This window comes from Styela clava, chromosome 4 (genome assembly GCF_964204865.1).
Source record: "Styela clava chromosome 4, kaStyClav1.hap1.2, whole genome shotgun sequence".
Classification (NCBI taxonomy): Eukaryota; Metazoa; Chordata; class Ascidiacea; order Stolidobranchia; family Styelidae; genus Styela; species Styela clava.
In genome coordinates, this window is record NC_135253.1 from 2,757,071 (window position 1) to 2,826,567 (window position 69,497).

General features: G+C 36.3%; 3 protein-coding genes across 8 annotated transcripts; 1 reads left to right on the forward strand and 2 right to left on the reverse strand.

Moving 5' to 3' along the window:
- The first annotated feature begins 26,452 nt into the window (after positions 1 to 26,452).
- Positions 26,453 to 37,283, forward strand: LOC144422017 (retinol dehydrogenase 13-like). Of its 4 annotated transcripts, none has more exons than XR_013475102.1 (9): positions 26,453 to 26,723; positions 27,912 to 28,030; positions 28,144 to 28,299; positions 28,617 to 28,733; positions 30,774 to 30,862; positions 31,182 to 31,401; positions 31,627 to 31,732; positions 32,110 to 32,306; positions 35,486 to 35,613. XR_013475102.1 is itself a non-coding variant. In XM_078111726.1 (8 exons), exons 1-8 carry the CDS (start codon positions 26,635 to 26,637, stop codon positions 32,243 to 32,245), a joined length of 1,032 nt encoding a protein of 343 aa, XP_077967852.1. In that variant the 5' UTR covers positions 26,457 to 26,634; the 3' UTR covers positions 32,246 to 32,734. The 4 variants fall into 4 exon arrangements, 1 of the variants encoding a protein (XP_077967852.1); XR_013475101.1 differs by lacking the exon at positions 35,486 to 35,613 and adding an exon at positions 37,266 to 37,283 and having other exon boundaries at positions 26,454 to 26,723; XR_013475100.1 differs by lacking the exon at positions 35,486 to 35,613 and adding an exon at positions 34,956 to 35,406 and having other exon boundaries at positions 26,454 to 26,723.
- Positions 36,414 to 48,139, reverse strand: LOC144422016 (chitin synthase chs-2-like). Of its 3 annotated transcripts, XM_078111724.1 has the most exons (26): positions 47,919 to 48,136; positions 47,707 to 47,770; positions 46,730 to 46,960; positions 46,418 to 46,645; positions 45,972 to 46,071; positions 45,492 to 45,638; positions 45,137 to 45,257; positions 44,790 to 45,007; positions 43,961 to 44,123; positions 43,631 to 43,705; positions 43,060 to 43,182; positions 42,485 to 42,542; positions 42,257 to 42,366; positions 41,132 to 41,272; positions 40,539 to 40,726; positions 40,184 to 40,384; positions 39,713 to 39,833; positions 39,515 to 39,620; positions 39,176 to 39,428; positions 38,841 to 39,064; positions 38,057 to 38,198; positions 37,900 to 37,934; positions 37,567 to 37,631; positions 37,236 to 37,473; positions 36,857 to 36,965; positions 36,452 to 36,627 (listed from the first exon to the last, which is right to left on the reverse strand). In XM_078111724.1, exons 1-26 carry the CDS (start codon positions 47,933 to 47,935, stop codon positions 36,599 to 36,601), a joined length of 3,507 nt encoding a protein of 1,168 aa, XP_077967850.1. In that variant the 5' UTR covers positions 47,936 to 48,136; the 3' UTR covers positions 36,452 to 36,598. The 3 variants fall into 3 exon arrangements, with proteins under 3 accessions (XP_077967849.1, XP_077967851.1, XP_077967850.1); XM_078111723.1 differs by lacking the exon at positions 36,857 to 36,965 and having other exon boundaries at positions 36,414 to 36,627; positions 47,919 to 48,139; XM_078111725.1 differs by lacking the exons at positions 36,857 to 36,965; positions 47,707 to 47,770 and having other exon boundaries at positions 36,414 to 36,627; positions 47,919 to 48,138.
- A 1,280-nt stretch (positions 48,140 to 49,419) lies between these two features.
- Positions 49,420 to 51,280, reverse strand: LOC144422171 (uncharacterized). Its single transcript, XM_078112062.1, has 2 exons — positions 50,463 to 51,280; positions 49,420 to 50,177 (listed from the first exon to the last, which is right to left on the reverse strand). Exons 1-2 carry the CDS (start codon positions 51,055 to 51,057, stop codon positions 50,086 to 50,088), a joined length of 687 nt encoding a protein of 228 aa, XP_077968188.1. The 5' UTR covers positions 51,058 to 51,280; the 3' UTR covers positions 49,420 to 50,085.
- Positions 51,281 to 69,497: the final 18,217 nt, after the last annotated feature.

Below are 69,497 nucleotides of genomic sequence, written 5' to 3' on the forward strand. Positions count from 1 at the left end.
ATGAGAGCGCCCCGAGGACCCAACAATGTAATAATCAAGTGCCGATGAATCGATTGAGACGCTTCTTATGTATTCATTTTAACAAAGACAGAAATAAATTGAGGACAAGATCATACAAAATTCTCTTCCACACTCCAATTTGAACAGCACAAGTTTATATTTTGCATGCATAACATAAACACATATTTTTAAATATTAGCTCTACTAAGAATCAAAAAATCGCTTTAACTGAGTTGCGTGGTTCAATCATTGGACGAAATGATTGCTGGTATTTTGCAGTATGGAGTGCCCACTCGCCCTCAGAAGCCGCTACCTTGTAGTATATTTTAGGAAGTTCTGCTTGTGAAAAAGTCATCGTACTTTGGTTCCCCAAAATGCTTATTTCAAAATTCCCCTTTTTTCCGCTCGCGCCATGATTCAGATTTTTCCCCAAAATACTAAAATAGTAACATGTCAACTATGAGTAAGTTTTATCGTGTCATTTGACATCAAGAGTCCGGTCCGACAAATTGTAAAAAGTGAAACCCATATTTTTTTTCCTGTTATTCCACTTCACCACGTTCATATTATATTCTATTGTGATAATTAAATTGTAAATTCAATAATTTCATTTAAGACGAAATAAACAAGTATCGGTCAGATCATCGTGGCCAAAGAAAGATTCGCAAAGCTAATTACGCACTCACGTCGAATACTGGCTATGTTTGTCAGTACTTAAATTTGCGAGCAGTTTTTCAACTATAAAAGTTAGCAAGTCAGCCCTCCGCACACGACTAACGGTCAACATTTGTATGCTCTATTAGGACTAGCAAACCAAGGCAAAATAAGGTCAAACATCGAGTCTCTTTCTCTTACGGCTGAAAAACGATGTCAAATATCCAACATAAGTAAATAAATATGTTTCATGTCTCGTTTGTTCTAAGATTCAAGAGTAATTCCACTAAATACAGATTTTTCTTTTTTATGTATCAATTTTGTACTTAATTTGTTGGTTTGTCGCCCGCGTCGTCAATGAGGTTCAAAAAGTGGCCCATGACATATTTTAAGTTGGATACCCCTAGTCTAAATTATTGTTTAACCCTAAAACTGAGCAGCAAGTGCGTCACAGTAACCCTGCCTATAGGCGTACATTCATCGGATATGCATCTCGAGTAATGACTTTTTAGTGATGATAAAACAGCGTACTAGTTTCTAGAATATTGCGTTTGAAACCTCATAGTAGCTCTTTCTTGTTTTCCAATAATTCCTCTTGTTATTCTCACGCTTTGTAATGATATTTATCAGGGTGGTCCAAGGTTGCGAGGTTGATGGGCCGCAAAAACGCGTGAGGACGTCTCGCGGGCCGCAGTCGGAGACAACCCGGAAGTGATCAAAACATCGCAAGTTTACTCACTTTAAATATATATATATATATATTTAGGAATAAGAGTTTATCGTTCTAATCAGTTTTTCAAGGAAACTATATAAAGCTTTAGATATTTTAAAATTGCTTCTCGAGAAATACCATGGCCATTTCGGTATCATTTCTCGTGTTTGGTTTTGTAATGTCGCACAAAATTATATTTTTCGTAACGGATATTACTTGAAAACACCTGAGACACTGTGGTTTAACGTTGGTATGGGTTAGGAAATACATTTCCTCTCAGTTTTCTTCGCTCACCTTTTTTCTACACTCATTGTATGGTGAATTGTTATATTTGGAGTCAGCAGGCCTAGTGCTGCCGTCAAAAAACAAGCAAGTCTGTTTTAGTTGGGACCTCGGACCCATATATATATATATATAAAAAACTTGATCGTGCGGGGCTAAGTCAGCTCTGCGGTTCGTCACTGCTGACACATGGCCAACGCCTGAAAATAGAGGAGTGTTTGTACTAAAATAAAGGCACAAAACGCCTCTTCAAATGATGAGTCACCGTACTTGACGCGAGCTCATCCCATCGCCTTGGCCCTGTCTGCACAAAACAATTTATTCTCCTTTTATCGGCCACGGGACGTTCATTCCCATATAGGCACAGTCTTGACGCTTATAAATACAACAATGAAATTCCGTGATTTTAACGAAAATCTAACCCGACATCGGGATTAGGGGAAGGACTATTTCCAGTTGGAATAGTTCAAAAATAAATCAAAATTGTTCTATTGAAAAATACAAATATCTGCCAATGGTTTAGTAGTGTGCGGTAAAATTGCTCTGCGGGCCGCACGGAGTGTGTCGGCGGCCCGCAGTTTGGACCACCCTGATATAGTCTATTCTATATGATTTTGTCATAGAAACCAAAATTAACATATGCATGTTTGTCTTTCCGTATTTCTCAAAGTATATTTACGCTTTAATACGTACATCAAACATGCACTTCGGGTAACCGATATGCTCAATTTTTTTTATATCATGTCCTTTTATCGGCGATAAACTCGATTTTCTTTCAAACTGTGCTTGGCTGGTGTCTATCTAGATCAAGCTCGTGCGACTACCGGTACTTTGAACACTACATTTAAACCTCATCAAAAGTTTGCTTGTTTCAGATTAATTTGATTACTAGCGTTTATCAAGTCTATTATAACAATTGTTATACCATTCTCGCTTTTCCTTAAGTGCTTACTTTTCTATTGCATAGGTGCGCTTAGCTAGTAATTTTATTGTATAGGGAGGGTGTCCCTGGCCTAGAGTCTTAATTTTTTTTTTAATTGTGAGAGAATTCATCGATAAATATTGTTTTGGCCCTCACAGATGTATTAATTAAATGAATTAAAATACCTAAACCAGAGTGGTTCAAACCGCGGACGCATTCCGCGTGGCCCACAGAACAATTTTAGCGTGCATTAAAACCATTGGCATTTTTGAGTTATTTTTCCATCCAGCCCTTTTTCTAATCCCGATGTCGGGATTGACGTTTCCCGGAGTTTCAATGTTGTATCTGTAAACGTCAAGACAGTGCTATTATGGGAATGACGTCCTGCGATCTGTACAAGAAGAATAAATAGCCTAATTAACGCCGCGCGATCCAGTTTTTGTAGCTGGCTCAGGAGTCTAAACTAAGACGGACTTGGCTAGCCCCAGGCCTTCTCACGCTACGAGTAATAAAATTACCCACATATACCAATTCATCATACAATGAGTGTAAAGAGGAGTGACCGAGGGAAACGTGAGCTATTTTCTTTCCCACAACATCGTTGAACCACAGTGTCTGGTGTGTTTTTAGGTAATATCTGTCACGAAAGAATATAATTTTAAGCGAAATATAAATCCAAACTCGAGAATATATACCGAAAATACCACGGTATTTCTTGCGAAGCAATTTTAAAATAATTAAAGGCTTATAAGAACGGTATTCACGATGTTTTGGTCACTTTTGGGTTTTCTACGACTGCGGCCGGCGGGATCTCACAAGTTTTTGCGACCCGCAAACAACGAAACTGGTTAATGTATATATATTGAGGACTGACTCCATAACAAAATTAAAAAGGGACTTTATGGAAACCCTGTATATATGAAAGCAAACTAAATGTGGCAAATATGATCTTTGGGTTGTAGCAAATTCCATATTGGTGGAACACCCAATACCAATAGGTATTCAATTATATTTAGACAATATGCATATAAATGTTATAAAACCTCGGATGTAAATGTTAACTTGCGAACCCCTGAGCTGTATTGTCGGAACCCCGTTTGAAAACCACTGCAATTCAGCATATTATATCATTTTTGTAGTTTTGCTAAGAAGACGTATTGTTATCCGGGAATATTGGCAACGTCTTGGTGGGTGTGGCGGGTGTCGATGCGTGGTTTAACCAACATTGTTTTTTTCTAGTCATGAAATGCCATTTTCATGTGTTTTTTTTTTAGTTTCTGTTTGCATCTAGTGTATTTCATTTTGAAGAAAAATAAACTACTGACTGACTTTTCAGATATTTCAAATACTTTTGTCAACGTTGACAATTTTTATCGTTATTGGACACGTAGTGGACATAACGATCGTTTCAAAATTTTGTTGTTATTGTTATTGGACACGTAGTTGGCATAACGATCGTTTCAAAATTTTGTTGTTATTGTTATTTTCATTATTATTTGTCTCCATCATTTTTAAAAAAATCGCTTCTCTCTTCGAATACTGGACCAATTGCTTTGAAATTTTCAGTTGTTGAAGATAAAAATTTTCCCCAGAAGGCTATTACTTTTATTCATTTTAAATATTTCTGTGAGCTCTGTGAGATTTGTTTTTGTTTGCTATGACGTCATTAAACGTTCTGCGCACCTCGGACGCCATTTTGTGCCCTACTGTACTGCTTCGCTTGGTTTGAATATATTTGTAGACTGTGATCTGACGTTACGGTAAACCGTACTGTAGCCTACTGCGAACAGACGTGTTCATATATTTGGGCGTAGCTCTCTTGTTTTGGTATTGAGATGGGATGTGGTTATCGGTCTTTCCTTGTGCATGTCACGGCGTAGATCAGGGTCGTCCAATCCGTGGCCCGCGGAAGCATTTTGAGTGGCCCGCGCTGTATCGAAACCAACTGGGAAGAAATATCGATAAATAAAGGTGCCATAGCCGCTTACAAACTTGTTTTTTTACCATTCTATTTGACGTTATAGCAAAACAATCGAAGCCATTCTCAGATTAAGAATTCGTTAGGTGATGTAGGCTATATATATTATGTATTGTTCGGGTTGCCAATGTTTTACGTCCGGAAATAAAAGAGGTGTTTGCAAAAATAGCCTGTCAAGACAGACCATAACTCGTCATGTCGAAGAGCTTGAGCACTCTATAGCGGAAACCTTAATAGCAAAAGCGGGAACATTTCCATCGTATTCCTTGGCGCTCAACGAATGCACTATCATCAAGGTTACTGCTCAGTTGGCGTTCTTCTTGCGGCGAGTTAATAGTGATTTTGAAATTACCGCAGAGCTTTTATTAACCTGTAGTCAGTGTAGCAAAACTAGAACATAAGATGACCCGCGCAATTATTAGTAAACTACATGTGGCCCTTTGGCCAAAAAAGGTTGGACGACCCCGGCGTAGAGGGTGGCACCAGTCAAATCGGAAAGGATCGTTCCAGACACATGGCAATATGCAGTTGGGTGTATAATTATATATATCTATTGTACAAATCGTTGTTGTGCCGTACCTTTTCATCCCGTGTATTGTACTAGAGTTTTATTTGTCTATTTCATGTCTGTTGTCCTACTATAACGCAGCAGTCCTAAACTGCAGTTATACTTGCTGGGGTACATGTCGCACATCCGTGTCTTACGCCAGTAAGGTCTTGAACATGTATCATGTCTCCATTATAACGTTCAAATAGTATGCAGATAGTGTTACATTTTTAAGAAAATAAACATACATACATACAATAAAAAGATGCTTGTAGCAGCGTTCATGTATGTGTTATTCAGACGTATGGACTTGAAGGTGTAGGCGCATCGCTTCTTAGAGTGCTCCGTACGGAGCCTCAGGGATCCGTGAGAGAAACCTAGGGACTCCGCGAGCTATTCGATTACTTGTCAAACTCCTGACTTGGCTATTCCGTAACTCTTCAAAGAAGCAATAACAGCATTAATAAAATTTGACAACAGTAGCGTCGGAATATGGCAACGAGGCGTTAATTCAAATATGACATTATCTATAAGCAGAAGCGCAGCCAGGATTTTTAAAAGGGAGGGGTGGGGGTCTTCGAAATTGGAATTTCCCGGGCAACATTATTTGCGATTAGACCACTCGTTAAACAATGAGTATTTGGCAGTTCATTTAATCTTCGTCAACACTGCAGGGTAATTTTTGCAATATCGTAATACTGGCTGCAAGAAAGTTCGTTAAACTTGTAAGCTAATATATTAGTGAGTATACTAGCAACATACTAACCTAGTAAGTTCTCGCGTTCTTTCAACCATTGTGGTTACATTAAATCGAAAATGCGCTCAACGTTGGCGTTATGCGAAATAATGCTGAAGTTATATTGTGCGATCTTAATCAGTTCGCTGGTGCTGTAGGTTTTGAAATAATCTGTCCATCTTTCATGTGACATGAGTTTACAGTTTTGAATTGAAGTTGCTTTTCTACAAACTTGCAAGTTCTGGAATTGGTCGAACAACTTGGCTTCATTAATCGAAACTTTTTTCTCAAGCAAATACTCAGCGTACGGTTCAACAATTCTCCACTCGGTGTTTTGAATCAGAAGCATCCGGTCGAAGAATTTGAATTCCTCAAACGGAACTGTCCATTTTTTGAGATATTGTACACAAGACGCATCTGAGAGCAATACATTACGTCCATTCCATTCGTCTTCCAAGTCTACGCAAGATTTAATTTGGGTTTGTATGAAGTTTTTTTTTTCTTTCTCCAATCGTCGATTTAGCAGTGTTATGACAATATTTGATTTTAATAATGGAAGCCTTTGAATGTTCCACATGCTTAATTTGATCATTAAACACAGCAACAAACAATTGCAAATGCTTTAAATACAACTCACTCACACGATTTTCAAATAATATTTTTAAAGCAAAAGGTGGCTATTCAATAGACAGGAAATATGATTGCAAGGCAGGGCACATGAATTATGTTAGATTAACTTGGATTAAGTGATACCCATTTGGGAAAGTAGTTTTTTATACTGTGTATCCACAAAGTTACAATAATCCTCCAGCTCTTCTGTGCGTACAGTGTATATGCAGAAATACTGGTAAGTTTTGTAAATATTATTTTACACATCAATGCTCATCTGATTGGTTCCATGGTGTAAACACTTATTCGAAACGTGTGCAGGGAAACCAACCCCAACCAAATCTGGAAGATCGATTTGCAATCGAGAAAATACGTTATTGCCGACTCGACGTCGCGCAGTGCGGACGTATTTGTGAGCATAAAATTGGATACAAGCTATCTTCTGTTTTGTGGATTAAACTGGACACAACACTACATCAATACGGTGAGATCGTTTCTTTATATCTGGTCTGTATATACTTCTGTATAAAACGTGACTGAAATCCAGTACAAATTTTTTTCTGAGCGTGACCGTTTATCACGGATAAAGCTGTTTTGAGTTATAAGACGGACGGCGAGGAATCGCCAACCTTTCCGGAGTGGGGAAGAGGAAGGGGGACGATAGTAATTTTAAGGCCCCAAGTAAAGTAAAAATCCACACAATAAGTCAAGAAAATGACGTCACATACACCTACTTTGTTGTACAGGGTACTCAGAATAAGAGGAGAACGTACAATTCTATAGTTATACATAGAAATTTAGTGCAAAACTTTGGAACCTTAAAATCGGTTCGTGTGCTTGGTTCTGGGGATTTAAAAATGGAATGTTCAAACGAAAAGCAAATTAAACTATTGTTGGAATATATATGATGATATCGGCGATAGCACAACCAGCATTTCAGTGACGACGGAATTGTTTGTAAACAATTATCAAAAAACTAGAGTGATAATTAGCGATGTGCCAATTGACATGGCCGATAATTGTTTGTTGGACGCATTAGCTGCTGTTTTGTCTTTTCGAAGGCAAGTTTGTGCAGAGTATACCAGTTCTGCTTAGTTTTAACACATGCATTGTACCATCAATCGTAATTATCGTATCTATCGGCTTTATGCGATTCAGTACCAGAGTTTGCAACCTTCCGCCGATTCGTTGTTTTAAATGCATTAGATTGACAATGTAGCTAAAAATTGTCGTAGTTCAATTCACATCGCTGCATATGGTGGCTGCGAAGCATATAATCGGGAACGATTGATTCAGAAAACAATTGCGACTACAAAACTACCGTATGAGGAGGCAAAGAACCATATTAGAGCAAACTTTTTCAGAACACATGCAATTTTCAGCAAGTGAAATGATTTTCCGGCTCTTCCCAGTTGTTATGATTAGAAAGATATATTGTTAACATACAAGTCATCTCAACAAGCGCCTATTATCGATCAATCTAATCAAGTAAAAGAAGATAAGAATGCACCTATATCTCTGGACCCAATACAATTTTTTGATAAAAAATACGTTTGAGGTTTCTTGAAGTGGAAAAGAATGTGATGTTTACTCTATTGTCTCGATTTCCGCTGGCGCTCAATTTGGTTTCGATGTCGACGCTGGCAACCTTAAAAATGCAATAAAACAGCATTCAACCAAAAAATAAAACTAACTATCATCCAATAGAATATACCGGAACCTGGGAGAAATAAAATTTTTAATTCGTGCTTCACAACCAAAACCTGACTTGATAGCCCTTCAAGAAAGCAATCTGATAGGATGCTTGTTATCTTAAAAGCAATCCTGAATAGAGCTCAGTTAAAAAAAAAGCACAAACTCTCGATTAACTATAGTTTAACCCAGCACACAAAATTCCCTCTGACCCAGTTAGGGCCCTAATTCGGCCCTAAAAAACGTTAGGGGTTTCGGCATAATAATCGTGTCTAAAATTGTACAAATTTCTACAAAATAATAACGTAAAAAACATAAAATTGTAAGATAACAAAGAATTTATAACATAAATAATTGAGTGAATTGAGGTTATCTCTGATGCTAAAATAGTAATTCGATTTTCACTAAAAATAACATATATAATAAAGATGATAGCAATGAAGTCAGTATATACTTATTTGTTTCTTTTTTTGTCATTTTTTTTTTCTGAAATATTTATTCAAGTATATATATTCACCAAAGATAAATTTACATTTTATATAAGAAAAACATATTACCAAGAGAGGTGAAAATTTCAAGAAGGAGGATTGGGGTATAGATTGGTTGGGTCATTGGAAGTATGGGGGGAATGTGTAGGTACAACAGTCCTGAGTGTCTTCTCTATTTGTTCTATTTAACTTTGGGCCAGGTTTTACAGGAATAAGTTCCAGAGCGGGGTTTTTTAAATCTACCGAAAAATTGCCTAGTTCTGTTATATACCGGCGTTGTTGAGGATCTTATTGGTATTGGTATCATACGCTTTATGAAGAATATGGTCAATACAATACCCCGAAACATAGCTATGTGCCATGCCAGCATGTATATGGCCGATAAAATCGGATGACTATAATAAATGATTTCAACTTTGTTTTTATTTATATTAAATTGATTGTTAGTATTGGATTTGAAGGACGGCTTGTGTTCCAATAATATCTTTTCGTTGATCAAGTTCAGATGATTGATCGAAATTAGAATATTATTGAAATCTTCAAAGCCCGAGTGTCCTCCATGGAGCATATCTTTGAACATCTTTTGATATTCCACGACTTAAGGTTTTCATTGATTCTTGTTAAAGTAGGCTATAAGATTGTATGTGGGCATGTGTATGAGTAAGAGTATAAGTTATATAAGTATAGTATCGCCCATTGATTGAAAAAGTAGACGTTCGTCCAGAAACGTAGTCTCCAAAAAATGTATACCTGCGTAGACATTCGTATCTGTGAATGGTATCATGGTATTATTATTTTTGTTTAGAAAAGTTACGATTGGCCTTGTCGCATACGTATTATTATAATATAATGAACGTAATATAGTAACATTTATATTCTCACAGTGTATTTCTGTGAGGATATCCCCTACCGTTATAGCAGCATGTTTGCCTCCTAACACTTTATTCAAAATTTGACCTGGATATTGTTTGTTAATAATTGTACAATAATTATTTAGTAGTGCAAGCATATTGACAGTTAAAATTTTTTTATGTATTGTAATGGTACAAAAAATAGTGGAACCTAATGTTATTAACGTAAAAGAAAGTAATATAAAGTTCAGGCAATTAATATTTAACAGATAAAAAATATGTTAACGTACGTAAGAGATAATGCAAATGGAGAACGCACTGGCGACAAAAGAACTAAGAGCTGAGACTTTTTCTAGAGGCGTAGATGCCGCTTGCTTTGTATAATATTGGTTGGCATAATATGTACCTTTTGATTCGCATTTGACAAGGTCGTTCAACTTTGCCACCGTTATTTAAATGAGATAGATAGTAGCGCATCATATACCTATTTTGTGAATGGGGCCACCAGAGTATTGCCAAACAATAAAATTGTACCAGTGTAATGTAATGTGTATAATGAGGGAATATGTTTTCGTCGAAAAATGGAAATACAATATTATAATAACACAATATTACGCAAGAGTTCTAATTAACAAACCATGTAAATGCAATTCTGTTTTAATCGTTATGAAATTCTAATTTAGGCTATTTGTATTATTTCGTTCTTAAAAATAAATGATTCTGTTGTACAATGACCTCGCCACGTTTCAAAATAACAAATTAGTAATTAGCCAGTTAGGGTTCGGGGTAGGAACGGTTTGGAAATTTGAATTTCCAGCGCAATCTGCATTCTGGGCCAAACCTTAACTGAATGATTCCTATTTTTTTTTTTAATTTTTGAGCGTGGAAAGGGGTGTTTTGTTTAGTGGGGGCTTTGTACGAAAGATCCAAATTAATATATGACCCGATAAAATATCTTATGATATTGTGAATTTTTTGCGGACTTTATATATATATACACCCTTTCCATTGTGTTATATTGTTTTAAAATATAGCTCGCAGTAAGCATGGGTGCCATGAAATGCAAGTTTACCCGAAAAGATTCTAAAAATGGTTTATTTTTTTGTAGCCTATATATCGCATCGACCAGTAATTGTCCAATGTCGGAATAACTTTTTGGAAACGAGGTGGACCTGTCCATCGTTTTGTCATTCTGTATTCTTATTATCGTTGTTATGAAAAAAAATCGCTTTTCTATCTTTGGAACGCAAAAGATCGTGTTTTTTCTGAAAAAAAGTACTGAGAATTTGTTGGATGCCTAGGAACTCTACATACTACTTCTCCTTTGTCGTTTTTCCGCTTCAAGCAGCGTTCTCCCGCTCTCGAATAATCATGCGTTGACATTTTGAGATACAACTTTTTGAGGTCATCGAAGTCGGAGGAATTTTCAACGATGCTTTTCTTCATGAGTGAATGACGCGTGACCCCGAACCGTTCGTCATTAAAAACAGTTTCGGGATTGCAAGAAATGCGACCCAGTGTTGTTTCCTCATCTTCGTCGAATAAAGCAGCGCCAATGCGGACGTGTGCTCTGTTGCCAGGTGATCCAGTTGATTGAAATTCCAAGCGGGCAAACATATGCTGTATTGGTCCAGCAGGCTGGTTTGGGCTGTTAACAAGATATTTAAAAAAACGTTAATGAAACGAAGCCACATTCTATTAATCATACCCATGTTAGCATTATAAATTTGTGAATAATCAGAACTATACTTGCTCATTTTTTTCATACTACCGATAATCCGCATGATTCCTGGAGTGTGTACTTCGTTACATGTCATTGTCATCCAGTATTTCCAGGGATATTTTGCAGTGAGCGCTGTCAACTCCCGAATTTTAACATTGCTGTCAGAAACAGCGTAGGGAAGAGAGCTGTCTTGCGCTAAGCAGTGAAGCGATCTATTATCGGCGATATGTTCAAGTCCTCGTCTAATAACAAAGTTCAGATGGATGACTAATTAGTTTATCGTTGAGCTGATCAAAATAGGTATGCAAATTAGAATATTGTTGACTCGAAGGAAAATGGTGATCGCGTATGCAGATCATATCATCTTTGAACCGTAGATATCTCGAAGTGCGAGAGGCGGATGCAGGACAGAATGTTCTTGATGCATGGCGCCAACAGGGGAATTCCTTTCATCCCACAGAAAGTGGTCGGGAGATGTTGTGCTTCAGGAAAAAGTAAAGATGTTGTTGCGGACTCACTGGTACCAGAAAAGTGATGAAGTAAGTTTTGTGTCTTCGCATTTTTTGTGTGGCGTACGTTTTTTTTAGAACCTGAAAAGTGTCATTCAGTAAAAAATGCAAAGGAAAGAAATCACTGCCAGCATTGAATGTAGGAATATTTGTTGCGAGAATGTGCAATAGACAATAAATATCGTGTTTTTCCTGAAAAAAGTACTGAGAATATGTTGGATGCCTAGGAAGTCTACATACTACCTCTCCTTTGTCGTTTTTCCGCTTCAAGCAGCGTTCTCCCGCTCTCGAATATTCATGCGTTGACATTTTGAGATACAACTTTTTGAGGTCATCGAAGTCGGAAGAATTTTCGACGATGCCTTTCTTCAGGAGCGAATGACGCGTGACCCTGAACCGTTCGTCATTAAACACAGTTTCGGGATTGCAAGAAATGCGACCCAGTGTTGTTTCCTCATCTTCGTCGAATAAAGCAGCGCCAATGTGGACGTGTGCTTTGTTGCCAGGGGATCCAGTTGATTGAAATTCCAAGCGGGCAAACATATGCTGTATTGGTCCAGCAGGCTGGTTTGGGCTGTTAACAAGATACCTAAAAAAAACGTTAATGAAACGAAGCCCCATTCTATTAATCATACCCATGTTAGCATTATAAATTCGTGAATAATCAGAACGATACTTGCTCATTTTTTTCATACTACCGATAATCCGCATGATTCCTGGAGTGTGTACTTCGTTACATGTCATTGTCATCCAGTATTGCCAGGGATATTTTGCAGTGAGCGCTGTCAACTCCCGAATTTTAACATTGCTGTCAGATTCATCGTAGGGAAGAGAGCTGTCTTGCGCTAAACAGTGAAGCGATCTATTATCGGCGATATGTTCAAGTCTTCGTCTAATAACAAAGTTCAGATGAATGACTATTTAGTTTATCGTTGAGCTTAAGATCAAAATAAGTATGCAAATTAGAATATTGTTGACTCGAAGGAAGATGGTGATCGCGTATGCAGATCATATCATCTTTGAACCGTAGATATCTCGAAGTGCGAGAGGCGGATGCACGACAGAATGTTCTTGATGCATGACGCCAACAGGAGAATTCCTTTCATTCCACAGAAAGTGGTCGGGAGATGTTGTGCTTCAGGAAAAAGTAAAGATGTTGTTGCGGACTCACTGGTACCAGAAAAGTGATGAAGTAAGTTTTGAGCCTTCGCATTTTTTCTATGGCGTACGTTTTTTTTTTTAGAACCTGAAAAGTGTCATTCAGTAAAAAATACAAAGGAAAGAAATCACTGCCAGCATTGAATGTAGGAACATTTGTTGCGAGAATGTGCAATGGACAATAAATATCGTGTTTTCCCGAAAAAGTACTGAGAATTTGTTGGATGCCTAGGAACTCTACCTACTACCTCTCCTTTGTCGTTTTTCCGCTTCAAGCAGCGTTCTCCCGCTCTCGAATAATCATGCGTTGACATTTTGAGATACAAATTTTTGAGGTCATCAAAGTCGGAGGAATTTTCAACGATGCCTTTCTTCAGGAGTGAATGACGCGTGACCCCGAACCGTTCGTCATTAAACACAGTTTCGGGATTGCAAGAAATGCGACCCAGTGTTGTTACCTCATCTTCGTCGAATGAAGCAGCGCCAATGTGGACGTGTGCTTTGTTGCCAAGGGATCCAGTTGATTGAAATTCCAAGCGGGCAAACATATGCTGTATTGGTCCAGCAGACTGGTTTGGGCTGTTAACAAGATACTTAAAAAAACGTTAATGAAACGAAGCCCCATTCTATTAATCATACCCATATTAGCATTATAAATTCGTGAATAATCAGAACGATACTTGCTCATTTTTTTCATACTACCGATAATCCGCATGATTCCTGGAGTGTGTACTTCGTTACATGTCATTGTCATTCAGTATTTCCAGGGATATTTTGCAGTGAGCGCTGTCAACTCCCGAATTTTAACATTGCTGTCAGATTCATCGTAGGGAAGAGAGCTGTCTTGCGCTAAACAGTGAAGTGATCTATTATCGGCGATATGTTCAAGTCCTCGTCTAATAACAAAGTTATTCAATTAAATTACTATCACATTGATCGGAATTTTGTACTGGCCTTGCGTGTTTTGCTCACTACATGTAGTAAGCATCAATCTCCGTTACAAACGTTCCCGAGGACAAATGTTTCTGAATAATTTCTTCGTAATAAACGCCAGACTTTTCTCTGCGATGTACATCAGATAAAATTCTACATCCCGTCGTCTACCATGATCTCTAAAAAGTTTTTTTCTAATATCGTTACGTTGTCCTACTATTAAAGAATTAACCATGTGTTGGTCACGAGAAATAGTCATTTTAGAGGGGTTGGGATTTAGTGAGCATGACGATATTCTAAAATGCCCACCGCGTACGTCTATTACATGTCCTGAAGAATTCCATTGTTAAATTTTACCTAAACGTTTTGAATGTGGAATCTAGAAAGTCGCAACCTTGTTCAGCATGTGGTCGAAAAACGGGATTGGTTGGTGGATGAAGTGTTGGACGTTTGAGAGAATCGTGCTTATTCTTGCACCATAAAATGCATATACCGTGTTCATCCGATACACATATCCCAGCTGCGCAGATGTATGTTTCAAAAAAGGGTCGTTGGTAAAGGCGGCCAATCAAGACGTGCTCCTCTGAATGTGTCTTGATAAGCTCCTATCAATTTGAGATCTGTGATACCTGTCAAATAATGCAAGAATGGAATGTAGTCGCAATTTTCACAAAAATTCCCAGCAACCTAAGGGACATATGACTTCAGCAACGGGAAAGGCATTAAAAGCCTCTTTAATATATCCTATGTCATGAGTCCCGACGAGCGAGTTAAATGCATGAATATCGTGAGTACGATTTAGGAATCTACATGATGCGTTATTTAATTCCATCCCACGCCACATATCCCCAATTGTGATGGTCAAGGCTGACCAAACTGTATGAGAAATAGAACGGTTGTGGCCAGTGAATGACAATTTAGACCAAAGAACGGTTGGTCAGGAGCAAAACCATGAGGTACTAATAGAACTGAAATTGGAACCTAAGTACTTAAAAACAGAGATCGCACAGTAATACCTGCAGTGGAGTTGCTTTACAAAGTTTAATATATCCGTACTTTTTACCTGATACCTGATACGTAACTTAATATTATACTTAGCTTTATTATTTCTGCAGCAATTGGCACATTCCTTTGTGTCATGTACATTTCCTCGAAGATTCAAAGGTTATTCCGGTTTATCTGGCCGCTCCGTCCGCTGATGTATGCGATTGGTAGAAGTCATTTGTAAAGTAAAGGTTCGTAAAAAATCGGTGGCAGGTTGTGGTTTTGACTATGCTTCTAATGGTGCTTTTGCGTCTGCGGGTGAATTTATAAATGTTTGTAAATTGGGCAAAATAGTCCAAAACGTCTGATTGGATTTGGCTAGCATCAAAGAAAGTTTGTGGTCTTTTCCATAACGAAGTCTTACACCCCCATCCTATCTCAAATTTGAAGAAGATTTCAATGAATCAACTATAGTCTCATAGAATCCATGAGATGGCATTCTCGGGAGATGCACTGAATGATCAGGACAGCTGGCAGCTTGTAGCAAGTTCTGAATTCGATGTTGAATGCTTAAGTCTCGAGCTAATGGTAATGAATTGATATTTCTTCTTTGGATTCTGTTCTGTTCGTCTGTTCTTTTCCTAAACAACAACTTGTTATATATATATCATTAGCGCGTGCATTGTCAGCCGATCTCAAAAATGGGAGAAGAGCTACGTAATGTAAGTCATTAGATAAATAACCAATATTAACCACTTGAGAAAAAGGGCCAAACGAACCAAAATGTTTCGTCCTATCGTTCCATAAACGAATTGTTATTTGTTAGCGGATACAATGCAGCTATAGCATAAAAACAACATGTCTGAGCCCATTCACGATTGACCTAAATTGCTCGCATTATCCGGTTTATTAGGTAAGCCTAAGTATCGCATACCATCTATAATTGAAATGTAGGGCTGTAGGCGCAGTCGCCATCTCCAGAATTGTTTAAGAGTTTTATTTATTCGGGTTAAAATACTTTCCAGTTGACACTCCAGGTAATTAATGTCTCACCATAAATTGCCAATTACCTCGGTTATCCTGCCAGTATTCTCCTGAATAAAGCCCGTAAACGTGCTAGAAACAAAATTCACCATTACGGAACTATACCTGAGTTTTGGGTATTTAGACTTGATGAATCCAGCGGTCGTCAATGGGTTACATTGGTCCGTCTCAAATGAAAGTCCATTATTCGTGCAAAATGTTTTTGTACTAAAACATCATTGTACATACGCACCACATAAGCCCTACTGGTGAATACTAGTTCCCAATTCGGAAAAATCTAATCGGTAAATTTCACCTGACGTATTATAATGCAATGCCATTTTTGATTTGAAATTTTTAAAAGGGGGGCAATCTATCAAGGGTAATTTTTCCAAATACTTGTCTGAGTACCTACAGTACAAGATCCCGAATTAATACTACAATCCTGAAAATGGACCTAATAGAGTGCCCTTAATATGGTCGTAATAAATTGTAGTAAATGCCAAATGTGCATTAAAAACTTCCCCAGTTGTCGTTGTTGGCCACTTGTATTCATATGCTACTTCATTATTAGTAGACCAAAAATTTTCTGAGGTTGATTTCAGATCACCTATATTTTCAGTCTTCAAAGAGTGCTTCCAATATTGGCAATATAAAGAAGTCGAAGGATCAGGCAGACATACAGTGTAATATTAGTATATGCTGACGATAATTTATGTGCTGTGGCATTGCAATATTCTACTTGGGTGATTGGTTGTTTTTCACAAGTCGGTGGTTCCGTAATGGAGTATTCCGCAATGGTTACCTTGGGATCGCAGAAGTTCACTGATACTGTTGGGCTCGAGGAATTAAGAGGTAAAGCAATAGAAATAATATATACGTCTGATATTAAACTAATAGTAAGCGTAATCATGCTGGCGGTTCTGGCGAGTTGTTCTACCGGAACGCGTTGTTGTTGGCGGTTCAGGCCTGTTTAAAAACAATAACGCTGTTTCAGTACTCGGCTCAGTTGGTTTTTCAATGCCATATTCAATATGCGCAAGTTTAATTTTATCTATATATACTAACAGTTTGTGGATTACCATTAATATCTACTTTATAGTATTTTGCATACATTTCCAACAATTTGAATGGACAAACATAAGGCGGTATTAAAAGTTTTTCAACTGCATTAACACGTAAAACTACGTGTGTGCAATCTTTTAGTTCCTTTGATAAAGAGGTTTTTCTATGTTGGGGGATTTTTGGATTGGCTGGTCTCAAGTCTTAAACGAATTGTCTAAGACGCGCTATAAACTCATAAGGGGATTCTATGTCCTCATTAATATCGTTTGAAACAAAATCCCCAGATAAACGTAACGACGATCTGTAAACTAATTCAGCCGATGATAAACTTAAATTTAATTTTATTGCCGTGCGTATCCCTAACAAAACTAAACTTAAATTTTGATACCACTCATGGTTGTTTGAACATTGTGCCATGCGACTATATGGGTGATAAATTGTAGTGTATATATGCTGACCTAAGAATTTTATCATTTTAGCCCATAAAGAACTTCTAAATTGAGCACCCCTGTCAGTAGTTATTACAGTAGGAGATCCAAATCAACTTACCCAGGATAAGAGAAAAGTTTTTACGACAGTTCCGGCAGTTATGTCTCGCATTGGCGTTACTTCGGCCCAACGGGTAAATTTATCAACCGTTATTAATAAATAAGAATAATCAAGGTCCAATTATATTCGTATTCACTTCTGAAAATCTTTTATTAGGAGCTAAAATGGGTTGTAATGGGGAAATGGTATGCCTCGTTTCTGGCAAGGTATACAAGCTCGACACATTTTCCTAATATCTGAATTCATATTTGGTCATGCATATCTAGCTCAAAGTCCCGGGTGGCTAAGGTTATGCAAGTAATCAAAAATCTGTTCAAAATCAAAGTTAACGCTTGAACTGAGGTATCAACAAAAGCTAATTGTAAACTCATTTGATTAGCTAGCAGTGCCTGTACTTCTGGGTCCCTATTTTGCTATTGAGCGATCGAAGCAAGAGAAAGAGGAGGAGAAAGATCAGAAATTGCTGCAATTGTTGATCTGGAGAGCGCATCTGCTACGATATTTGCGGACCCGGTATATATCTAATATCACAAGTAAATTGACTGATATAATCGAGATGTCTGCTTTGCCGAGGTGGCGTCTATGTTTTTATGCAAAGCAAATGAAAGAAGTTTGTGATGAGAAAGAATAAAGAATTCCCGACCTTGAACATAATAGTGAAAGTGTCGAATACTTAGATAGACTGCGAGAAGTTCTCGATCAAATGTAGAATATTTTTGTTGAGCGCTATTGAGAGCTTTGCTGAACACCACTGCTCTCCTATCTTTTGTTATAAGAAAGCGCCAACATCTGTTAGACTTGCGTCGACGGCTATAAAAAGTTCTGCATCGGGTTTCGGCTGATTAAGCATAATAAAATTACTCGGAGCATTTTTGGACTTTTCAAAAGCTAATTTAGTGTCGGCTGTCGATAGTACAGGCTGATTTTTATTAACATGTAAAAAGATGTAAAAAGTTGTTCTCAAGTGGATAATTTGGTTTTAACAGGGTATTTCGAATTTACGTTGTTGAAAATATATTGGAAATGAAATTTATTTTTACATGGGATGGCACCGGAAGGCTATGAAAATTTGAAATTGGATTTCGAGAAATTGATAATTGCTATTGCGGGAATAATTAAATCTGTTTTTCATAAGTTTCTCACAAATTGGGCCAATTTGGTGTAGTTTTGTAGTTACATAACAACTAATTGGCTACATAACTCCCCTTCAAGAGTTCAGAGAATTCGAGGGATGCAATTTGGGCTGAGAAAGCGGAAATGACGTGCTGTCTTCATAAAATTCAACAAAAAATAAAGAATAATATTTAAGCTGTATAAAGGTAGAGTGAATATAATTATTCCTGAGAAATTTATGCATGAGGTATATTATTGTTATAGACATTGGTGTAAATGCACAAAGTAATGCATTGTAAAACACATGCTAGAAAAAAATCATGTTAAAGTATAATATGTACAATATGAACATCGCTATTTGACTAATCTGCCAGACTATGGTAAAAGTTCGAATTGAATCTATTATTGGGATTTAGTCTAGCTTGAGAGATTTAACCCCCCCCCCCCTCAGTTTTGGGCAAAATTTTTTGATAAAACAAACGGTCCAAATAGTGGCCCAAATGAGAGACAAATGGAATAAGAGCATATAAATACCTGATAAAATTGACGTGCTAATGAAGGAGAGAGCATGAGCAAAAGTGTCTTGCACTTCATGTGAGATAGCATCAGTATCAGTGTCTGATGTGCTATCTGTATTAGGTGGGTTTGCTCACTAAATATTCGTTCTCGAATAGGGTTAATGTAGCTGATTGATAATAACATATTATTTATATCATCATAACCCTGGTGTCCCCTTGGTAATTCGTTATATGCTTCATTGTAATTAATAGGATTAAAATTGTCGACAAAAGGCTTGGATGTGGGTCTCAATGATTTCAGCATGATTTAAAGTATAATTGACGTAGTTTTAGAACCGACCATCAATTTGAAAAGTGCGTAATAAAATATACGACCATGCGTATAATTTTCAAAAAAAATGAATACCCACATAAGCGTTAGAATCAGGGAATATTTGTGCAATGATTGTTTCATTGCTATTAAAGTGCACTTAAGGTCGGGTAGCATATTTACCCTGAAAAAAAGAGGTTCCTAAGAACGGTAACGTTAATACGTTGGGATTCAATTTCGGTCAATATATCACTTACGATGATAGCTGCTCTGTTCCCACCTAGTAACTGACTTAGGGTCTTACCGGGGTATTGTTTAGACAGGCATTTAATATTAGTAGTTAGAATGCTTTCAAATTGGAATTCCAAATAATTAATATCAATTTGTTGATTACTTCGGAAACCCTATCAGTGCTTTCTTGAATAAAACCAACTAGAGGAGAAGATTCTGAAAAATTCTTAACACTATAATCGTATTTAAAGGCAGGATATTTGAGAGTAAAAAGGGATGAACCACTAAGTGCAATGCAGTGTTGCGTTTCGAATAACAAACCATTATTTGAACAAAAAGTGTCAGACTTAAAACATCTTTTAACTGACTTGCCATATGAACCCCAATTATGGATTGATTGCCGAAGTCTTGGAAAATCTAAGCGGTAAATCTGGTTAGAAGAATTATAATGTGAAATAAGTTCGGCAACAGTTGTTTCGAATTGAGGACAATCAATTAAAGGTTGGTGTTTCCAAATTAAAGTTTGACTACCTAACGTGCATGACCCAGGTAATATGTCGCAGGTGGAAATTGACGGGGAAGATCCTAAGATTACCCGATGAAAAGGATCACATACGAAAATTGAATACGAGACAAATAAGCATTGATCACTTGTCTGTGTCTAGAGCATGGCCAACTATAGGTAACTTTTACCTTATTTTAAGTGGACCAAGTATTTGGGGAAGTGGGTTCTAAATCTCCAATATTATCAGCTTTTAACGTGTGTACCCAATCTTCACAATATAAAGGGGTGGGTGGTTCTATCATGGTGGAAGTCAGTTTATTCGGTTCCCTAGTACGCTACAATTATTAGGCTTCTGAATGAAGTATCCAGCTTTGGGTCTATTGGGATGGCATAGGTTCACTGTAACTGTTGGAGTTGGTAAAGCAGATTTAAATGGCAGACTAGACAAATAAACAAAAAGATACATACAGTTTGCAAGGCACTTAATAGTAAACATATTCGTCTCTCTGCGCCGGTCTGCTTGTTCTTCCGTGTCGAGTCCTTGATTGTAATTATCCCGAACCTTGATGATTGCTATTAGATTCCTCGTTCTGCGTAATAAGTAAAAAGTCGTCAATATCGGTGGATATTGGTACGTTATATCTGTGTATTAGTACGTCAAATTCAGTAGTTGGGGTAGTTGAATTAGAAATGTTCTGAGTATCGGGAGTAAAAATCTCTTCATGAGCCGGCTTAACTCTATCAATAAAAACAGTGGTAGGTTTGCCTTTAAAATCAATCCTAAAACAATTACTGTATTTTTGTATAACACGAAAAGGTCCTTGATGAGGCGGTACCAGTGGTCTTCTAACTGCGTCAACAGGTAGAAATATGTGACTGCAAGTATTCAATTCCGGTGATAAGAATGTCTTTCTATTTTGAGGTGTTCTCGGTTGGATTGGTTTTAACTTATTGATGACATTGTTCAAGCGTTTCAAAAACGCCTGACGGTTAGTGTTGATACCCGCTTGGTTGGTCGAGAAAAATTCTCCAGGTAATTTCAATGGTGTTCCATAGAGCAGTTCAGCGCTACTGTATCCTCAGTCTTATTTAATCGCAGTTCGCATGCCAAGTAGAACTAAATCTAAGTTTTGATACCAATCTGCAGTATTCCGGCAGTGGGTCATAAAAGATGCTTTTAATTGTCGTATTTGTCTTTCAACAGCTGCATTTGAGGCTGGGTGATAGCTAGTTGTTGAGATAGAAGAAATTCCATTGCTTCTTGCCATAGAATACTTTGATGACAACCTCCACGGTCACTGGTGATAATTGCAGGTACGCCATATTTAGAAATTCCAGAACAGGAAAAATGTTTTAACTACTGTTTCAGCTGTAATGCCTTTGATAGGAATAGCTTCAACCCATCTAGTAAATTTGTCCACAACGAGAAGTATATAATTATATCCGTTAGATGGTGGTAAAGGTCAAACAATGTCAATATTAACATGGTAGAATCTTTCGTCTTGAGTTACGATAGTTTGCAAAGGTGATATGGTGTGAATTTACATGATTGACGAGAAATACACGCTCGGCACATGTTCCTAATGTCAATGTGCATGTTTGGCCAAATGTATCTTGCTTGAATAGGATCTTGAGTTGCTCGAATTCCAGGGTGACTTAATTGATGATTCGTATTGAATATACGTTTTCGGAATTTCTTCGGAATAACTGGGCGTGGTGTAGGTAGTTTTGAATCGCATAATAGATGTAAATCGTCACTACATTTCACAAATCGTAACTCCATGCTTTTAGGTTCATTGTACAAGTTTTGAATTCTTACGTTGTTCCAAAGCGATGTAAGACAATGTTAGAGTTGTAGGCAAGTGAGAGAATGCGGCGATTGTCGCTCTAGGCTAGACAAAGCATGGGCTACCACATCACTGCTTTCATCAATATATTTCATGTCATTTGTGTTTTGACTTCAAGATGATCAAGATGACGAACATGTCGTGGAGATGATCTTTCGGCAATTTTGTGTAGGACATACTTCAATGGTTTATGGTCAGATAGAATGAAAAACAATCGTTCTTCCAAATCATATTGAAAAAGTTTGACACTTAGATAAGCAGCCAGTAGTTCCCGATCAAAAGTAGAATTTTTCCGTTGGGCTGGATTTAACGATTTTGAGAAGAATCCTAATGGTTCCCATTATTTATTTCTCTTTTGTTGTAATACATTTCCAATAGAATCTCCTAAAGCGTCCACCGCAAGAGATATTTCTGCTTCTGGGTCTGGGTGGTTCAATAATGCAAAATCAATCGATGTATTTTTCGATTTCTCAAAAGCTTCGTCGTGTTCTTTGGTCCAAGTAATTTTCTGATACTTGTTCGAATAATGAGAGCACATTTTATGAGGTGGAGCCAATATGTTAGCACAATGAGGTAAACATTTTTGGCAGAAAGTATATATTCCCAAGTAAGCACGTAGCTGTCGATTGGTTTTCGGACGCGTATAGTTCCTTAAAGCATGTACCTTTGATTCGATAGGTCTTATTCCTATATTATTCACATGATATCCAAGAAATGTTAATTCAGGTACTCCAAACAGACATTTGTCAAAATTAAGTATTAGACTGTAGTCGTGTATTCTTTGAAAGTTGTCTAAGATGCTTTTCGTGTTCTTTCAGTGATTTGGAAAATACCAAAATATCGTCGACATAAGCGAAAACATTTGGAATATTGCAGATTACCATGTCGATGAATCTTTGGAAAGTCGATCCAGAATTTTTAGTGCCATATGTAGTCACGTGATATCGAAATGCGCCAAAAGGTGTAACTACCGTTGTTTTGTCCATGTCTTCGGATTTCATCGGAACTTGATGATAAGCAGATCGCAAGTCAACCTTCGTAAATATTTCCGATCCATGGATTATCATGAGGTTGCGCGTTCATAAAACGTCGGAATCACCAAATATAGCGATTGGTTACCACTATACATAAATTGTTTGTTGATTGATCCTGTTTGTGGATCATAACTCCAGCATTGACTGACAATAATTTTTTTTTGCGTTCGTTAACTTGAACTGTCTATCTGTCGATAGCCTCCAGGGAAAAAAAAAAAGAGACTGTCGATAGCAGTAAAGAGACGTTTGAAACACTTTATGAGTTTTATTGCAATTCTGACAATATACACAGAAATACAGTACACACACAATTAGATCAAATCTAACACATAAAACACATTGCATAATTTTTTGCTTTCTACAAAGCAATTGAAATATAATAAAAAAACGGATTTTTACATTAACAATTAAAAAAATAACGCGTCATCCCGGTTTCTGGGTATCTTTCGGTATACTATAATGAAACATTAAAAGTGTTTTCTTAAAGTTCATTACAGTACTAGCAATTAACTTGTTTTTGCCAAGTCATCGAGTCCTGGTCACGTACTTACTTCAATTATGAGATGTAAAAAGGGGGGGGGGGGGGGGGGGGGGGGGCACCGAAAAGCTATTAAAATTTGAAATTCGAGAAATTGATAATTGCTATTGCGGGAATAATTAATTTTGTTTTTCATGGGTTTCTCACGAATTGGGCCAATTCGGTGTAGTTTTGTAGTTACATAAGAACTAATTGGCTACAAGCATTGCAGATGTCTGGAAGCGCTCTGTTGTAATTCCGATTCTGAAAACCAACAAACAAAAAGACCAGCCGTCTTCATATATGCCTATATCTTTAACTAGCAATTGATGTGAGGCTTTAGAATGAATAATAGTTCGCCGGCTGAAGTGGTTTATCGAAAAAAATGGCATATATGTAGATAACAAATTGGTTTTAGGTGAAGAAGATCTACGCCTGATGCATACCTAAAATTACACGATGAAATATATATATATATATATATAAGGCTTTACCAAATGAAATAAAAGATGTGTATTTGCATTTCCCTAGACACGGAAAAAAAGCTTTTTCTAAACATGGAAAAGGCTTATGACATGATATGGAAATAACGCCTGTTATACAAACTGTACAACAATCGTGTCACTGGAAAAATTTGGCTTTTTGTTGCATTTTTTCTGGCGAATCGCTCATTTCAGGTTAGAGTAGTTTCAAGTATTTTCTCATTAGAAAACGGAGTTCCTCAAAGGAGCGTAATTAGTCTACTGCTTTTCAATATAATGATAAACGATATGCCTAGTACTGTTCCATCAGATAATGTTGGATTGTTTGCGATATCGCTCTATGGCACATTGGGCTCAAAATCGAAGATTTAATCGTTTCCTTTCAGAATTCATTGGATTGTATTCAGTCCTGGTGCAATCAATGGGGTTTCAAGATCTCGGTCACAAAATCAATAGTTGTGCTCTTCACCCGAAAACGGAAGTTATCTCCAATCCAAATCATCTCTTTTGTCATTGTACAGATCCCTAGTTCGACCCATTATTGAATATGGTATGGAAGCGTATTTTTCAGCCCCAATGTATGCCATAAGAAAAATAGAAATGATCCAATCTCAATGTCTACGCACCGCCCCAGGTGACATGATGAGTACGCCTATAAGTTTATCTTTACAAGTTTGCTCCATCGAAATGCCATTGAATATACGACGACTACAATTATGTCTCTTAAATAAAGCTAAACTGCTAACATTTGTTGACCATCCTCGCCACGAAGTCATCGATTACTCATGGCATTGAGATATTTTCCAACTCTTCAACATTTCGTAGATTTGGTATGATTGCTAGAATTTTCGATATATATTACCAACTTGAACATTAGTATTAATGAAGCCGAAGAAATTCCACCATGGTTTTTGGATGAAATTGATATTGACAATACATTATCGTATATACTTTTCCCCTGGTATACGCCTGACCAAACAAAAGCTATATGTTTAGATTATATAAATGAATCCTATCAATCACACGTGCACATCTATACGAATGGACCAAAAATTGATGACAAATGCGACGCTGCGGTTTAGGTTCCATGTGATAATTACGTATGGGTTTTAGGCTGGTCATAGACTGTTCCTCGTTTGATTGCGAAGTTTTTGCAATCTATAGTGCCCACACATGGTCAAAACATAACTATAGATGGAATATAGTAATAATTTCGGATGGTATATCTGCCATTCACGCTATAAATAATAACTCGGATAAAATTAGTAATTTATTAGTAAATTAGTAATTTACTATGGGCTCCTGGACATGTTGGCATTCCGGGTAACAAAATAGCAAAAGTATCAGCGGCGAAAGTCGATGTGGACAAATGATTATCCCAATCACACAACGATTCACAAATTCGACAATCCTGCGCCAATGAATGGGATCAACATGTTATACACAATGACCAAGCATTTCATTACAAGATAATTTTCCCTCTATTGAAGACAGCACCAGGAATTTCACGTGGTTACCACGAATAATGGACAAAATTCAATTTCGACTTCAGACAGCACATTAAACAAGCACCTTCATAAAATAGGATGCCATAATAATGGACTACGCGATTGCGGTAATGTATTAAAAAAAATAGAACATTTCCTATTGAACTGCCGTGCATAGAGATGAAATGCCGCGATTATGACATTGATTTTAAAATCAGCGCTATATTGAGCAACCCCAGCATTCTCCCTTCTCTACTTGATTTGGTCAAGTCCACCAAGAGAGTACTATAGGCATATAAATAGTTTGGTTCAAATTGTTTGGCGCAAAATACTACACTCACACATACTACACACACTGCCGTCTGTTGCTACTCCGAGGTGCAAAGTATCATGTTGTTGAATATTATTTAAGGCATTTTGAACAGTCATCCGATAGATGGATAGTTTATTTGAATACTCCATGATATACACAAATTTAAAATGGAGAATTCTGAAGTTGACGCACAATCTATAACTCTGGTGTTGTTTTGCACAATGGCTGCAACATTTTCCTCGATTTGAGTTCCAGGCGCAAAAAAAGTAGTCGGTCACCTTTGCTGATGATGCTTCACCTTCAACACCTGTTTTATGCTTGGAACTCTCAACGTGCAACTATAAGCTGAGCTTGCCTTCATTCGCCACAGAAACGAAAGTGCCGTAGCCCAGGCTAAATAGTTTGAACCAATGACATTGGTTTGAACTGAAATGATGGATTTAAACATGTAGACCAGTTTATAAACGCCAACCAGCGAAACCACTTTTAAAACAAGCCTAAAAAAAGTTGCAATCATAATTATAGAAAGAAAGAACATATGGTTATGTGTTACAACCAACGACATGTATATCTATTATTTTTAATAGAGGACAGATGATGAGACATTGGGGTCACGACTCACGACCCTGTGCGCCCTCAGCATTTGACTATTACGGATGAACCTCGACCCCTGACCCCCGAAAAATTATTCCCGGGAATATGATTCCTACGCTTTATCATTGCTTTACCATTGTTTTGGTGCTTATTTTGAGAGCCATTTCAATGTATACAACCATTATGCCAATGGCAAAATTAAGCTGCCTGTAGCATTGTACTATTGACTTGTTGGCTGAATACAGATTTTGCAGTTTCTGTCTCGGAGATGTCCGCTTTTAACACTCCTTTATTCAACCGCATTATTGTACCATTGTCGTTTGTGTCTACTCTCGCTGGAGGAGTGATATTGCTCAAGTAAGTTGAAATTGAAAATATTTGCTCTGTTGATCGGAGTAACGGTTATATCAGCACTATCACATGCAAAATTTATGGTTTTCAAGGGAAATATAAACAAGTTGTCAGTAAAACGAATCCCTTATGATAGTACTGCAAGGATCCTAAATCAATGAAAATTTTCATTTTTCTTTTTAATCACTTATAAATATTGACCAACTACACTAATGCGTTGACTTAAATGAAACCTGGAAACTCTATTGTAGTTCCTTCAACTATGTCTGTATGTGTGCCTCACTTTTCCATCATATGAAAAGCCCAACGAACTTCGGGTCTCGTGTAGTTTCGTACCTGACGTACTTCTAGTAGGCGTAGCCTAACAATTTTTTGATATGTCAATCCTAACCCCCATCTGACTACGCCATTCAAAAATTACGTCACTACGACATCATAATCAGGTCATAGAGCTTGCCAAATGTACGTACGATCGCCGAAATGGCATTGGCGCCGACGATAAAGAACAGACTGACGTTATGACGACTAAGGTGCAGGGATGGTTATGTGCGAGAGGATTGCTGGACTCCTCGCCGTCGTTGGGTGGTTCACGTAACCGCTGGTCGGTTACGGCTTCCTCCACCACCAAGTCCATGCTTCCGAAAACAAACAATACAGTAAAAACTAATCCCATACCCGACTTGGAATGGTAACCGGACGAGAGGCCGTGGTTCGCCATATGGATAAGTCATCTTATCGGCTTTCCTCTCTCCTGGGATAAATATGTAAATCCTATCCTATCGATCTCTCTCCTATTGGAACCTTTGCGACGAGAAAACGAGAGAAATAACTGTTCGATTTCGGGTGCTTGTTTGCGCGTCTAGGATGGCAGTTCATATAGTTTGAAGGGCTCTATTACGTCACTGTGACGTCGTAATAATGTAATTTTGGATGGTGTGGGGGTTAGGATTGATACATTACACATTATCAATTTCATTCTCAATTTTTGCTCATTTCCGGACATTTCTGTTATATAATTTGTTGTTTCCATTGAGTTTTGTGTTTTCAAATTATCGAACTAAATTTATTGATATATAATCGGTTCGAAAACAAACTATTCATCTGATAAGTGAAAGGCAATTGATAAAATTTAATGACCTGTATATCGCAGGCGACTCCGTAAAAAAGGTGAAATAACTATTTTTACAATTATAGAGAATACAAAGGTGGAAGAAAATGTCCTTCTAAAGAGCAAATGAAAGAAAAAGTTTGTGTTATAACTGGTGCAAATGTTGGTATTGGTAAATCAACAGCTGAGGAACTTGCAAGACGAGGTAATGACTTATTTCATATGTAACTGCTCAGTTGTGCAGTGACTAATTACAGTTATACATTATCTGTGATGGACTATATTGAATCATCATTAAATAGGGTATCCTTTTTTCAGGTGCTACTGTAGTGATGGGTTGTCGTCATATAGGAAAATGTGAAAGAGCAGCAAGAGAAATAAGAACGAATACAGAAAATTCCAATGTTGTTTGCAGATTTATTGATTTGGCTGATTTAGACTCAGTAGAAGAATTTGCTGGAAATGTACGGAAGGGTAAAAGCTCATAACTGATATATCAGAAAATTTGGCTCGGTCCTTTTATACTAAATAAAAAAGGTTATCTAACAAGCGTCAAAGCTTAATTTGGATGTAAGTGGATTATTTTATGATGTTTAGATATGCTGTGCTGTTTATACTCATTTCGTTTTTCTACTTTTCAAGTATATTTTCTGCAAAATTCATCATACCATACCCACTTGCCAATATTCGATTATATGGAGTGATTTGGATTTGGAGAATTTTTGCTATTGCATTTTATATATGAATATTCTGCACATTCCTATAAATATAATCAATGTTTCTATTTACAGAGCTACCACATATAGATGTTTTGATAAATAATGCATGTGTTATGAAACCGAGGCCTCCAAAGACAACACCTCGCACAAAAGATAATTTCGAAAGACAGTTTGGTGTCAACTATCTAGGTATATGCAAGTATTTATTATTGTTTTTCATTGTGTTAAGGTCATTTTTATTTAAAATTGTGAAAATTATACACAGCAATTCCATAACACATTTAATCAATTTTACTATATCAAGGTCTTGGTGGTTTGCTATTTTTAGAATGCCAATTGGTAGCAGTAACACTGATGTATTTACCATAATTCATTTTTCACTTTCAACCAAATACTTTTCAAACGACGAGACAAATCAAGTGATGTCACGGAGTGACAAAAAGTTGAATGCATAAAATGACTGCAATATATCAACCAAATTTCGTCAAAAGCTTCATGACATATCAATAATAATAACTTGTCTCTATATTCTTAGAGATATTTATCTCTACATTTATGCAAAATTTATTGTACAACAAACATTTTTCAAGAAGCAGCCCAATTATATGGCCGAACTAGTCGCATGTCACTCCGTGACGTCACGAAGTGACAAAAAATCCTTGTCATTAAAATGTTATTAAGAATGTTGAACAATTAGTTGTATTAGGTCAAAATTGGTTGTTTGTTTGTAATTACAAAACATTTAAACAAAAAATTGGGAAACACTCCTATATATCTGGAATCTTATTGCAGTAACTTGACAAAGAATGGGCAATTCAAAATACAGAATCTGGAGGATCCGTTAAAAGGATCCGTGCAATTCAGCTTAAAAAAATTTGCACCATGCGACGATTTTTGTTATTGGGATATCTAATTTATTAAACATAGAAAAGCATTTCCTTTTGTGTTGAAGTCTCTCTTGTTAGGTAGTACTTGCATCTGCTTGCAAAGCACACATAGAATCGGTAGGCCCCAAACACAGTTTTCTTAGTCTGCATATTCAGAACAAGAAAACAGTGATAAATATGTCCCTGCGAAAATTCGTTATTGCATCATTTTTGCTATTTCCAGCTTTATGATATAGTTGGCACGTAAAAATAATTATTGGTGACAATGAGTGACGCACTGGCGTTTTCTAATTGGAAGTATCTTCAATTTTTGACAAACACCGCATATTTATTTTGCATTTCACAATTTCGATGTTAAAACTTGAGATTTAATATTGTTTGTGATGTTTACAAAAATGTCGAATTATATTGCAAAACAATGCATTTTGTCATATTTATTCTGCCATTCCAACAGATTACATATTTTTTCAATTGTAGTCTACAATAAGTTCGTTCATATTGTCAAAACCGGCATATGTTAGGTCGAATATTTTGGTCATCGATAGTTTTAAAAAAGTTGCCATTGCCATTCAATCATGTCATTCAAGTTTCACTGTGGGTAAGATCCAAAGTAAGTAGAGGGCAAAGCGGAAGAATTTGCAGTTCAAACCCAATATTATAGTACTTCGCGTACGGAAAAATAATATTTTCAAAAAATTGCATACTTATGTCACTCCGTGACGTCACGGAGTGACGAGATCTCTAGAAGTGCTACGAAAGAAAAACAAGCAACTATCAACTGCCAAATTGGTAAATTATTGGGCCCAACCCCCAAAGTGAGTAAGTGACGTCTCAGTTTTTGAGGCAAATAGTTATTGAAATATATCAGATAATTAAAATAAAGTTGAAAAATTGTCACGGAGTGACAACACAAGGCAAATTCCCATCAGCTCTGTTTAGCCCAGTGTTGCCAATAGTGCACAGTGCAATATTTATATTAAGCACAGATATCAGAGGTAAAACATAACACATACTTTGGTTGAACAAATACATTTTAAGGTAACATAAATAGCATGAGAGTTTATGTTACAAAACTGAAGAAAATTAGGCAGTAAATCATCAATTATTCCGCTGAAGAAAAAACAATTATTTTGAGCCGTAAATGTACCTTCTCATGCGATTTTAAAAACTTCAAGATATGTCCTACACTTTCTGCAGTTCAATATTTCAATTAGGCAAGATAAAATTTTTACCTAATTGTCAACTAATTTATGGAATTGCTGTACAGGTATTTTGCTATATTGATTTCCACATCATTTCTGAAAATGGTGTATTTAAATAAATTATGTGTTTTATCCTCCAGGCCATTTTCTTTTAACCCATCTGTTGTCGGACAAAATGACGAATGGCAGGGTCATAAATTTGTCATCAGAGGCATATTCACAAGGAGAGGTAAGAAAGATATCCAGGTATTGTATCTTAGAACCAAAATATGTTTTCATACAAATCTAGCAGACTAAATATTCTTCAAAATGAGTGATGTATGCCTGTTGTGATATAAAATCAGAAATGAGATCTTCTTCATTACATACATTTAGAATTTACTGATCGATTGGGTATTAACTGCTTTACATGCCACATGTTTCATCTCTTAAAAACTATTTGTTTGGGGAATTTAAATTTCAATGCGAGTAAATACACATGTAAAATAAAAATGTTACAGCTATCAAGATATTTTAAAACAGCTTCAAGGTAATACTGTCATTTTCAGATTGATATCAATGATATCGACAAATCTAAATTAGATGAAGACGATGAAAAACTTTCTCAACTTTATTATCAGAGCAAACTTGCAGTTATGTTGTTCACAGAAGCACTGTCACGAAAGCAATCAAATATCACTGTTAATGCTGTTAATCCAGGCTTATCTAGTACACAAATTGGAAGACATTCTAAAGCACCTATCTATGCACTCGGGATGCACATCTACAGTGAGATTTCCATTATTCATATAATTTTTTTTAATGCTAGAAGAGCTTATTTTGTACGAATGAATTTGTTCAGTTAATCGTAACCAGTTGTGGAATAATATAAATAAGCTGGTCATTTTCATTTGAAGAAGATATTAAACGCATTATATGCCAAAACACTAAATCTGGGCTGGCCACTAGTTAACAGCAGAATGTTCATTTCTTTTATCAATCCCATGTTTTCAGGACCATTTCAGTGGATTGCAATGAAAACACCTGTACAAGCTGCTCAAACTAGTATATATTTGTCTGTTGCAGCAGAACTTGAAAAAACATCTGGTTCTTATTTTCAGTAAGTATATTTTTGTTTTACGAGTCTAAACAGCGCTCATGGCTCCTTGCTGGCAGTGTACTGTGTACTCTATGTCAAACATTGCTCATGAAGTTATGTTTGACAGGGTTGCCTTATTATTGCCTTTGAATGGGTTGAAGCCAACCTTGAGACAAAGTTTTACTAACAGGATGGTTGTGTATGTGCTCCGTTGCCTATTTATGAGTGTTATTTAATTTTAATTATTATTGATAAAAGGGAGACAGAAATTCTTGGATAAGTTTCTGCATATCCACATTGTTTTACATCAATTCCATTTATGTGGAACCTGAATGGCCTTCTAAATGTTCTAAAACAAGTGTATGAATGCTGACTATTAATCTGATTTTCTTCATTAGTGACTGTCAAGAAATATCAAAGGTTTGTGACTTGAAAGTTTGCAATTCAAAATTATCCGATGAACTCTGGGAAGCAAGTGAAAAATGGACTAACATGAGAGAAAGGTTAAATCGAATCAAATTAATGGGATCTTGATGATGTGCTATTCTGCGATTGTGTATGCTGTATGTAGCCCATAACATGGCGTAATCAAATGGTGAGCCAGGTCCTATTGTCTGACTTTTATAGGGCTAGTCATTGCGAACTGACTGAGCGATGGATTCCATGTTTACAGAAATTTGTGTCTGGAGGGCCCAATAAAATAAAATCCCATACAATAACTGTTCATTCAAATATCTTCGGAATATTAGAGATTGCATTCTAAAATTATTCGATTTGATTCTGAAACCATCAGGTATTCGAAAATGCCCAGCCTTGATGTCTAGTGTACCATATGTGGTGTTTGACATCAACGGTTACATATACACAGACGTTGCTACAAAACATATTCCTGTTGTTGCTATGAGCACAAAGTTGAATATCGGCATGTAATGACGGGCTGTTGGCCGTTACATACTTTATTACCATATGATTTCATTTTAAAAATGTTTGTTCCAATTATCTAACAAGTGCGGGGTTCCAAAAGTATGTGTACAATTTCAATGGATTCTAGTAAGATTTACGGTACATATTTATCCTGGGGGAGAGGAAAGTCGATAAGACGGCTTAACCGTATGGCGAACCACGGCCAGTATGGGTTTAGTTAGTTATTTGTTTTCATAAGCATGGACTTGATTGAACGTGACGTGGACCACCCTACGGCGGCGAGCAGTCAGCAATCCTCTCGCACATAACTATCCCCGCATGGGATTCGAACCTGCGAACCCACGCAAAGTAATCAGAGGTGCGGTGGCGAGCGTATTCCTAACGCTTACCACACCGACGCACCAAGTTAATTCTGGCAGCTGTTATGGAGGTTAATAAAAGGTATTTCTGACTCGCCATGCGAAGACTGATACCTTAATATTAAAAGCAGGGATAACCATGATTCTTTGAAAATAGCGGGAACCAGAAGTTGCTAGCATATTCCGTTCAATAGGATAAACGAACCTTGCAAATCCAAGCACCTTCTTTAAACATGGGCATGTTCCGGGTACCACGTGGGATGAATACACACGGTAAAGAGCGGTTCAGGTTATGTAACGAAGCTGTGCATTAAAAACGCAACTCTTTATTCAATTGAGGACATAACTTTTTGCTGTTTCAACGAAAATTGTATTAGTGACTCAATCGCCTTAAAGGTAAAACAAGCAAGTCTGTGGTGTTTTAACAGATCTGCTTCACATGTAGCTTGAGAGTTTTGTTGTAATTCTGCCGTGCGTACGTCCAACCAGTTCTGTTCAATATCGCGTTGATTCCAATATACATTTAGCCGACATAGGGTGGCTGCATTTTGTTAACATCCACCTCTTCCGAACTTTCATGTCCCCTGTTTTGCCGTGCAAACTGTTTGGGGTGAATAAGCTTGTTAGTGATTCCCGTGACAGGTAATTTCGGTCAAGTAGATCTTTGCGGCATTCGTAGAGATTGGCATTTTGATCAAAAAGGGATTGGTGGGCCTACAGACTCAGCAGTGGTTTCCATGGATAGGAAACTTCTCCGTGTGTCGTACTGATATTACCGATAAGCTACCAGTGGGTTAGGTGCTACTTTGGGTGGATAAGTCCGCAATCTGGCAGGGCTACCATCGCAGAAAAATGTCTTCAAAAAAACCTCTCTGTGGCATCGTGCCAATGCCAAAGCGTTGCTTTTCACACCTGCTAAACCGTGAGCGGTAGATAGCAATATTGTAGTCCAATGGATGTCTCCCCGACCCCATGATTCAGTCTACCAACAATTCACTGTTGCGAAATTGTAATGCTTCTTTTGAAACTATTTTCACGAGTTGGACGTGCAGAGTGCTTTACATCTCCAATATTTCCATCCACACAAAATACACAGCTAGTTTTAAAAAAATTCGACCATTCATCTTTTGATTACTGCGACTAAAGTAAAACGCTAAGGAAATGGCGGCTTGGTTGTTTGATTATACTAATATTTTAAAAATGAAACTGAAAACTAGTTCACTACAAAAACTATTAAATGTTCACAATCTTACTAGAAAATTTGTCAGAGTGAGAAGATGTGTGAGCGACTGCTCAACCTCGCGTTGGCACATTGCTGTTCGATTGGCCATTGTTTCCGCTATAATTTAAGGATGTGTTTTGCGAGTTGCGACACATCCATGGACCAAGGTTTTCAGGGGTATGATCTTGCAGTCCGTCTGTATAGTTCGCAAATTGTCGGAAATATATCCATGTTTCCTGCTTAGTGACAGAAATTAATTGCTAGAATTACTTTTAAATGCAAGAATTCCCGCCTCTGCCGTATTGCCGAGTTCAAAACGACGAATAGAATTGTTTCGTCAAATTTCCCTTTCTTGGAGAAAGCGTGGTGCAGAGTGTAACACTGATATCCAAACTAGCGCGGGGCCCTTTCAATTTGATCAAATCGGCTTATAACCGGCTTATAACTGCTTTCAACTAGGGAAGATGCCACTGATGTCGTAGTGTAAAAGCGTTTACTTTTTCATGATGTGCTTTCTGCTTGGGCTGCACTTGTTAAGTACCAAATTCACGATGCATGGACTACAACAGTGGTTCCCAACCGCCGTGCCGCGGCACATTAGTGTACCACAGAATGATTACCAGTGTGCCGCAAAAATATTCCATTTTTGAATTTATTTCAAGTGATTCCAAATTCAATAGACAGTTAAAAGTTATCATATCGACTTACAGACGCGCATTTTAATTGAAAGCTTTCTTAGTTTTATAGGCCACAAATATGGAAAGATTTTCACTTACGTGAAGAGGAAGAATTAACAAGTCTTTTCAGTGATCGAGGGCTTCAAAACTAAAGTACGCACAACTGCCATCAGACGCTTTTTTTTTTTATTTCTGTTATGGAAGAATATCCGACTTTAAGCAAAAAAGCCATCAAGGTCTTCTTCTCAATTCTCAACCTTCTACCCATATATATGTGAGCTAGGATTCTCTTGCCTAAATAATATTAGGAATAAAAAATAAATACATAATAAAAAAAACTTAGAAACACGGATGAAGAGTTAAGAGAGTATGCATCTCTCACATTCGTCTACAAATTTCAGCAGTAGTAAAGAAGCACCAGGCGCATCAGTCCTACTGACATTCACTATTATTGTTCCATATATACCTGTTACTAAATACAGTGTATGTTCTATTTACATAAATAAAATTCCCCCTATCTAATCTTCTTTGTTTTTTATTACTTTATCGAAAAATAGCTTTATGAGCAGAATATATTTATAATTTTTGAAAGGTGTGCCGAGAATATTTAAAGAGCTCAATAGTGTGCCGCGATCTAAAAAGGTTGGAAACCACTAGACTACAATTATAACGGTACTCGTTCCCGCATACCTAATGAGGGATCAAAGAATACGGCGTTTCACAACGAAGAAGTTCTACAAAGCCACCACCCACGGATCTTTCGATTTGTGTCACAATCTCTGCTTTTCGAAAAAAATATATATATTTAATATATATATCTTTTAAAATTCATGCGAATCCGCAGTTATCAACATCAATCAATCAATCAATTTTATTCGGTCACTCTGATACAAACAAAACACAAAACAACAACAAAGGGACAAACAAAATACAGGTAGTCTTCCGTCTGCCATCTAAATTATCTAAACCAATTCTGCTTCCATTGAGGTAAAGAAACGATTTTTTAGTAGTTTTATGTCAACCGCTATCTTCTTTCATCTTTGTCACAATGATAAACATTCAGCTCATAGCACGCGAGCGGTACTGACAACTTTTCCACTCACCAAAATTATTTTCGCAGCTGGGAGCGAGAGATCACGTTTTGAACAAGTTCAAGCAGAATAAAAATAAAATTTCGTTTCTGATTGCCATCAAGTTACATAAAATGTGCAAACTTATCCAAATATATTTATTATCCGATAATAAGATAATCAAGTGTCATTTCTTGCTGAAATATATCGGACGTTTTTGTAAAAGCATCACGAGTCACGACTTACATCGCGTAATTTTCTTATGCTAAATATATTTATATATGGGCTATATATATATATTATATGCGTTTCCACAAAATAAATCATTAATCTGGGGAAACAGATTCACGAGTAGATGTTTTAGTTACCACAGATAGTATATTCGAATAGTTAACAACAAATGCAATTGAATTGAAAAAGGCAGTTGAACACATGTGAAAGCAATTGATAATATTCGCGTTTATACAGTTTTGGGACATGTGATCAAATCATTTTTTGTTGAAGCTAACAAACACTTTTTGGTACATTGGGATATGATTGGCCGTATCATTTGATATAGATGGTTCATGATGCCATGTATGATTCTGAAATGACACTGTAGGCGGAGAATCGTGTGTTTCTTTGAGTACCACCTGTCAGTTGAAGTCGTGCTGTTCAAACGTTTCTTAAAAAAAAAAAATTGAAAAATATAAGATGATATCTTAGATAGACAATCATTTAATCAAAACCTTTCTGGGTGAAATTTACCAAACACCTAAATAGTACTGTTGTTACATACGCACCGTTTTCAATCCATCAGCATCTTACGTTTGGAGTTTGTTGTATAGAGTTCAGAAGTCCCAATATATATATATATATATACCCTACCCACTCTGAAGGAAATAGGCCCGTACCTTTCATTAAGTGTAGGAAAGTGTGCCATCGATGAAAAAGCATCGCGACGAATTGAACGACGAGAATGATGTCAAAAAATATCAGAACACATAATGCCATCGGATCAAACTAAATATTTCAAAGACATAATTTTAATTTCTTCAGTATTAAGCTGCACGTTTAGGCTATGCTAATAGGGATACACTAAACAAATCAACATCATTTGCCTGTTTGCCAAACTCATCTGAACGTACAGGTTATCAAATATAAAAGAAATCCGAACGCATGCTAAAAGGACTGGATTAAACTGGTGTGGTTGCAAGTAGAATTATTCTCGTGACATATCTCGTGAATACTTGAATACCACTTAGTACACCAAATAATATGTTGAGAGCTCACCATGAAAGGATTTCCGTATTTGTCATACAGAGTTATATCGACATCATCCAGGACAAACGTTAAAGAAAATGACAGAAGAATACATATTATGTTGATGATGAAAAATCCAGCGCTTATTCGATTCCGTAACTTTTTTAAACCAATTTTGAGCTTCCGTTTTTCTTCTTCGTCATTGTCAACGGGGGTAAAGTTTTTAACTAATTCTTCTAATAGTTTAAGCTCATTATCTTCAAGATAACTGCAAAATATTTATATAAATTTTAGATATTATGATTTTCCATTTTCGGAATGATAATTTTTCTACCTATTTTATATATTATGTGAGCATTACCTTGATTTTCTTCCACAGAAGAATTTGTCTCCCGTCCAGGAATGACTTGTAGAATCAGAAACATTCTAAAAATGTCCGTTAGTTTTTTTTTTTTTTTTTCAAAATGGTATTGTTGGGACCAAATAGCTTAATGATGTTGATTTTAAAAAATGGCAAAAACGATTTTTATTTATTTGAAAGTATGAAATTCCACTACTCAACAAGTTTTTTTTTATAAATTAATTAATTGGACCATTAATATATATATTGTATACGGAATTGCAATTATATATAATTTATTATATATATATATATTGTTGAATGATAATACTGATTCATTTACACAAACTATACCGTTGTCGTTTCTCTCTGCATTCCATTTGTATCTCCTGGTGAAATAAAACATTTAAAATAATAGGTCTGATATGTGCAATATTCTATTACGTATATTTAGTTGGCACCAATTCAATTTTATTTCAAACGTTTAATACACAAAAGTTTTAATTTTTACCCGATGTATCTGCTAATCTTGGTTTTCCGACTTCTGTATCAGTAGTTGGAACTTCACTATATTCGATGTTCGTAGTGATACAGAATAAACGTTTGATTCCATTACCTACACTTGATAGGAGGTAGCTTTGGTAATTGGATTTCTGGAATACAATGGAAATATACTTTCCTGTTATTGGAATCATCTTTAAAAAAACAGTTCATAACTTCATCGTTCATACTTTATTTGTATGAATTAAAATATAGATTGTAACTATTCAATTGCAATGGCATATGATCGCCATACCAAAGCCATCCTTGAACGACTTGGTAATACTCATAAGTAATAGAATTAACTTTAGAACACGCGATTCTCTTGAAGCCACATTATGTAACAAAAACATCGTGTCTATAAATTATGAATGAGTTCATCTTAGAACATATATATCGTTTGAAATATTAGATCCTTTAGTCGCAATTCGAATTGATTGGTTGGTAACTTGCATATATCACCAGAATTAGCCAATTGCTAGAGATGCATGCAACCCAATATGCATTAACTGTCGATTCAATAAACAGCCATTCAAGTGATGCAAATAAACAGCCAATCGATTTTTGTTCATACCACACATACGGGGTGTTTGATATCAGAGCACTGCGAACTATCGCGAGAGTGTTGATGTGTTTATGAGATGTTTCACCGGTAGCCTCCATATGTTATTTGACGCGCACTTAATATGCCAGCGGGGAATGCTGCTTGGAGCATATCAATTTATTTCATCTTCACACTTATTATACAAACTTACCGGATTTTGTTTTTTAGTGAATATTTGCTTCTCTCTCGTTCCCCAGGATTCATTATGAATGTTGCATTTGCTATAAGCCACAATGAATATGGCGGCACACGGCACACAAATGTAGTAAAGTATGCCGAACACTAAACACGAAATTTCTGATGGGTGTAATATACCGGCCACTAGATATATTGCGAGCATAAAAATTAAAAAGAAGAATGCCGGGTTCCAAATATCTGAAGTATAAAAACAAGAATCTGTTAACAAGTAGTGTCTGTTCACTATGAATAAAATTTGAGAATGTTGAAAATTTCACACATATATATTATGTTTATTTCCTAACCTACCGTCTGCAACTTGTCCAATTACTCCAACTAGAACAGTTATCATCACCATAGCGTAGAAGACAGTCAAGACCTGTGCAGCCGAAATTTGAAAATCACATTTTGTTGAGTAACAAATTATGACAAACCCCACGACTGGTATCGATGAAGCCAGTAAACTTGTTATTGAGTTGAATCCAAATACATATTGTAAAGTCACATTTACGTAAAGAAGAAGTGTTGATGGCCCCAATAACGAAGCAGCTATTTGTCCAATCTGTTTGTAAGATACACATAACGTGTTTTAATCAACTACAATATTGGTCCTAATCAATAATATTTGACTATTGACAAGTTTCTCACCTGAAACAAAATGTATAAATATGTAATGGTTTCATTTCTTCTTACAATCAGTCTGGCGTTGTACAGGATATCATACAAGTTCGCTATTGTTGACGGTCCCCAGCGTCTGAAAGATAAGTTTTATCAAATTAAAAATTGCTGTTTTTAAAAAGGCTGCGACCGCCTCGAGCGGTTGATTTTATATAACACTGTATTCACCTTCTTTGCTTAAACAGTTCTTTGAAGTTGTCTGGAACAAACGTTTTGACTTCTGCCGCGGCGCAGTACTCGATCCTATACCCGCCTTTCATCAACAAAGTACATAGATATCTGTCTTCACCTGAAACGAATGAGCTAAATTGCTTTTGTTTTTAGGAGGAAAAGTGTTAGTATTAAAAACAATAACGTTATGTTTTACCAATCAAATCGGTACTGCTGTGTAAGACCTCGCAAATGCAATTAATGAAGGGGGCACTAAAATTCACAGTTCCGCTGTTTATATCAGAGTGATTGTGGGCTTGCTTCTAGGTATGTATATTTATTTTACCAGTCTGTTTTTCAAAGTACCTTGATGAAAAAGTCCAACACAAATGGTTTCAAAAATAAATTCTTAAGGTGATATTTAGTGTGATGAAATTTTGTACCCATTAGTCTTGGAACTAGTTATATTGTGCTAATGCCAGTCATTACCTTGATCCCATTGCATTCTTTGCAGGGGAGTCTTTGCAATTTTACTATAATCGTTCAACACGTTTAGGAGAGCTGTTGCTCGAAATAGGCTGAAGCAACCCGGACTGCATAAAACGCATCCAAGAACGTCTTCTGCTGCTTTGTGTAACCAGTGTCCAGTTGCATATTCGAAATTCTGGAACCAAACGACGGGACCTTTACCTGCGTAAAATCAACTACAAACATTTGTTTGTGTTAATAGGAACATTGTAGTGCACGAATGGCGACTTTTCAATTTCCATTCAAATAATTGAATGCAAAGTATGAAGTCATCACGGATTTCTCTAATAAAACAACAGTAAAGACAATTTTTTACCAATCGGATGAACTCGTCCACATGTCGCCCCAACTTTGTTTTCGCTTTTAATTCTTTCAAGAAGATAAATTACCGACTTCGGCTCGAAATCAACATCTCCATCCAATGCCAGAACAAATGTGTTTTCAATGTTGCTTTGTTGCTTTAAAGCGTGTATATACATGCATTGAGACCATCGTTTACCTTGTCTGAAATATTAAATACCAAAGATCCAGGAGCAATAAATGACTGCTATTGATATATTAACAGTGGAAACTGGAAAAATATCGTAAATTGAATTTACCCCATTTTAATCTAAAGGAGGTATTGTATTGCAACGTTAGAGAGGACAATTTGTAGGCAAGAACAAATCTTTTAGCTTAGAAAAAATCAAAAGTACATTTGAAAACACGTGTTGGATATGCGTGCACCAATTGATTTTCTTCTGACACGAATATGGCGCAAAAGTTTACTTCAAGAATTTGTAATGTGCGATATGACTGTATACAATACACTCCAGTGCTGTATACACAATACGTGGGGATCAAAGAACATATGACTCAACCTTATTTCAAAGTAATTGGAGAAACAATAAATATTTCAATCTATTTCACCTTATTTTCGTTTTGTCCTTCAGGTGTACAGTGATAAACGGCAATCCCTTTGCTGTGTTCATTTTTATCTTCCCCCCGTAAGGTGTTTCCATCACACTTAAACTATTTTGTAACATATGACCACACCCTTCATCAAATTCACTGAATGAAATATACAATTTTCATAACGTTAGAAATATGTTTATGAACGAAAATTTATTAAAGTGTGAGATACATAATATGACAAGCAGGGCCGGTTTTAGACGATTTTCATTTGTGAATCCCCTCTCCAACAGTCACGCCATAAACCTCCAGGAATCAATTAAAACGACATAATATGATTCTAGTTAGTATGTTAAATATATTATGTCATCATTAATGAAATTTGTAATTGTGTAAAATGCCAAATTTCAGTTACGAACAATATGCGTACGCTAATACCCCAAATAGATTGAATAGTAAGTTAAATTTCAAAACACTACAAGAGTCCGAAGCTGTACTAAAACGTCATGTCACAGGGTAACCGACTGCATAACAACAATTTCTAGTCGCGAGAGGTGATAAATAAAACATCACTAGTAATAAAACACTATAATTAGATTTAATTGTAATATACGGATTATTCTTAGATTCGTCACTGCCTAGTTTATTCAGTATAGAAATAGTCTATATCGATATTTAATTACCTTTTTCAAAAAATAAAGGGATTATTAGGTTTAAAAACTGGTCAATTCTTATAAATTAGTTTATTTGGTTAAATTGAAGTGGTAGAGTTTTGCAAATTTAGAAAAATACATTAATTCGACTTATTATTAAATTTTTAACCTTGTAAACATAATACATTTATTTTCGAAAAGAATCAATAACCTTGTTGCAAAAAAATAAGAATATGTCAGTTTTAAATATGATTGAACCGGTAAAATTCCAGAACAAGCCTTAAAAATTTAAAAACGAGCTATAAATGAATAGCAGTTCGAAATTGAATGTCAAGGCTTCAGCCTATCTTACCTAATGCAAATCCGGCACTGATAAGTCTGTCATAAGAATTTTATGTGAATCTTAGACTGACAAGTTATAGTTGAGCGTCACAAGAACATTGGCATTTTTAACAACTTCATATTGAAACATTCGTATACTATTTCTTACTTTGCTAGTTTTGGTATCAAAGTTATAATATTTTTTGCGAAATCATTTATTTTCTTTTTTTCAGTGTTTAGGTTCTGTGCTTCCATGGCGTCGTCAAGAAAAATCTGAACCTGTACATAAATGCTTCTATTAATCTTCTACTCGCACCATGGTTTCAAAAGATAAGTGCACAATGAAAAGCAATGAAACAAATTTTTTTCCGTTTATTACATATCAAGAACGACATACCTCAAAATTAAAGTAGTTCTTGTCTGTCTTTTCCAATTCAATCACATGCTGATAAAGCCTGTACATATTACATAACTGGTATTCGATTTTATGAAATTCATGCGCCGAACCGCGGATTTCGCACGATTATTTATTACCTCAAAACGATTATAAAGATTCTATTTTTAAAGTCACTATCATCCATTGTTTTCAAATAGATCAATTGTATTGTCATATGTCATAAATCTTTCAATAGAACTGTTACCTGTAGCCACATATACCGATATACTATATAATACAATAGTTCGCTTATTGTTAGATTCAATTAAAGGCGGTTTAATAATCAATTTTTATCGCCGAAATCTTGGTATGTTTTTTTTGCATTTTCTCCAAAAAACATGGCGGTTCATGTCTGGCCCCTGCGCGGGTCAGTGGCTTGCCATACTCAGAATAGATGTGCTTGGCGTAAGTAACTACCATTAGGCTATTATTTGTATGCATGTTGACACTTTTTGTGCAAAAAAAATTGTGCCGAACCAAATACAAACTATAACTGTAAGCTAAGTAAAAATGCTTGAAAATATTTTTAGCGTTACCTCATGACACTTTTGAGTAATTGGGTCATTTCCTGTTCTGTCTCATGCCACATGGTGACACATACATTTACGAATGGGACATATTCCAGAGAAAGTTCTTTTGCTGTACCTATTCGACCGTACCTGTATTAAACATTATATATTCAGCTTTAAATCAAACGAAGATATCTGGAAACCAACAATCAATATTGACAATTTTGCACAAATTACAAAATATAATTATTATAATAGTAACAGATTGATTGTCAGTTCTAGCAACAAGATAAATACATATATCTATTTAATGAGATGTTTTGGGTGAAATTAGTCTGAGAAAATCCCAGTGGTAAAATTTAAAATCAGTAAAATTTGGGGTAAAACTACGAGCCTTACAAGTTCAGAGAATTATGAAAAAATTCTAAATAATAGATTACTGCGATTGTTTATCATCAACTACTGAGAATTTGGCAACGATTGCTTTGGTACTTACAAAAATAAATTTTTCCCTAATTACAACAATGATTTACAAAGTCAATTGACTGTCCAATCGTAAATTCCCGATGCTAAATATTCTCCGTTTGTACAGTCATACCTGCAACGTATTCCGTTCAAGATTAATTCCTCACTTATGAACATTCCTCCGTATCCCGGTTTTGCATAATAATCGCTAAAACAAAACATTGAGACACTGGTGACCAATGGAACCGACTTGGTTCATCTGTATTTATGCTGCCATATTGAAAACAAAGGTCGAAGTTGACACCGAAAAAATTTCATAAACAGGTGGTTTATTATATTGCCTTCAGTGCTATTCGTCAAACAGTTTATTACAGTAGCAGAAAGGTAAAGCATAGCTGCCTTGCAATGTCTTTGCATGCAACATTTTGTGCAATAAATGAAAGAATAAATGTAAGTGATCAACCTTTTAAAATGAACTTTGTTCGACAGGTGAGCAATTATGCAGACAATCCCAATGCACCCTGTTATAACTCCAAAAGTAGTAATTCCCAGCATTTCGTATGAGCTATTAAATTCGTATGTAGTTTTCCAGTTAACGAAAGAATTTACATCAGTGTAGTTTTCATCTGTTTATTATAAAGATTTTAATCTTTACTGTGAGTGCGTGCTATTACTTATGATACATACATTCAGAAATATAAACATGGACCCAACAGACAATTACCCCATTTTTTTTGATAATAACTTCAGTTATGTATTACCGCATGGTTGTTTCCTAAGCATATTTAACTGAGCTACGTCAAATCTCTGGTTAATCTATGCGTGCCACCGCATAATTCATCGCTCTTTATAGTGTCAGTATGTCATGTCACCGTAAAATCACCTCCTTTGCTTCTGATTTTTTTAGGGTGACCGCGCTTTGAGCAAATTTTCACTTAAAAATAGTAATAACATTCGGAAATAACATTTTTATTGTATAATACGTTTTCGAATACTCAATATTTTCTGAATATATATATAAATTGGTACTGGAATGTTTAGGGATAATAATCCGACTTCATTCTAACAATCATCGTATCTCAGGAAGTAATATATTTTTACTAAGATGGTGATCGACAACCAACAGGCACAACCAGCCGCAGTTAATCTGACTACATGACTATAGTTGCCACGTCAAATTTAAACTGACTTCGGGGTAACGCTTTGAAATGCCTACAACTTTTTAATAGTGAAATAAATAAAAATAAAAAAATTGAGTTGTACTAATAATATTCACACAATTTCTTTCTCACGTAGGTGAAAGAATTGCATCAGGTCCGATTCATCACTGGAAAAGTGCCGGAAATTGAATGCTGCAGCCAGGACGCACATAGCAGGTATCGCCAAGATTGAAGGCAACCAACAATAAACAAAGGGAGCTGATATTTGACAGATCATACTGCTGAGATAAAACGTTATAAATGAACCGAGGCAGTGCGTCGCAGCTGCCAGCCAGAGTGATGTGATGATCCTGGTGTATATAAAACGAAAGAAAGAACAATCCCATGAACAAGTGGTGGGAAATAATGATGTTAGCCTCAGCTAAATCGCCCTCATGATGTACGTTTTATCCAGATCTAGTCAAAGAAATAATATTTACCTTGAGCATCTTTCGTCAACTTTTATTTCATCATAAATGTAAATCGACAGTTTCTGTGGTGTTTGAGAAATTATTGCACTATTTCCATCAATTACAAAGTGGATTAAGAAGGAAAATGTAACTGTGAAACACAACAACAAAATCACAATAATATGAGTTTGTAAAACTGCACTTCTAAGATTATTTAATTGTAATCAATTTGATAGCAATCATTTTAGGTATATTTCACGTTAACCATGTTTCTGTTGTGCACAAAATAAAATCATGGCCATACATAGGGGATTTGATTACGAAATATTTTAGATGTAATACATGAGAGTAATATTGTCGAATCTCAAATCTCACAATATCTTACCTAATACACAAATTCTTACGAACGAGATTGCTAGAGTGATTACCAACGTTTCTTCATTCATTTCCCGTTCACATTCATTTGTCTTCGAATATTTCTTATCATGATTAGCGAAATTTTGCCAATAACGACAAGACATTAGAAGCAATGCTGAAACAGTGGTGTAACATAATTGGTAAGTTTTCTACTAGATCCTGTATAATTTTTTTAATTTGTACTCATGCTGCCTGGTTAGAGACAGAATTGTGGAGGCACTTTTAAAATAACTGTTTAACTAAAACCCAAAGTGCACTTTGGCTTTAGCGAAATAACAACTTATATTTGAGCTCAATTTCACCATTAATTGAGGAAACATCGAAAAATCATGTTTATATCGCGAAATAAAATTGATTTCTCTACATCAACAATTAGAAAGAGATAATTCATTTCATCACCCTATTTAATAGATAATAAAGGAAATAAATTAAAGGGTTAGTGACTCACAAATTGCGGTATATAAAGTTATATATGGAAAATCCTCATCGATATTTTCTTGTTCATACACCAGACAACATACCATAATATAGAATAAAGACAGCAACATCTTGAATAAAAATAAAAAATAAAACAGTTCTACTTTTACAACATAAACTAATTTGAAATGGATATTATAAATGTATGCATATTAAGATATTATCATCTATCGAAAACGAAAAATTGCTCAAGAATTTGATTTAAATAGAAAAACTTCTGAAATGATAACGATTATAAATTATTCGATTTTACGTCTCTGACAATTCCTTTAATTATTTTTGAATACGTCAAAAATGCAAGTGTTATATTTATTGTTATTCTACTTCATTTGAGTTGACGCAAGATAACTTTCTTAAAATCGGTGGAATTTGAAGCCCAACACGCGGAGTTTCTTGTATTATAATATATCAACTTACCACTGCAATTGCGCCAAAAATCAATTCTTGTTTTTGTGGCTTTTGTCCAACGTCGAATTCTGCATGCATGCGAAATCGGTCGTAATATTTTGTTTTCAAATTAATAAAAGATGGCACAAGTGCTACAATAGGGAACATCAAACATATGAGGAGCACGTCGACGTTAGGAATCACTTTAAGAACAAAGAAAGACAGTCCAATTGCGTGCAGAATTTCCGATATTAGTCCCTGGTATTAAAAAGATTGTGATAAGTTTTCTGATAGTTTATTTTAATATTTTACTACTCAAATTATGATGATGAATTGATTTACCAAAATACAAACTCTCCACGAAATGTCGAACTTTGTTTTTGTTGTTCCAACTATTTTCCATAAACTATAAACGAGCGTCACGACGTCAGGAAAACATAAACAGACCGTTAACATAAGCATAACCATAAATCTTGGATAATAATATTGTTTACTTTCCCCATCTATCACGTACGGACATCTGCTGTCATTGTAATTTTGTGTGTATGCGTTGCCAATTACAAATAGTGAGGACTGAAAACAAGAAAGATATATAGCAATGTATGAGTACATTATGATTTATTTATTTTATGATCCATATACATATACAATAATTGTTAATCTAAAGTCTTTTTGTATATTTGGCTAGAACAGCGGTTCCCAATAGCGGTTCCCAAACAGCGGTTTAATCGTGCGGCGCCAAATTATCAGAGAAAAAACTCACGACGCGCATACACGAAAACAAATGCTGCCCTCAATGAAACACAATTTTGTGATTGTCAATGTGTACTTTGTGCCTTTTAAAGTTTGTGGACATATAGGTCTAAAGAATAAAGGCAAAAGGTCAACTCTAATTCCTCATATCTCCCCAATTTTTCCTTGAAATATTAAAAAAATCACTTATGTTCGCTAAACTCGGCTCAGCAAGTAAATAAACTGCAGATTGCAGCAATTGGTGTAACGGGAACGTAACGATAGAGGCGGACCTACGTAACAGAAAGTAAACGGACATAGAAAGGTAAAATGAATCTAATGATTCATATATACAGCATTTAAAATAAGAAGCATCGAAACATTTTTGTGTCAGTTGTATACTTTCCACACAACCGTCAATGGATCAACGCAGATGCTGCCACTTAGTTTTTTTACACAAGTGACTAAATTTGTCAATAAACTATAATTCCTATTACTATAATAAAATTGAATGATTTCAAAATAGACCAGAAATATCTTCCAATCCTTATAATGCAATCTTATTGAAGCAATGATTGCTAACATACCTTTGTTACGATCGATGATAGAAACATAACTAAAGAAGTTATAAGGAGGAAAATTTGAAGAAATCTGTTAGAAGTAAAAATAATGGTGTAATTTTATAATAATGCAAAAGGCAATAGTGGTAATATGTTACGAAATGTGTGTGTATAGTGATTGCCAGTGTTAAGTTGTAATTTGTTGTATAAAGAATTGTATCATGTGCAATAATACTCACTTGTTTAATTGAACCATCTTCTTAATTTTGCTCGTCTCAGATGAGTCTTGGAGGCATCGTATGATACTATTATATCTAAGTGAACGGATTAATTATATCTTTGAATAGAAAGACCTTACATAAGCTAATGCAAAGGGTTGTTCTGATAAAACTAATACAACATTTACAGAATTTTGCAATTTTACTCTGAAATTCCACTAAAGTATCGTGGAGGATGTTGATGCTCTTAATTATTTGAATTATAGCAATATCAATTATAGCAATTCGATGCTTTTTTTCTCTGGCACCGTCGTAATATCATTCCGTAAAGGCAATGGCGATGTTTAAAAAAGTTACAAACGGATTTCAATATTTACGACACCCCTGAATGTGATATGTTACTTTTTTAATGGTGACATCTTTTGCAAGCTCAAAGAAATAATATTTTTTTAACCGATAACAATCCTCACGGTCAATGTGTTTGTCTTTCACATAATAATTTTTTCCCAACATTGCATATTACAGCATTGACTGTTTACGAAAACGTACACACGTATTCCGGATATGGAATGCATAGAAAGCCACGTGAACGGAAGCACCAAATTCAAACATAATACACATGGTCGTATTACAAGCACACATGTTTCTTCCTATTATTCCAATTTTGAGTTTAAAATTTTAAAATTATTTATAACTATGTTTGTTATTTCTTGTTACTTATAGCACGGAGAATTGAAAAGCCAACGCAATTTCGGTACTCCAGAAATATGTGCACCAAGATGGCAGACACCGGAACGTAGTGTGTGTGCCAGGTTAGGGTTAAGCCATAATTTTATTTTAATTTTACTTATTGGGCACGAAGTGGACATAACGATCGTTTCAAAATTTTGTTGTTATTGTTATTGTTATTTGTCTCCGTCTTCATTTTTAAAAAATCGCTTTTCTCTTCGAATACTGGACGAATTGCTTTGAAATTTTCAGTGGTTGAAGATAAAAATTTTCTCCAGAAGGCTATTACTTTTTTTTCTCGCTATGACGTCATCAAAATTATTGTCATTGGGTGGCGCTACGTGTCCATATATTTGAGCATAGCTCTCTTGTTTTAGTTATATTACGAGTTTGGGGACTAGCCGCGTGACTCTCGTAGTTTTTGTGCCTAAAATTATGGCCTAACCCTAACCTGGTACACATACTAAGTTCCGGTGTTCACCATCTTGGTGCACATACTTCTGGAGTACCGAAATTGCGTTGGCTTTTCAATAGAACAGTTGGTTTTACTCTCACTCTCCTACATTCTATAGTATCTACCTAACTTTCCTATTTCATGCATTTCTCCGTAACTTGCTTGGTAATATAGCGGTAAATTAGAGATTTGCGTTATATCCATTTGTGCCATAATGACTGGATGATGTAATTCATCTCAATCATGATACATGAAAAAATATCTCATAAAATTGTAACCTCATGACATTCACTAATGCATTCACTTCTTATTTATATAATCCAAATAATTGATTTTAAAAACGTGGTACGCAACTCAGAAACTGATCGTTTGTGTTTCGTCTCAATTAGGCACGTTTCCCCGTCATTGTTTCCTTTCTTCATTTAATAAAACAAATGAAATAATGTATCATTGAAAATTTTGTGTTCGTTCGTTTCAATTGTGTCAAAATTGAAATTCATACTAGTTTATAAATATATACATTTTTATTAACCGGAAAACAAGCCGTGTCCGGTAGTTCAGATTTTTTTCAAAATCTATATTTTTCGTAACTTTCGTAACCAGTCAACACTTTATGATATATAGTTGTCATGTCACATATGGAGATATGCTTTAAAATAAAAGATAGATATTGTAATATCATTTTCAAGCATTTAAAACATTTAGTATTCAACATTTCAAACGTTTTGTCATTCCAAACATTTGTCTCAGTCACCCAGACATAGAGATACCATGATTGCCATTGACCGACATATTAACTTGCTTTTCCCTGAAAATATTTTCAGACATCAATCACTTATATCAGCCTAAGGTAAAGGCAAAATGTCCGAAATAATCTTCTGATAAGATCATTTCAATATTCTCCCAACATCGTGTGATAGTTTTATCAATGAAATGAGTTGCTTGGCCTGAGTAATGGAATCGTGACCGGTTGATACTGCAGAACATTGAAAACGACTTCACAATCTATATCGGAGGAGTTGGAAGTCGCCTGCTTTGGATTGAAGCAACGGACCTCATACTTAAACGAGATTGAGAAGCTCTTGCAAAGTTCCGTTCTAAACAAAAAATATATGATAAAATCTTTGTGTGTGGAATACCACATTCAGAAAAATTCAGTTCATGGGTTGAAATACCATATTATTCAAATGCTGGCAATTGACCTGTCGGAAAAAATTCGTATATATGTATGGTTTATTATCATGGACCACTTTACGCATATATCCATAGTATGTCTGTCTGAATGTCGAAAAGTAAGTCGAAAACGTGATAAAGAAATAGTCTTTTCGACGCTTTGCTGAGCTTGTTGTGTTTCAAATGTTCAATTGTTCCAAAACACCTACCTTCAGATTTTTTTCGATTTTTGTTTCGATGTGATGCCTTTTTTGCTTGTTTATTTCTTTTCTTTTCATCCAAGATTTCATAAAAGTGATCGTCATCATCGTGCTTAGACTTCGATTTCTTTGGTTTCTTTGATTTGCTCCCAGTTTTTGTGTTTTTCTGATTTTGATGAATTTGCCTGCTTACGCGAATAGGCTCTTTTGGAAAACTCCTCAAAGTATCTTGTACTAAGGCTTCGTCCGACTGATTGTTAAGCTCTTTAAGTTCAGCTGGCGAAGTCCATGACATTAGCCTGTGCGGCTGTGGGAAATACTGCCTCTCAGGTTGTTGTTTGTTATAAACGTTTGCGCTCACACTGGGTATTTGAGATCGCCCCTTGTCATTGTAAATGTGATGGCCTTTTCCATAGTTACCGTAACGACTTTCTTTATGAGAAATATGGCGACTATGGCTTCTATGACCATCAAAATGATATAAATTTTTGTGATTCGAGTGTCCATAGCTTTTATGTCTGCTACGATGTCGCCGTTGGTGGTAGTCGTGGCTATGTCTCTTTGAGAAGCCACGGTAGTAAGCAGGGTCAATGTGATAATGCATAGGTTCCCTTGCTCCCTGATTCCGGGACGGATGTCTTTGATACACTTTCGTGGGTCCATAGATCGGACCAGAGTAGGTTGAATCATCGGAATAGCTGTCTGAGGTAGATTGAGAATATTCTGAATAATGAGAATAACGTCGCTTTGAATGACGCCTTCCATATTGCGAAGCACCATAATCCGATCTTAGATCAGAATGTGTACGACGGTGCTTTTTATGACGACGATCTAGAACAAGGCGCGGCTCAAAAAGTTTAAGAACCACTGCCCTATACGAAAGATGTTTAACTGTTCATGGCAATACAAAATCGGTACATTTGGAACGAGAAGAAAATTTCGAAAGCAGAATCTCTGTCGATTTAGGTCGAAAAAAGGGATTCAATAAGACTGGCACTGCCCCATATCTTCCGGCCGGAATTGTCGCGCTGAAAAATCGATCAAGGCTGTAATACGAATATTGCGAAACTACGTTAACAAAACCCCACAACTGGGAATTTTGCGCTTCCGGTCGTTGTAGTAAAGTACAATGCCAGTGTCCGTGCTAGCACTGAGATGACTCCGCACTGTTTGTTAACTGTTAACTACTTGTGTATCCAAGTGGATCAATTGCATGATCATTCACGGCGATCGAGTTTTGAGACCCTAGATCAGGGTTGTCCAACCTTTTTGGCAAAGGGCCACATTTAGTTTACGAATGATTGCGCGGGCCACTTGACATGGTTGTTATGTTCTAGCTTTCGCTACAATGACTACTGATTAATGAAAAAACAAACAAAAAAACCATCACACCAATATTATAAAAACAATGAAAATACGAAGATACAGTTAGGTCAAAAATTTTTACCACACATAGATATTTTAATGCCAAGTATGACACCGCCTTTATCCAGTAAGTTTGTCAATATTCGGTGCGATGGACGATGCAGCCATGCATAGCGAATTTTTCATATGACTATCAGAAATTAGTGATCTCGCGGGGGATTTGACATGGTTCATCAGCAAAAAAACTTGCTCGTACAAATAACCGCTGTCAAATATTAAGGTCATAAAAAATGCTTCTTCTAACTTCACAGAAAAAAAAGGAAAAACAGATTGAAATACATGGCAGACGATAAAAATAAATTCAAACATTTATTTCCAGCAATAAAGCTCACAAATGGACATAAATAAGAAATAAGCTTTCGATAGCTGGATGGTACTTCTCGAGCGTTTGAATGACCAGGAATAATTTTCTTATCAGAGTTTTCAATAACGGCCCATATTTGTGAAAGGTATTGTTATTCGGAGAAAACCGCGCGGGCCACTCGGAAACCTTCGGCGTTTCGCATGTGGCCCGCAAGCCACGGGTTGGACGACCCTGCCCTAGATGTTGATCTGCATCGCGAAATATCGTTTGTCACATCGATGGGATCGCATAAAATATAGATACCACAAAAGTGCGGTAACGCGTCAACATTGCGTTGGAGACCTAGTTCTTGTCCCCAGCTGTGCCACCCGGCGGAAACAGGAGCTTAAATGTCATACACAGGTCTATACGTCGATATGCGCGTTTTATCTCGAGTGACGTATAGCATGCGCAGTGGTAAAACTATAAGCGTTCATATCAAGTGTCTTTAACATACTAAAGGAAATTTTGATAGAACAACCGATGATTACAATGCATGCACAACCTACAGAATAGCCCAGAGCCAGAACTATTAGGATTTTGTTTTGATTCGGTTTTAAAGAGAACTAGATAAAATCGTCCCGTCAGAAGTCGAGGAAGACCCGCATTTTATCCCGATGTTGTAAAGCACAATATTTGTAGTTTACTTCACGAGTGTTCGGATTTTTCACGCATTTGTAATTTGTATGTAAGTATAGCACCAGTTACACTGATGTTACACTGATTTGATATCCTTACTAGAATGCAATTTTTTATAATTTAGTTGTATGCTTTTTTCGTTTGAGCTTGGTGTTATTTTGGTATATATCCAGTATTTGATACTTTGCATGTGCAGCATGACCAGAAGATCATGACATTTAATTGGGGGACTGTGTGATGGGATTTGTCTGTGTGTCGTTTACCCTTTTGTTTTTGTCATTCGATTCATTATCTGTTTGGTGATGATTGCTGCCAAAATCAAAAGCCAGGAGGCATCGTCGGTCACATTTTTGACCTTGATCTTCACACAGTGCAAATTACCTCCCACAAGATCGTATGCTATTGAGCACTCCAGACAGGTCAACCATAATCTATTGAATTACTAAGCGAGACATTTTTATTGAGAGCTGTGCTAAAGCTCGTACATTTCTGAATGCAATTGCACTGCGTATTCATTTACCATCTAAATAACATTTTCTATATTTTTCTGAAGGATACCCAAAAACGAAATACACAAGACTCAAATGCTGACTTCATTCAAACTCGCAGAGCAGAGAAGAAATTGGAAAAGTGAACTTGTATGAAGATTAATCGATGCTTTACTATTTAGCTTGGGATCCGAATAAAGAAGGCTTAAGTTGCTAGTTGCAATGATAAAAATGATCGCGTGTTTTAGCTCAAAGTAAAGCAAACACCTATTTATGCCATTAGCATTCCGAGCACCTCTGATGAAATCTGCCTTGGATCAATGGTACTTTCCTGTCAATCTTTTTTCAATCATGTACTCATGAGCCTATTTATTTTTATTCAAGTTCAATCACGATAAAGTCTATGGCACTAAACTAAAAGCAGTATTGAAACAACATGCTGACACTTATGCTACAATATAAGTTATCCTTGCAGCAGAGATGTTAACATATACGACTGGTGTGTTGTTTATCACTCATTCAGAGTGTCAAAAATTAGAAACCAAATTTCTTTGTTGACTAATACTCAATGACTAATACACATGCGGGAACAATGTAGTTTCTTCATTGTTCATTGAATTTTTCTCTTTGTTAATGTGTTATGATTCGAGAAATAGTCTTTTACTGCAGTGAATTTCATTCCTGATATTCTGCTGTTTCCTATCTCCTGCTGTTCATAAGAAATTAAAACTGAACCCGTTAAAATCTACTGAAAGAAAATTGGCAAACTTCGTTTGGAGATTATTGCAGGAGGACTAGACCAATGAAGCTACAGGTTAGCTATTGAGAATAACTGATTCTTCAGCTCCATTGCTATACGGACTACCCAAAATTCATAAGGAAAGTTTCCCTCTTGAGACCCATAATATCATTCATAGGATCACCAACGTACGAACTTTCCCAATTTTTTAGCGAATTAATCAGCCTATTGGTAAAAAAATTCGTAAAGCCATGTCAAGAACTCTAAAGGTTTTTTTGACAAAATTCTCCATACAACGGTAGCTCCTGATAAAATTATGGTATCCTCTGACGTCGTTTCACTGTTCACCAATGTCAGATTGAAGTGGTGCTAAGAGTAACCCGGAAACGATTAGAAAACGACATTACGTTTAAGAAGAGAATAAACATTCAATCGACCAAATTTGTGAAACCGTAACAAGTTGTTCCAGCGCAGCAAATTTAAGTTTTAGAAGGGAACAATATCAACAAATTTTCGAAACAGCCATGGGTTTTCCTGTTTCGATCGTGGTGGCTAATATGGTTATGGAGAACGTAGAGGAAAGAGCCTTAACGTCTTTCCCTAAGAGCCCAAGAATTTGGGAAAAGTATGTTGACGAAACCTTTAACATTACCAAAAACGATATGGTTCGCAAGGGAATTGCTTAGTCGCTGAATAAAAACTACATTTACCTCTCTTTTCATTGGTCCCGCAAAGTTAAATAAATATGAAAAATGAACAGGTCCAATTATGCAAAGAAAAATAAGGGTCCAAAGTCCAAACCTTCCTCTAGTCTTGGTAATAACTGCGTACTCTGTCGTTCGCAAATCAGTTTTAGCTGTACCATTAGTTCAAGTGCCTTAGCATCAGCAGTGGTTATGAACTATATATTTAAAAAATACCTTTAATATATTGCATGCAGTAAAAATTTATCTCCGCATGTTTAGGAGATTCCACCAAAAGATTAAGGCAAATCCTACTTAGATAGTATCAAAATTGCAAATAAGTTTTGTCAACTTCGTGATAGTGACGGTAGATTATTCACCTGGTAAATATTTTACATTTTCCGACATAAATCAAGAAAAGTGTCCTGCTTAGAAAATGTAAAGAGCTGTTAGCACTCTTATGTGCGGAATATAATAACAATATGAAGATGAAATTTCGAGTGGACACGGCGACTGGTCAATATTTTAATTTATGTGTGCAGCGTACAACCTGTACGTTTTGTTAAATTTCACCAATCTTCTCAGAGTGTGAGGCAAGAGAGCATTCAAATTCTATATTTTTGTGGCCACTGTCCAAACCGCCAGCTGGAGAAAGCAAATCTTTCTCGAGAAAATCGATAATTTCATCAGCTTCATGGCATAGATAAACAGTGTGAAACGAATAATTTTGAATGTTCTGTATAATGTTTGCCGGTCTTTAAATATCAGTTCAAAAACAGGCGTGTTGTTAGCCTAAAACTGCATATAATGATTAGGGATGGCGGAATTGACTCCGGATTTTATTCCAGAATCGATTCTTTGTGGAATCGATTCCGGTGCATTGAAATCGATTCTTAGGGTTAAAACTTGGTTTGCAAACAAGTATTCACGTTCTGTGACAAGTTCTTCACAAATATGTATGTATAAACTAATCTATGGAGTTGCCACAACGCCGCAAACTTGACTATATTTTTACAATGTCCTTCTCACTCGTTTGCGCTGGTTGAGGGCACATGCCACTTTAGGCCATTTTTGTATATTTCCTCTTATTTATTGCGTTCATTACTTCTATTTACTTGGAGCAAGGGGCATCAAGAAAAGTAAAAAGCTTGTTGCAGTTTATAGGAAGTTTTACACCTCGGAAAGGAAACAGTCTGCAGTCAAACAGACCGGAATAGCAAAAGAACTCTTCCCTAGAAATAATGGAGCATGTATTGAAAATCTAATTAGTGATGGTATGGGTATCTCTTAAATGACTGACGGTGACATTGGTGAATTGACCAGGGAGGTGGAGGCTTGAGATGAAATATAAAAATATTTGAATGACAGAATTTTTGTCATATCTACGACCCACGAAGAAATGATGCAATGGTGGCAACAAAGCAACAACAAAAAACGTATCCAAACATCGCAGTTGCCGCCTAAATGTACCTCTGTGTCCCAGCAACATCCGCTGCATCGGAAAAAGCATTTAGCTTAGAGTAGCTTTCCATATCCAAATTCCGATCGAGCTTACAGGAAGTCATGTGAACGAATTGAACTTTTTACTATGACAGTAATTGTTTGACACAAAGTGGACATTATCGTTTTGTTATTTAGGTATTATATCTTTGTTAAAATACATTTTTTTGTTTTTGTTATGAAAAATATCTTTTATCATTACCTACTGTACCAATTGCTGGAAAACTTTCAGTGTACATTTTTGTTTTTCAATTTGCCGCTAGAAGGCTATTAAGTTTATTTATTTCAAAATTTTTTGTAGGCTCTAAGGGATTCGTTTTCTTTGTGTGCGATTTTGTCTACTGTGACGGATTGAAAACCCATACTACTTGGTTTAGGCTTTCGTGTTTGATTCGCTAGTATTGTTTTAAGTAGATATGTTTTCTTGGTAAGCTACATCGAGGAATCGAGAATTGGAATCGAAAATTTAGGAATTGGGTAAGAATCGAATACTTGTAAGTACTCATACTTAGCATCCTTAATAATGACTAAAAAGTCCTAATCCGCTAGCCTAAAAATTGTTTCCAATAATAAGCAAAACGGATTAAATACACTCATTGCAATGTCTTCCTATGCATAGGAAACAACGAGAATGATCATTGGTTAGACTGGCACACCAGAATAGACGATGCGCGTACCGTGATATGTTCCTATCGCCATTTCTTTCCAGAAATATGTAATTTCTTCCTGTTTGCCATTTTTTCATGCAATGTAATAACACTGCATATTGTGTGTTGATAGTCAGGCAAAGTTCGAGGCTAGATGTAATACGTAAATTTCTGTGCTTCAATGTTTTGGACCAAATAAAGAAGTGTTCGCGGAGGGAGTTTCCCATTTTTAGAATTTGGAGGAATGGCTTCCACAACGAAATAAATCTGACATACAAAGATGAGCTCTTGCATAATTCTATAATGAAAATTAAATATATTTGCAGCTTGAAAGCTGAAAAAATATAGCTAATGCGTGGAATATACCCTTAGTTTAAGTACTGGTGCGATAGGGTTTTCCGTGTGTTTCCAGGGAGATGATCTTGAGGACTTTATGAGATATTCGATTCTCATTGCGCTTGTGTGGATGCCTCGCCAGAGTTGGGGAAGCACGTGGTGATTATTTGTTGAGATAGTGAAACTAAATTGGACATCAAGGATGTTCGAGGAAATAATTACGACTTACAGCCAGGGTCAGCAATCTGTGGTTCGGATCCGGCCCGCGGAGTAATATAATTCTGCCCGCGACGCTTAACTGAATTATAGTAATAAAACGGCCGTTTTGACGATCATATTCTTTACGTAGCAGAATTTATTGTGAGACACTTGTAGACTAAATTATATTAAAGCCTAACTATTTAGTGAGCCACTCATTTAATGAGCCTATAATTTAATTATGATTAGACAAATGGCAACAAAATGCAGAAAAGTTGATGATGAGTACAAAGGGTTCAATGGCGCCCAAAATATTCAAATGGGATTTTTTGAGATGCAATGCAATGAGGAAATAAATCTATTTTCTATTTGAGAGATGTATCACTGCTTGATTTTCAATATAAAAAGTATCATTCGTTCGGTTTTCAACTTTCTAAAAATATGTGCGGCCCGCCAATGACTTGCAGTTGCTACCCTTAATGTTGGCCCGCGAGCAACAAAAAGTTGCCGACCCCGACCCCTGGCGACATAATCGAGCGAATACGGTCTAGCGAATTTGGGTCATTGCGTTTGCATATCAAGAACCATATTTTGTACCTACTTTAATGAAAATATTTTTTAATCGGACATCTGTTCGTATAATACTATAAACAACTGCGAAAAAAGGCGCATGATTTTTTACGAAGGCGCTAGATTAGAAGGCGCTACAATTTATAGAAACCGGGGACAGTGATCCGAATGGTGAGATTGCGATCATCAATGCATCAAAAACAGGGAAGTCTAGTTGCGCATTAAATGAGGACAAATAATCTATCGTGAACAAAATTACGCAGATGCGACAAGTAATAAATATGAGGTTTGATAGGTTGGAGCATCGCGTAAGAGTACATAAGAGCGCCCCGAGGACCCAACAATGTAATAATCAAGTGCCGATGAATCGATTGAGACGCTTCTTATGTATTCATTTTAACAAAGACAGAAATAAAATGAGGAGAAGATCATACAAAATTCTCTTCCACACTCCAATTTGAACAGCACAAGTTTATATTTTGCATGCATAACATAAACACATATTTTTAAATATTAGCTCTACTAAGAATCAAAAAATCGCTTTAACTGAGTTGCGTGGTTCAATCATTGGACGAAATGATTGCTGGTATTTTGGGTGACCGTACATTTGAACCCACGTACATTTGAACCCATGCGTATATCCACGGGTTCAATCTATATGCGGGTGCTAAAACCCATGGGTTAGGGTGCAGCATACAGGTGCAATTGTCATGGGTTCAAATGTACGTGGGTTCAAATGTAATGAAACCGGTATTTTGCAGTATGGAGTGCCCACTCGCCCTTAGAAGCCGCTACCTTGTAGTATATTTTAGGAAGTTCTGCTTGTGAAAAAGTCATCGTACTTTGGTTCCCCAAAATGCTTATTTCAAAATTCCCCTTTTTTTTCCGCTCGCGCCATGATTCAAAATTTCCCCCAAAATACTAAAATAGTAACATGTCAACTATGAGTAAGTTTTATCGTGTCATTTGACATCAAGAGTCCGGTCCGACAAATTGTAAAAAGTGAAACCCATATTTTTTTTCCTGTTATTCCACTTCACCACGTTCATATTATATTCTATTGTGATAATTAAATTGTAAATTCAATAATTTCATTTAAGACGAAATAAACAAGTATCGGTCAGATCATCGTGGCCAAAGAAAGATTCGCAAAGCTAATTGCGCACTCACGTCGAATACTGGCTATGTTTGTCAGTACTTAAATTTGCAAGCAGTTTTTCAACTATGAAAGTTAGCAAGTCAGCCCTCCGCACACGACTAACGGTCAACATTTGTATGCTCCATTAGGACTAGCAAACCAAGGCAAAATAAGGTCAAACATCGAGTCTCTTTCTCTTACGGCTGAACGATGTCAAATATCCAAGATAAGTAAATAAATATGTTTCATGTCTCGTTTGTTCTAAGATTCAAGAGTAATTCCACTAAATACAGATTTTTCTTTTTTATGTATCAATTTTGTACTTAATTTGATGGTTTGTGGCCCGCGTCGTCAATGAGGTTCAAAAAGCGGCCCATGACATATTTTAAGTTGGATACCCCTAGTCTAAATTATTGTTTAACCCTAAAACTGAGCAGCAAGTGCGTCACAGTAATCCTGCCTATAGGCGTACATTCATCGGATATGCATCTCGAGTAATGACTTTTTAGTGATGATAAAACAGCGTACTAGTTTCTAGAATTTTGCGTTTGAAACCTCATAGTAACTCTTTCCTGTTTTCCAGTAATTCCTCTTGTTATTCTCGCGCTTTTTAATGACCCTAAAACTGAGCAGCAAGTGCGTCACAGTAACCCTGCCTATAGGCGTACATACATCGGATATGCATCTCGAGTATTGACTTTTTAGTGGTGATAAAACAGCGTACTAGTTTCCAGAATATTGCGTTTGAAACCTCATAGTAGCTCTTTCCTGTTTTCCAATAATTCCTCTTGTTATTCTCACGCTTTGTAATGATATTTATCAGGGTGGTCCAAGGTTGCGAGGTTGATGGGCCGCAAAAACGCGTGAGGACGTCTCGCGGGCCGCAGTCGGAGACAACCCGGAAGTGATCAAAACATCGCAAGTTTACTCACTTTATATATATATATATATATATATATATAGGAATAAGAGTTTATCGTTCTAATCAGTTTTTCAAGGAAACTATATAAAGCTTTAGATATTTTAAAATTGCTTCTCGAGAAATACCATGGCCATTTCGGTATCATTTATCATCGTGTTTGGTTTTGTAATGTCGCACAAAATTATATTCTTTCGTGACGGATAATACTTGAAAACACCTGAGACACTGTGGTTTAACGTTGGTATGGGTTAGGAAATACATTTCCTCTCAGTTTTCCTCGCTCACCTTTTTTCTACACTCATTGTATGGTAAATTGTTATATTTGGAGTCAGCAGGCCTAGTGCTGCCGTCAAAAAACAAGCAAGTCTGTTTTAGTTGGGACCTCGGACCCCGATATATATATATAAAAACTTGATCGTGCGGGGCTAAGTCAGCTCTGCGGTTCGTCACTGCTGTCACATGGCCAACGCCTGAAAATAGAGGAGTGTTTGTACTAAAATAAAGGCAAAAAACGCCTCTTCAAATGATGAGTTACCGTACTTGACGCGAGCTCATCCCATCGCCTTGGCCCTGTCTGCACAAAACAATTTATTCTCCTTTTATCGGCCACAGGACGTTCATTCCCATATAGGCACAGACTTGACGCTTATAGATACAACAATGAAATTCCGTGATTTTAACGAAAATCTAACCCGACATCGGGATTAGGAGAAGGACTATTTCCAGTTGGAATAGTTCAAAAATAAATCAAAATTGTTCCGTTGAAAAATACAAATATTTGCCAATGGTTTAGTAGTGTGCGGTAAAATTGCTCTGCGGGCCGCACGGAATGTGTCGGCGGCCCGCAGTTTGGACCACCCTGATATAGTCTATTCTATATGATTTTGTCATAGAAACCAAAATTAACATATGCATGTTTGTCTTTCCGTATTTCTCAAAGTATATTTACGCTTTAATACGTACATCGAACATGCACTTCGGGTAACCGATATGCTCAATTTATTTTATATCATGTCTATTTATCGGCGATAAACTCGATTTTCTTTCAAACTGTGCTTGGCTGGTGTCTATCTAGATCAAGCTCGTGCGACTACCGGTACTTTGAACACTACATTTAAACCTCATCAAAAGTTTGCTTGTTTCAGATTAATTTGATTACTAACGTTTATCAAGTCTATTATAACAATTGTTATACCATTCTCGCTTTTCCTTAAGTGCTTACTTTTCTATTGCATAGGTGCGCTTAGCTAGTAATTTTATTGTATAGGGAGGGTGTCCCTGGCCTAGAGTCTTAATTTTTTTTTTAATTGTGAGAGAATTCATCGATAAATATTGTTTTGGCCCTCACAGATGTATTAAATGAATTAAAATACCTAAACCAGAGTGGTTCAAACCGCGGACGCATTCCGCGTGGCCCACAGAACAATTTTAGCGTGCATTAAAACCATTGGCATTTTTGAGTTATTTTTCCATCCAGCCCTTTTTCTAATCCCGATGTCGGGATTGACGTTTCCCGGAGTTTCAATGTTGTATCTGTAAACGTCAAGACAGTGCTATTATGGGAATGACGTCCTGCGATCTGTACAAGAAGAATAAATAGCCTAATTAACGCCGCGCGATCCAGTTTTTGTAGCTGGTTCAGGAGTCTAAACTAAGACGGACTTGGCTGGCCCCAGGCCTTCTCACGCTACGAGTAATAAAATTACCCACATATACCAATTCATCATACAATGAGTGTAAAGAGGAGTGACCGAGGGAAACGTGAGCTATTTCCTTTCCCACAACATCGTTGAACCACAGTGTCTGGTGTGTTTTTAGGTAATATCTGTCACGAAAGAATATAATTTTAAGCGAAATATAAATCCAAACTCGAGAATATATACCGAAAATACCACGGTATTTCTTGCGAAGCAATTTTAAAATAATTAAAGGCTTATAAGAACGGTATTCACGATGTTTTGGTCACTTTTGGGTTTTCTACGACTGCGGCCGGCGAGATCTCACAAGTTTTTGCGACCCGCAAACAACGAAACTGGTTAATGTATATATATATTGAGAACTGACTCCATAACAAAATTAAAAAGGGACTTTATGGACACCCTGTATATATGAAAGCAAACTAAATGTGGCAAATATGATCTTTGGGTTGTAGCAAATTCCATATTGGTGGAACACCCAATACTAATTAATACGTATTCAATTATATTTAGACAATATGCATATAAATGATATAAAACCTCGGATGTAAATGTTAACTTGCGAACCCCGGAGCTGTATTGTCGGAACCCCGTTTGAAAACCACTGCAATTCAGCATATTATATCATTTTTGTAGTTTTGCTATGAAGACGTCTTGTTATCCGGGCATATTGGCAACGTCTTGGTGGTGTGGCGGGTGTCGATGCGTGGTTTAACCAACATTGTTTTTTTCTAGTCATGAAATGCCATTTTCATGTTTTTTTTTTTTAGTTTCTGTTTGCATCTAGTGTATTTCATTTTGGAGAAAAATAAACTACTGACTGACTTTTCAGGTATTTCAAATACTTTTGTCAACGTTGACAATTTTTATCGTTATTGGACACGTAGTGGACATAACGATCGTTTCAAAATTTTTTTGTTATTGTTATTGAACACGTAGTTGACATAACGATCGTTTCAAAATTTTGTTGGCATTGTTATTTTCATTATTATTTGTCTCCATCATTTTTAAAAAAATCGCTTTTCTCTTCGAATACTGGACCAATTGCTTTGAAATTTTCAGTGGTTGAAGATAAAAATTTTCCCCAGAAGGCTATTACTTTTATTCATTTTAAATATTTCTGTGAGCTCTGTGAGATTTGTTTTTGTTTGCTATGACGTCATTAAACGTTCTGCGCACATCGGACGCCATTTTGTGCCCTACTGTACTGCTTCGCTTGGTTTGAATATATTTGTAGACTGTGATCTGACGTTACGGTAAACCGTACTGTAGCCTACTGCGAACAGACGTGTTCATATATTTGGGCGTAGCTCTCTTGTTTTGGTATTGAGATGGGATGTGGTTATCGGTCTTTCCTTGTGCATGTCACGGCGTAGATCAGGGTCGTCCAATCCGTGGCCCGCGAAAGCATTTTGAGTGGCCCGCGCTGTATCGAAACCAACTGGGAAGAAATATCGATAAATAAAGGTGCCATAGCCGCTTACAAACTTGGTTTTTTACCATTCTATTTGACGTTATCGCAAAACAATCGAAGCCATTCTCAGATTAAGAATTCGTTAGGTGATGTAGGCTATATATATTATGTATTGTTCGGGTTGCCAATGTTTTACGTCCGGAAATAAAAGAGGTGTTTGCAAAAATAGCCTGTCAAGACAGACCATAACTCGTCATGTCGAAGAGTTTGAGCACTCTATAGCGGAAACCTTAATAGCAAAAGCGGGAATATTTCCATCGTATTCCTTGGCGCTCAACGAATGCACTATCATCAAGGTTACTGCTCAGTTGGCGTTCTTCTTGCGGCGAGTTAATAGTGATTTTGAAATTACCGCAGAGCTTTTAATAACCTGTAGTCAGTGTAGCAAAACTAGAACATAAGATGACCCGCGCAATTATTAGTAAACTACATGTGGCCCTTTGGCCAAAAAAGGTTGGACGACCCCGGCGTAGATGGTGGCACCAGTCAAATCGGAAAGGATCGTTCCAGACACATGGCAATATGCAGTTGGGTGTATAATTATATATATCTATTGTACAAATCGTTGTTGGGCCGTACCTCTTCATCCCGTGTATTGTACTAGAGTTTTATTTGTCTATTTCATGTCTGTTGTCCTACTATAACGCAGCAGTCCTAAACTGCAGTTATACTTGTTGGGATACATGTCGCACATCCGTGTCTTACGCCAGTAAGGTCTTGAACATGTATCATGTCTCCATTATACCGTTCAAATAGTATGCAGATAGTGTTACATTTTTGAGGAAAATAAACATACATACATACAATAAAATGATGCCTGCAGCAGCGTTCATGTATGTGTTATTCAGATGTATGGACTTGATGGTGCAGGCGCATCGCTTCTTAAAGTGCTCCGTACGGAGCCTCAGGGCTCCGTGAGAGAAACCTAGGGACTCCGCGAGCTATTCGATTACTTGTCAAACTCCTGACTTGGCTATTCCGTAACTCTTCAAAGAAGCAATAACAGCATTAATAAAATTTGACAACAGTAGCGTCGGAATATGGCAACGAGGCGTTAATTCAAATATGACATTATCTATAAGCAGAAGCGCAGCCAGGATTTTTAAAAGGGAGGGGGGGGGGGGGGGGGTCATCGAAATTGGAATTTCCCGGGCAACATTATTTGCGATTAGACCTCTCGTTAAGAAAAGACTTTTTAAGTGAATAACTAGTTTTCTGTCGCGCAAAATATTCAATCCATGGCCGATGCGAGCATTTATAATGTCCTGTCATAATAATTTAATTGTCCATCGTTAATCGCCTTTGGGTGAGTTGAGTGAGATTGCTATTACTAAAATGAAAAATACTATTACTATTCTAAAATAACATAAAAAACGTGGTAAACTGCCAACTATAAATAGCTTGAAATCTTATATTTGCAAATTTGAGTTGTTCTCTCAGCCCTTAATTAAGTTTAATCAAGATATTTGTGCCGGTCTCGATTAAATCATGATCAGGACTGACTGGGTGGCAGATAACAGCGATTTAGCCAAGTCGACCCGTTTTACATCACTGACTCCGCCATCTCACAGGTCTGCCACTCAGATTCTTTTCAGGATATCACTGTTTGAAAAATCTCAAGATCTATAAAAAAAAAAAAACGAATATTGTTGCACACATTTGCATGCTTGACATTGCCCCCATTTCCATTACTTCGCAAAATTATATTGTTAAAAGTCATATCTCTGTCCGTAGAATGTAATGAGACATTTCATGTTTGGCATGACTGAAAAGATACTATCGGTAATAACATTTAAAGTGAGGTTTTTGAAGTTTACACAACGAGAAAACTCGAGATGTATCTCTGTCCGGTATAATGTAATAATCCATTTCATGTATGGTCAGGAACGAAACGATATTACGGGTAATAACATTTAAAATTGAGGTATTAGAAGTGTACACAGGAAAAAACGCTAGTTCTATAAATAAAATCGAGTTGTATCTCTGTCCGGTAGAATGTATAATAAGCCATTTTATGTATGGTCATGACTGAAAAGATATTATCGGTAATAACATTTAAAAGTGAGGTTTTCGAAGTTTACACCTGGAAAACCCTAGTTCTTCTTTGAAGCCCCATTTGCAATCCTTTATTAGGAACGAACAAGCAGCAATATTCTCACTACAGCTAATTGCGTTTGTACATGATTTGGCATGTACATAATCTTTGGTGACCGTACATTTGCGCATGTATATCCGCGGGTTCCATCTATATGAGGGTGCCAAAATCCATGGGTTAGGGTTATTATGGGTTCAAATATCCGTAGAAAAGAAAAATTTAATAGGTGCAATTGTCGTGGGTTAAAATGTGATGGAACCATATTTTTTATGTGAGATGTTTGCTGTGTGCCTTTTTACGCACAATGGGCTCCCAGAAATTTTATTATATTACGCAAATATATCTTATCATTTTCTGATCCACTCATTTGAATTTTATGCCGGTCCGTTAGTACATTTTATTAAATTTTACTGGTGTAGGGAAGCCAGAACCATTCGGCTAATACGTGTACCACTACCACCCTACGACGCCAAGTAATCCACCAATCATTACACTCGTAATTATCTCCTGTAGGATTCGAATGTGTGAGTCCGCCGATTGTATGTACGGTATCCATCAGAGGTGCGGTGACGCGTTGCAGAGTGCGTGAAATGCGGAACTAAAATAAAATTCATATTGATAGAACATAACGGTAAGAATCTATTCTGAGTAGAAGCGAACGTGGTCTGGCATTCGAAAAAGTTCCCGTTAATTTATTGAAGAACGAAAATGGAAACAACATGAAAAAGTGAAAAGTAATTGTACATAAAAAACACTAGAAATTGAATTGAGAAAAATTATGAAGGGGTTTAACTGACTAACTAATACCCGACATGGAGTGGTAACTGGACGAGAGGAGGTGGTTCGCCATATAATTGGGCCGTCTGATCTGCCTTCTTTCTCACCTGGTTATGTGGATTCTTGAATGATCCTATACCCGACATGGACTGGTAATTTTAACCGCACAAGATGCTGTGGTCCCCTTATGATTAAGCAGTCTTATAGTTTCTCTCCCCCCCCCCCCCCCCCCACCCGTTAACCCTGGGGTGATATTCAGATTTGTATTGAAATGTACATCAAATTCAAAAGCATATCATTAAGAGATCAAAAACATGGAAACATGGTACGATACAAAATGTGGAAAAAATGCACAAAAACAATTTAAATAAAATAAATAAAAACATATTAGAGTAACTGGCTAAATAATTCATACCCGACATGGAATGGTAACCAGACACGAGGCTGTGATAGTCATATGATCAAGCTCTCTCATAGCTTTCTTTCCCCCAGGATAAATATTAAGATCTTACCCCATCCCATACCCGACATGGACTGGTAACAAGGCTAGCGCTTGTGTGTCGCCATATGAATAAGCCATCTTATGGGCTTTCCACTATCCAGGGATAATTACAAAATTGTTACAAAAATGGACTAAAAAAGTATAAAATGACCAATAAAAACACAATATATAAGTGGTTCGATAATAAATAAAGCACAAGCATGATATGATGAATCTGGCAAATTGGCGGATATTTGAACAATCGCAGTAAGATAATCTAGTTTTATGAATTAATTTTACATTTGACATAATGGATTACCGGTGTTTATTTATTGTGTATTGTTTCATATTGATACTAGTCTCCCAAATGACATTTATTAATGCTCTATATTCTTTTCAAATCAATGCTGCCTGGCATGTTTCGTAATGATTTAAATGATTTTTACCTTGCTGTCAAATACCTAGGTAGATGAAGCCTTAAAAGCGATAGCTCCAATAAAATAGTATTTTGTTTATTACATAACCCGTACCATACACATAGCTAGTATTGAGATTCGGATCGATAGTCAAATAATAAAATATAGCCCTGCACATTACGCGCCCATAAAAACAGAGTTTTATAAAAGTTTGGTAGATATATTGAGCAGCTATTGCAACTAATACAAATTCTTAATAGTGTATCATCTTTGAATCAATACACGCTATAAGAATCTTCAAACTTTGGCCACCAGATTTTTTTTAAAACTTCCTTTTAACCATAATATTTTTGACACTTTCCAAAAGTAGTACAGTATCTAAAATACAATTCTTCCGGATCAATATCCACAATTCCTATACCTTGGGTCACATAGTTTCGAGAATAGCTCATACACTAAACACCATATCTGATCACTTGCTTTGCCCCATAATTAATTGCAACGAAACAAACAAAAAAGTCTTCTGGGGAAGGTAGACATGGAAAAACCACGTATCGATGTTCGAAGACCAAACTTATACAAACAGTATAATAAAGAATTCTTTCGAGTCTACCCTCAGTGAACTAGAAAAAGTTGATCAAATACCAAGATTGGTGGGACAATTGGTAACCTTGAAAATGAAAAAAGCTAGTCTCGATTCCCAAAAATGTCGGTAAAGATAAAAAAAAAAAACAGACACCGAAAAATGTAGATGAACTCATAAATGAAGGGTAAGGGAGAAATATATTTAAAATTGAACAACTGACATTCCAAATACAAATTCTACAGAATGAGCAAAACAAATTAGACACCATAATGGCGGACGTGAATGATTTGGAACAAAACGAAAAATCGGCTTTTTATGATAAAATCAAACAAACCACAAAAAAAGGTTATAGACGCCAAACAACGACTAGTCACTAGTGTAAGGCTTTTATGTCAATTTATGGTGGGAAGAACACAAGACAAACGATTACTACCAGTGATATCGCTAAAGAGTTCGTCCAAAGTATCTATTTAAGATATTTTATATTGGAACAACCTGTCACCAGCGACGAAATTAAAACTCTGCATAATCACGCAAAACAACAAATCACCTGGGATAGATGAACTCAGTAAGGAATTTTACATAACTTTGTGAAACACTATAAAAATAAAATTCACACAAATGATCACTAATGTTTCTTCATTCGACCCTATTCCCAATTCCTCTGCAATAGCAAAAGTCAAGCTTTTATATAGAAAAAAACTAAAAAATTAGGGACCCATTACTACCCCTAATTAATCATTTCAAAAATTATAGTCAAACATCTAGAACCAGTCATGTCCAGTGCTCCAGAAATGCTATCTCACCCAAAGGATTATAACTAGAGCCAGTTTCAAGCCGATATTATCAAATTGGTGTGGTATCTTTCTGAAATATGAGGTACAAAATATGGTACTCCCGAAGTATGAGTACTCGGTTACAGTTAGGCCATAATTTTATTCCGATTTTCCTTGTATTAGTTCTATTACGAACTAGAGGACTGTCCGTGTTAGTCAAATAAATATCCCCCTGTTTGAAGATTTCAGACCCATTACACAAATTGATGTAAAATAGGTGAATAAAATTAGTTACCTCTCAAGGAGTTCTTTACCAAGGTCCTCGAAACCCCCTCATGTCTCCAGATGAAATGCAAGATTCTGCAAGGGATCACTATTAGACGGGGCGCAGCCAGGGTGTGTGTGTGTGTGTGGGGGGGGGGGGGGGGGGGGGTTACGGTTGCGATTCACCTAAGGCTTTCTCTAAAAGACAGAACCGATTAATGTGAAAATCTTTGTTTTATGGTATTTTACTCTTACTGCGCCAATCATATGTGTTCAATTTCTAATTTTGCATGAAGCACGTCAGCACAGTTTTTTTTCAATTCTGAAATGTCACAGGTTATCTATGCGAACTTATTAACTTATTAATTATAAGACGAGAATACAACAGACACAATAGGAATTTAAATGCTTAAAAAAGTCTATGATCAGCTTTATAAATATTTTCATTCAGAGGTCAGTAATGATCATATTGTTTGCTTAAAACTGGTACCGTAATCAAAAAACTGATATTAAATATCAGAATAAAATTAATTTGTGTTGTGAATTCACTCCTTATATGATAGCTGCATTTAACATTTTTGCTGATGTGAACTCACAGTTCTGCCTGAAATATGAAAGCCAATCTTCGATGTCAGCCGTTGCGTGAAAATTGATACTTGTGTATTAAAAAGGTCCTTTATTGATACAGTTTATTACCATTAAGGTCGGCCGCCAAAGAGATCACGGTGACGGTGTAAAAAAATTCTGCGTCGTTACAGAGTTTTCAGACTTCAATAAATTTTCTGAAGGAGTTATCTACAATACTCGTTTTCCGATAATCGTTGAAAATATTTGAATATTAAAAAAAAAA

Excerpts from the sequence above, each read along its gene's own strand:
- LOC144422016 (XM_078111723.1), bottom strand. Across the intron at positions 46,961-47,706 it reads TATCATCGATCGTAACAAAG|TCCTCACTATTTGTAATTGG; the intron begins GTATGTTAGCAA and ends TCTTGTTTTCAG. Across the intron at positions 45,008-45,136 it reads GTTGACGAAAGATGCTCAAG|GATCATCACATCACTCTGGC; the intron begins GTAAATATTATT and ends TATATACACCAG.
- LOC144422171 (XM_078112062.1), bottom strand. The coding sequence starts at position 51,057 with ATGCATTATCACATTGACCCTGCTTACTACCGTGGCTTCTCAAAGAGA. Across the intron at positions 50,178-50,462 it reads AAATCGAAAAAAATCTGAAG|AACGGAACTTTGCAAGAGCT; the intron begins GTAGGTGTTTTG and ends TTTTTTGTTTAG.
- LOC144422017 (XM_078111726.1), top strand. The coding sequence starts at position 26,635 with ATGTCCGCTTTTAACACTCCTTTATTCAACCGCATTATTGTACCATTG. Across the intron at positions 28,734-30,773 it reads GTTTGGTGTCAACTATCTAG|GCCATTTTCTTTTAACCCAT; the intron begins GTATATGCAAGT and ends TTTATCCTCCAG. Across the intron at positions 31,402-31,626 it reads ACTCGGGATGCACATCTACA|GACCATTTCAGTGGATTGCA; the intron begins GTGAGATTTCCA and ends CCATGTTTTCAG.